Below are 72,089 nucleotides of genomic sequence, written 5' to 3' on the forward strand. Positions count from 1 at the left end.
AAGTGACAGAGCACCAAGGAAAGAATTGGGATTTGGAATTGCCTAGTGCATTATGGGCTTACCGTACTTCGGTGAAGACAGGTACAGGGTTTACTCCATTTCATTTGGTGTATGGAAAGGAAGCACTATTGCCCGTGGAGGTAGAGTTGCCTGCGGTCAAGATGTTAGAGAAGTTGCTTGGGTCGCCTAGTGATGCATTCAAAGAGAGGCTCTTGCAGTTACAAGAGGTCCAGTTGGATAGGATGAGCGCATTGGAGCATTATGGGCAGATGCAGGATAAGGATTTGGCAAAGATAAATGAAAAGGTTAAAAGTAAGGGTATCAAGAAACATGACTTAGTTTTGCGCTACAACAGTAAGCTGGACAACACCTTCCAAAAGAAGTTTCAAATTAAGTGGGAAGGCCCTTTCAAGGTAGTGGAGTGTTTTCCAAATGGCACATATCAGCTGGCTAACCTGGATGGTGTTCTACATAAGTCAAGGGTAAATGGGTTGCGTCTTAAATTGTATCATGCTAGATTGATGATGGTGGAGCAAGATGAGCTGTCTGTGGATCAAGCAGTGTTGGTGAGGGATGAGGAGACCTGTGATGCGGCGAGTCTCATATCTCTCTTTGCTGCTGCTGATCATGAATGATCTAGCAGGCTAGGGGATGGGCAAATTATGTCATGAGTTTTTTGGAGCAAGGGATTGCGCATATGTACATACCCATGCATGGTGCATCGAATAAAGGATTGCCCATTTTCTAGAGCCAGGTGGTTATGTGGGGCCCACATGTGTACAGGTAGGACAGCATGTACATAGTGCAGCGATTTTCACTATTATCAATACTAGTGTGTTTTTTCTACAATAAGGAGGATTTGGTAGCGTGTAAAACTTCTCGAGGAAGCTATCCGCGGGCTGACGACATGAGGTAAGCAGGTGCGTCAGATGGCATCTAGTGGCGTCAGGAGGCCGAACGGGGTCAATACTTGCACGCGGAGAAGTACGGACACAATGTGGGTGTTTGCTTGTGATAATTATGCAGAAAGGTCATCATTAGGACCACTTTTTTGGGGCCACTTCACGTGGTGGTGAGATGCATTATTGGAAAAAAGCTGAGTGCCAGGTGTGCGAATGATGCAAAAAGGTGACAACTATGCACTGCGAGGTCAGTTTTTGGCCTGTTCGGGGTCCGTTTGAGGTCATCTAAAAGGCCAAGGGTGCCCAACTAATAAATCTAAGTGTGGAAACTGAAAAAACAGAGAGAAGACCAGAAAAAACGTGGAGAAGAGAGGAGGAACAGCCGCAGGTTTGTTTTTGCCCATTTTGGAGCCTGTTTTGGCCCTAAACTGCTCATCCGAGGTCGGATTTGAGCACTTTGAGATTGTAGACTGGGGTTTTGGGCCGTTCCGGACGCAATGGCATTGTCCATTTTACCAAATTCCTCACTCTTTTCCTGCTGTTTTTCTGTGTAAGTTTCTCCTATGAGCGAAGTTTCTGCTCTAGTTTGTGATTGTATCTGGCTTATTTTACCCATATTGTGTGAGCTATTTGCCCCATGGGTGTTGGCCCAAGCTCAATTGTATCTAAACATCAGAAATTCTCCTCTTTTGAGCTGAGTTTTTTGGGTGTGTGTGTGTGTGTGGAGTGGGCAAGTGGATAGTCTCTCTCCTCTCACTCCAGAGGTGTGTTCCCTGTCTCGGCCAGGTGTGTTGTGTAAGCCGAGTGGTGCCCCATAGTGTGTGTGTGTATCTTCCCAAGAGTGTGTGTCGGGTCCTTATAGAGGCGCTGTGTGTGTTTTCATCCCGCTCACAACGTGCCTAAACAACTTCGCCAAAAGTTAGAGGCAAAGTCACACAAATGTATTTTCATTGGATATGGTGCAGATGGAAAGATGGGATATCGTCTCTGGCACCCGGAATCTTGTCGAGTCATCCGTAGTTCAGATGTGATCTTCAATGAGTCGAAGATGCATAAACAACCTATCAAGGAAATAGAGATTCGGAGAGTCACTTTTGAGGATGTTGCCTCAGAGATAGTGAAATCAACTCAGCGGGCTAGTGATGTACCTTCCACTGGCAATGCTCCAGAGGGAGCGGATAGCAATTGTCAAGGAGTGAGACAGTCTACTAGAGTCTCTCATCCACCTGCGCATTTCAAGCCAGGTCTTGATTACATCATCTTGACCGATTGCGGTGATCCAAGCTACTTCCAAGAAGCCATGATGACGGATGATGTGGTGAAGTGGGAGCAGGCTATGGAATCTGAGTATAACTCAATATTTGCTAATGACACTTGGGACTTGGTAGAACTGCCAAATGATGCGAAAGATTTACCTTGCAAATGGGTTTACAAGAAGAAATTTACCTCAGGTGATCCAAATCCAAAGTACAAGGCTAGACTTGTAGCCAAAGGGTTCAAACAGCAAAAGGGAGTCGATTTTGATAAAATCTTCTCGCCTGTTGTCAAGATGACAACGCTTACAACCATACTTGGTCTTATAGCGATTGAGGACATGGAACTTGTCCAAACGGATGTGAAGACAACATTTTTTGACGGGGATCTCAATGAGGATGTTTACATGCAGCAGCCTGAAGGGTTTGTTCAGGAGAACGCATCTCGTGAGGAGCTAGTATGTAAGCTCAAATATGCACTTTATGGCTTAAAGCAGGGTTCAAGGCAGTGGTATCATAAATTTGATGCATGTATGAGGTCTCAAGGATATAAAAGGAGCGAAGAGCATCACTGCTTCTACACAAGAAAGCTAGATGATGGCTCAATGATCATTCTAGTTTTGTATATTGATGACATGCTTATAGCTGGGAAATCCATTGCGAAAATTGCCAACTTGAAGAAAACACTTAGCAATAATTTTGCAATGAAAGATTTGGGGGATGCTACACACTTTCTTGGCATGTGAATCAAAAGAGATCGCAAATGTCGTATTCTTGAGTTATCTCAGGAAACATACATTGAAAAAGTTTTGCAATGTTTCAATATGCAGGGGGGGAAAGCATTGAGTACCTCAATGCAGGCATTCTTGAAACTCAGCAAGGACGATGCAACCAAATCTGATGCTGAGCGAGCTGAAATGGCTAAGGTACCATATTTTTTGGCAATGGGCAGTCTCATGTATGCTATGGTGACCACAAGACCAGACATTGCTTTTGCAGTGGGAGTAGTGAGCCAATATATGGCAAATCCTGGCAGCAAGCATTGGGAAGCAGTGAAGCACATTCTTAGGTACCTCAAAGGTACAGTCGGCAGGTGTTTACGCTTCGAGAATAGTGATGCATCCATCATGGGTTATGCGGATGCAGACTATGCGGGTTGTGTCGACAATAGGAGATCGACATCTGGCTATGTCTTCATATTTGCTGGAGCAGCAGTATCTTGGAGGTCATGTCTTCAAGACTGTACGTCGTCTTACACTACGGAAATAGAGTATGTTGCATTGTTGGATGCAAGTAAAGAGGCTGTATGGTTATCTCGCTTGGTCAAAAATCTTGGCATTGATGAGACTCCAGTGATATATTGTGATAGTCAGAGTGCTCTTGCATTGGCAAGGAATCCCGTGTTTCACTCCAAATTGAAACACATTGAAGTCAAGTATCATCTCGTGAGAGATTTCTTGGCCAAAGAGCTCATTGATTTGGTCAAGGTACACACTGACGACAACCCAGCATGACTAAAGGCTTAGCTTTGGAGCGGTTTACACATTGCAGTGAGTTGATGGGTATAGGTTGAAGCCACTAGATTGCTTCACGGTTGTACATACCAGATCACTTGGGCTACGTTGGCCTTCAAGTGGGAGTTTGTTGGGATTCAGGCCAACTGGCCAGACATCCCACTTACTACTAACCCATCTACTGACTTAACCATGTATACACTTATTCTTTAATACAATAGAATAAGGAGCTGCAACAGGATAACGTTGTTGTGCGCTCCACCCAAAGCAGGTCTCTCTCTCTATCTGCTCTCGCACTTGCACTCGCACACGCTTCCCTTGGCACCTTCAATATAGGCTTACATGGAGAATAAAGATAGCATCCACTTGCCCAAAATTAAGTGCACCAGCCAAACTTGGAAGGTACAGTTTAAAAAGTATGATATATAACTAGGAACCCTGGGTGTTGCCTTGGCAATCCAAACCCCTTGGTAGATTCTGCATGTAAACTGTTGGAACGATGACCAAATCAATCTATCGTATCCAATAACATTGTAATCAACTTGTAAAGTTGAACTTGTCAACTACCCGTTGGAAAATTTTGGACTTCTTTCCTTGATTATATGACTACAAAGAGATCAATCAATAACCATCAACATGCATGGAGTGATTTGGTATTATCTGGGTCGTACCCTTGGATAGCCACAATAAGTGCTATATATTAAACAATAGATCTTTGCAAGTTGGAATCGTATTCACAACTAGAGCTTGAAGGAATTATATCTCTCCATGAACATAAGAGAAAAATTGTCAACACCCCAAATAGTCATAGTAAAGTTGGTGTACAAACAAGAGATCACTTGCTTTGAGGCTCTCTTAGTCTATTCATGTCGTCCATGAATTAGGTGGTTGGTATCTAATCCATGCCTACTTTCTACCCCAAAAAAGCTTCATTGATATTGGTTGCACCTCTATGCACCTTGTGAGCATAGATCCAGTGATGCAAAGGGGCATGCCGTTGTATACATATACAATGATAAGAAGCCAATTTACCAGCCTCAATTCTTCTTGAGCAAAGTAGCTAATGTTATAGCGAAAGCGTAAACAACGATTCAATGGAAGGAATCCCACTATATTGGCATGCCATGCATGCATATCAAAAAATGGAGTGACAAACACTTGGCTTCAATGACGATCTCGACAATTTGAGCTGATGGCACGCGTGTCTTTCACAACTGCATTGGCATGGATACATCATAGCTCATCATTTGCCAAATGTAATTTGTCAGCTTATATCCTCTTATTGCCAAACTTGTGTGCCATTATCCTTGATCCTAAGTCAATGGATAGTACTATGACATGGAATGGAAGCCTTGCTTCTCGTTAAGTTGGTCAAAGCACTTTGCTTTGCACAATAGGATGATCTTTTTAAAAAAAAATAAGACAGCAAAACAAGAAAAATTTGAAATGGTCTAACCTGTTCGCCCCTCCTAGGCTAGTAGACTTTGCTTGAATTTGGCTCATGGCCACCTATGCTGACAAATTTATATCCTAGCGTGATTTATACCGACCTCTTAGAAATAAATCAAGCAAACATTTCCAAAGTTTTCGCAAGTTCGTATGCTAATAGCATATTCCAAACTTTGGAAACTTCTATGTTGTATGCCCTAAAGTGAGTCTTGCTTCCTAAAAGTCCATCAAAATTGTTCTTGAATGCTCATAGCGAACATGTGCTCTTGTTGACACACAAATGTCAAAGAAAAAGAGAACCGACGTTGTTGAGCTTTCATAGAGAGTCAGCCTCGTTGAATCATGCAGCTCAATAAGAATCATGAGGCTGCCCAATATTGAAAGAGATAGCACCAGTTATCTTGAATCCCCACCCTTGGCGTAAAAAGTCATAGCACGCTATTGTAACATGATTATCAATGTTGGATTCAGCTCATACTTTTGGATGCCAATATGCTTTCAATGTGCGTCATGTATTTAGTTTGCCTACACTCCGCCAAGCCATATATGCTTTGAAGTGACCGTGCACTCAATGCATATAGATATGGAGCCATTCTCTTGGAAGCCTTGTAGGTGCCCTCCACTACACAAAGGATAGATGAAATGCATACTCGCTAACAAAATCTATGGCCAACTAAATCTAGGGAGCCTTGTTCCTTTTTCTTGTATGACCAAAACTTGCAACAGATCTTTCCATTGCATCAAAAAGTTACTTGCTAAAATCCATCCGTGGAACCTTGTAGGTTATGGCATAATATATCTGATGACCATAATCTTTTTGACTACGCATGTTCAAAAAGTTGCCTAGGAGCCATGCCCTTTACTCTACTGGCCACGGACCTTGCATGTACTTGTCAAAATTGTGCATAATGAGTCTTGACAGCTTTGAGGCAAGATCTTTTGCTTGAACTTTTGAAATGCTATGGGAGACATCCTACAATATGAAAATATACATACAACTAACAAACTCATAAAAATAGGAAACCTCAAACCTGATGATCATACTCAATCGAGGTGATGTGGTCAAGGCGTTGTATGGAGAGAAGTCGTGCTTCTTATTAAGATTGTTTTATACTCCAGCCGTTGGAAAGGGGGAAAGGGGAACACACCCAGCACACACAAAAATTGCTTCTCTATAGCCCGGGGTTTCCACAATAACCCCATCCACTAGAAAACACCATCAAAACACCACACCACTACATACAGATCACCATCTACATGCACACCAACACATGCATGCTTTGCACAATCAACTGACAACATAGCACATCAATTTTTCCCATTTATAGCAATTCCACGATGCACACCTCTCTCTATTTCTCTCACACACACACTCACTTTCTCTCTCACACACACACAAACGGCCGAAGGGGCACACACCACTCACACACTGGCACCATACAACTTAGAGTAGAGCAAAGACAAGAAAGGGGAAAAGGGGGAAGAAACGACACAGCATTCAGCTATGATTTGCTCCAATTACGACAAAATCACCATCTACAACGACCATGAAAACTTGTTATCATCTCGCTCCGTCAACACAACATCGAGCAACAAACACAAAGACCTGATTCTAACAGCCTTCTTCCTTGTGGAGCTCTCCTTGCTAAGAGCTTGAGAAACGCCCTTGTTGTTGGTGCCCTCATTGGCCCCGAGCTTGTCTTCCAAAAACTCCTCCATTGAGGACTCCTCAAAAATTGCTCTCTTTTGGTGTGTGTGCCTCCCCTATTTTGAGCCGACCACTTTACTTTCTTTAGCCCCGACTTTGCATGTGCACCGGGGCTTGCTATTCTTGGCTTGCTTGGATGCCAAGGCATGAGAGCCAACCCTTTTATGGGTCGTCACACCACCTTGACAACCACCCCATGTGACATTCCTAGGAACTCTACAAAAGGTTTGGGACCCCTCAGGGCATGCGAGAACACGGCCTGGACCCCTCAGGGCGTGCGGAAACACGGCCTAGATTGGCACTACCAGGTCAATAACCTACAGAAGGCTGTGATAGTACATGGCATGACAACCTGCAGTGGCAATGACCACATCAGCAACACCGACATTGCCAACCCGCACAGTGCCAGGCATAGACCACCATAGCTGTGAGCTCATGAGCTCTAGAGGGAGCTCCTCTTGACGCCATTTACACCCCCACGAGGCATTATATGTACCATCATGAATGCCATGCTTGCTTCATCGCTTACTGGATTTAGGATTTCCACGTGGTGCATCCACCTTCACTAGCCCTCAAAGTTCACAAACCCACCAAAAACTCCCTTGGTTTAAAAAAAATCCACCAACTTGAAGCTCTTACAGTTTACTGCCCACGGACTCAACAATCCAATTGCAAAGACCAAATAAAGCTTCACTGCACTGACTTTGAATCACAAAAACTTTACCGCGTTTTGGTTTCCCAAAGACTTCCCACCGTCGAGGCAAAAAACCGTGAAAGTCATGTGGCAGTGCACTACTATCAACTGGCACAACCTTCAACTCGCAATACCTTGGCCTTCGTGATTCTATTTGATGAGCAATTGATTCTTGCTAGCTCCTTGTGATGCCTACTACCTCCAAAAACCATGTGGAGGCCTTAAAAACCTCAAATGGAACATTGATTAAAGCAACCAATCTAGCACAAAACTGGCACCCGGGTGAAACTTCAACTGGCAATAACTCGGCAAAAACCAGGACTCCAATCATCAATCTAAAAAGAGCAACATGCTCCATATGATGAGCTCTTCACATTTGTCTACTGAGATTGGCTCTGACAACCTTTCATCACCTGTCATGTCCACCTGGAATGTACAATGCACTTCGACTTTAAACTGGCATATCTTTCACCCCGTAGCTCCGTTTGAGAAGCCGTCTGACCAGCTTGTAGATCATATTGAGGGCCACCTATGGCACTCTTTTTGCACTTTCAACACTTTAAACATGCACCTCTGATAGGCACCATAATAGAGCATTCTACTTGTGAAAACCACATATAACATACATAACTTCTGCTCCTTGCCTACTCTTGAACTTTCTAGCTGCCCCATCACTTTGGCATGCCCTTGAGAGCCCGGTTAGTTGCACCATCATTGCCCAACCCCCTTGTTGAACATTCATGTTCAACCACAAAACTGATTTATTCGCCTAGAAACTGCAAAATTAGCAAACACTATGAGTAAACCAAAAAACTACTACCATATGTACAAGGCCCTACTCTTGTCTTCTACTACCAAACCTCAAGTGGGTTGCCCCACCCCCTGCATAGTATGTCCTCCTTGATCAAACACTTGGCTTTTCTCTCTTCAATCCATCTGTATCACCCTCCAATAGTGCTTTACCCATGCACCTAGCTATCCATGCACACAATAGGCCCATAGCACTTTGGCAGCTCTCCAAGAATCAACCTGCCTCTTCAACATATCTGGCTTTGCAAGCACACCATTTGATCCAACAAACGCATATGAACCTCCGTCCCAATTATGTAAAGTGGAGTTCCTCTCTAGGGAACCTTGTATTTGGCAGATAACACACTACATTGTTGCACTTACAAGCATACTTTTCAACCATGAGTTGCATACCTCTTTTGAAAGCTTGGAAACAACCTGGGAATCACCTTCATCTGCCATAGAACTCACCTACTTCATCGTTCCATCATTGGCGCCATGATCTCTTTCACATCCTCTTTGATCTCAATCCTAGCACCATCAAGCCCTTCATCATCAATCGGCCCTTCAAGATCAACCAGCACTCCGGTTTGTCAACTTCATCTACTTGCTCTTCCACTACATCCTCAACCAAAGAAGATAGAGAATCATCCTCTACCAAACTGCCCTAGTCCCTTTCCAAAGCCAAGTTTTTCTTCTCCTCCATTGCAAGGTTTTGTACCTGCTGCACCACTGTAGCACATTCCACTACAACCTTCACAAGCACAATCATCAGCATGGCACCACATAGCATCTTTACCTGCATGTCCACTTCAGTAGGCCTGGATTCCTATGCTTGGACTTCATTAAGCACATCGGTTTGTACTTCCTTCTGCTTCTCCAACACATATTTCACATCTTTATCCACATGCAAAACATCAAATTCCTCATACCTTGAGTAAGATGAATTGGTTTCCCATGTAGTATTGGCATCCATAGAACTGCTATCCTCTGTTTCCACCTCTTCATCTATCTCAAGATTTGGTCTTTGCTCTACCTTCACCGCTTCAACATCATTGGCAAACCGCATTTGTTGATCTCTAGCACACTCCAATGGAGCTTGAACAACCATACCTTGATTCGCATGTGCATCTTCTACCCGATCTGGAACCACTTGCATTTTCTCCACCATTGGAGCCTCCCTAATCGGCATGTTTGGCATCGAAATTGCTCCATCTCTTTGTAACCATAGAACACTCGGCTCCTCTCGCACCGGTTCTTCCCTTTGCATCAACCTTCACTTTACTTCCATCACTTCAATTGGGCTAGGTGCCACAACATTTGAAAGACCCTACCTAGCTTGCCGCTTCTTCAGAATTTTCTTGGTCTGGCCTCTTGCCAAATCAACCACTTTCGCACACGTCGCATGCTCATCTGCTTTGACTTTATCTATAACCTCCTCATGCAGGAAATCCATAAACTTGCTCAATTATAAAATAATCAATACTTTGGGTAGCAGTTACCTCCATCAGCTGTCTCCAAAGGGCTTCAAATTCCCACTCAAAAGCTTGAAAATCCTTGTCGAGGCTTTGCTTTAGACCATCCAAATTTTGCTTTACTTCATGCACATGCACATCTGTCACGTATTAGCATCAAAAAGCCACTTCTAAAGTCATCTAATCTTCCTTTTCTTCATCTCGCAATCCATCGTACCATGTTTTAGCTTTACTACAAACCAACAACAAAAAACCTTGAACCGCGTCTCCCTCTCTTGACAGACAGCTCTCTAGCACAAACATACCATAATCTTGCAGCCAGGTTTCCGCATCTTCAACCCCAGTGAAAATAGGAAAATCCGTCCAAACCATCTTTCACCGCCTTCAAAATCTGCACTCCATCAGCTCTAAAACCACAACTTCACCTTCAAATAGGAGCAATCAAATACTCCTCAGTGGGGGCACCAGAAGATGGAAATGGGGGAAATGGGAATACATCCAACACACACACACAAAATGCCTCTCTATAGCCCAGGGTTTCCACAACACCCCCATCCACTAGAAAACACATAAAAACACCACACCTCCACATACATATCACCGTCTGCACGCACACCAACACATGCACGCTTCGCACAATCAACTGATAGCATACCACACCAATTTTGCCCATTTATAGAAATTCCACGACGCACACCTCTCTCTCTCTTTTTCTCTCTCACACACACAAATGGCTCGAGGGGCACACATCAACACCGTACAACTTGGAGTAGAGCTCCAATTATGACAAAATCGCCATCTACAACGACCATGTAAACTTGCTACCATCCGGCTCCATTGGCACAACATCGAGCGACGAGCGCAAAGATATGATTCCGGTAGCCTTCTTCCTTGCAGAGCTCTCCTCACTGTGAGCTTGAGCTTGTCTTCCAAAAAATCATCCCCTGAGGAGTCCTCGAATGCAAAAAAAATTGTCCTGTTTGGGCATGTGAGCCTCCCCGATTTTGAGCCGGCCACTTTACTTTTTTTAGCCCCAACTCTCCATGTGCACCAAGGCTTACTATTTTTGGCTTGCTTGGATGCCAAGACGCGGGAGACAACCCTTTTATGGATCGTCACGCCGTCGTGACAACCACCCCATGTGACATTCCTAGGAACTCTACAAAAGGTTTGGGACCCCTTAGGGTGCACGGGAACACGGCTTAGACTAGTATCGCCACGGAAACAACCTGCAGAAGGCTGCCGAAAGCCCCACGATAGCACAGGGCTGACACAACCCACCACTCGCAGTGGCAACGACCACATCAACAACGCCAACATCGCCCGCCCGCACAGTGCCAGGCACAAACCACCATAGTTGTGAGCTCAGAAGCTCTAGAGGGAGCTCCTCTTGATGCCTTTCTCACCCCCATGAGACATTATATGTACCATGAACCCCATGCTTGCCCCATCACTTATAGGATTTAGGACTATCACATGGAGCATCCACCTTCACTGGCCCTCAAAGTTCACAAACCCACCAAAAACTCCCTTGTTTTTTTAAAAAAAATCCACCAACTTAAAGCTCTTGCAGTTTACTACCCGTCGGCTCGATGATCAAGCCGCAAAGACCAGTTGAAACTTCACCACACCAACTTTAAATCATGCAAATTTTACCGCATTTTGGTTTCTCGGAGACTTCCCACCATCGAACCAAAAAACCATGAAAGTCATGTGGGAGTGCACTACTGGGGCACTACTATCAACTGGCACAACCTTCAACTCGCAATATCTTGGCCTTTATGATTTTGCTGATGAGTAGTCAATTCCTGCTAGCTCCTTGTGATGCCTACTATTGGGATAAAGGCCTGAGTGCCTTGCTTGGTCACCCTGGCTATGGGTGCCCGCCCACTAACTTACTAACCTATTCCGTATATACATAATACAGAGATAGGGGTTGACTGCTCCATTCTCCACCCACACATTGCGTGTATTTGTCTCTCTCCCTTCCCCTACAACATTGTTAACCTTTGATTTTGCTTTTTGTGCATCATATACAATTTTATATCCTGGTGAAGACTAGCTCGATAATTAATTACATTGTTTTTACTCAATCTTAAAAGTTTTTTTTTTGCATCCCATTTGATTAGATTTACATGTAAGAATTAGATGGATTGATTAATTATCTTCTTTTCTTTTTATGCATATCTTATGCAATTTGATGCATGTATAGGAATTAGATAAAAACCAGATTATATAAAATGTATCAACTTTCCTGATTTGCTTTATATAGATCATATGCAATTTGAATTGCATGTTTCTATTAGATGAAAAATTGGTTATGTTGGACTCACTATGAATCACATGATGCTTAAATAGAGAAGAGACCTCAAAGAGACCTTGTTATTTGAATTTTTTTAACCTATTATTCACAACTTGATCTGCGTCTATGAATCAAATCAAGATTTTCTTAAATTTGATTTGTAAATCTTTCTATTTGTATGAAGAAATATATGTTTCCATTATATTATATTCTATTTGTAAATCTTTAAATTTGTATGAAGAAAGAGGTATGAATCTATTATATCATATTCGCTTTTTTACAATCGATGATTTGTTTCTTTATTGTTTATATCAAAGGATTATAATTCACTATTAACAATTTTGAATCATTGTTCTCATTGCTGGTATCAAAGGGATGTAGCTTTGATAGATATTGATTGAAGGGTATGATTTTGATAAAAACGTTATGATTTAATGATTTGTCTTAATTCTTCAAGGATTAATAAATGATTAGCCTCGATTGCAATGTCAAAAGGTTATGATTTTGTGAAGGGATAGTATATTGATGTTAGGTTTTGTAGCTTGATTATAAATGCGGAAGTGTTATCATTTTCATGATTTTTCTCTTGTTGATTATAGATGTTGAAGTATTGTGATTTTTAACATTCATTTTATTCCTCCATTCTAGATTTTAAAGGTTCAACTTTTGATGAATCATTAAAGAATTATTTTGATATTTTTCTATTAATCGTCTATAGATATTAAATGATTGTATTTTAATGATTTGGTTTCTATTTGCCAATTGATGTCAAAGGATTTTGCTGTGATCATTCCTTGTATTCCTCAAATACACATATCAAAGGGTATGATGTTTCAAAGGCTTATGCATTGATGATTTGTTTTGTGTTTTGGCAAAAAAATGTCAAAGAGAAGAATCTTAAAAATTCGTGTTATCCTCATAGCCTATATCAAAGTGTTACATTTAAGTGATTCATTTTGTTTTTGTTTTTTTGCTATAGATGTCAACGAGTTACAATTTTGATGATTCATCAAAAAGTTATCTTTTGATGATTTAATTCGTTCTTTGGCTATAAAGGCCAATGGGTTATGATTTTGATCATTCATTTATCTTAGACAATTGATGTCAAAGCGTTATGTTTTGGTGATTCATTTTGTTCATCAACTTCAAATGTTGAAGGGTTACAATTTTGACGATTTTTCAAAAGATTTATGGTTTGATGATTTGTTTTATTCCTTGACTACAAATGTACAAGGGTTACAATTTTGCTGATTTGTCTTGGTTTACTATTGGGAACCCTCCTTTATATTCATGTGCAGCTTTGTGTTCATATACAAAAGTTACAAGCATTTGATATTGGAGGGTCTTCTATATATTTATGATGATCTATACGTAACATTGTATATGTTTTGTTATTCCAATCATCTTAGCACTAATCAAAGCCTCTCAATCATGGATTGACTATCTATGGATCAATAATTTATGCCCCAAATGCAATCAGACAATCCATGGAATATTGATGGATTTTAATTTGTTAGGGACCCGTTTAAGATTTTCAATTGTCAAATCTCCTTTAGGAAGGCCATTAATAGCTCCAACTCGTAGATCAATAGTTTGAGTGACAACTCCCTTAGCCCACTCCTATGCTCTAATGATTGTACATTCAAATTTACATTTTTTCCTCAAATATCCCTTCTAGCTTAGACGTGGAAATATCTTCTTCTATATTCTACGTGAAGAGAGGTTAACAAACTTTGTGCTAAGCAAGTGCCAAGAACCCTCCTCAGTTTGAGCCTTGCTTCATATGAAGTTTGAGGACTCACCTAGATCATATGTTAATAATATATGACATTATTCAAGTAAATCAAGGTATTGGGTCCTATGCTCTCCATTCTAAGCATGCATACTGTGTGGTATATTGCTCATTGGAGGGACTTGCATTGCTTTTTCACCTTTTACTTCAAAATGGGTAAAATAAAGAGCAAGAAAAAGTGCTCTCTTTGTTTGCAAAATTTCCATTGCATCAGCCAATGTTTGCATTGGCACCTTTGTTAGGAATATCCCAATGGGGATAGTTGTAGTAGTATTGCATGGTTTATTTATTTGAGAACTTGCATAAGATCATCAAGAAAGTGCATTGTGCATCATTTGATAAAACGATGTTGAAAGTTTAAGAAAAGCTAAAGTTATATTATGAGTGGCACCATGGACTTCAAGGGAAGCTATGTAAGTCTTGCTCCAGCAAAGAGGAGATAAAAAATCCACTGAAAGCTGTTATGAGGTAAGATGAGAAGTATACTCTCAAGTTTCATGAAGAGGATCAGGATTGGATGGATGATGGAGATTAATGGAGCCCCTCTTATTTCATGCCAATGATTGAACTTAAGGAGAGCCAAAATAGTGAAAAACCATCCTCAAATGGCACTAATCAAACATTGGGAGTGTCTTGGGACAACAAGAGAAATAAGAAAACCTACAAGAACATGTAAACCTAAATCCAAAAAACTGGTAGATCAAGAAACACTCATGAGTGATCACCCATCACCAATGCAGATTGAAGAACTTTACAAGAACTAAATACTTGTAAAGGTACAAAAAAATTTAAGAACAAGAAAACTTGAACGTTAGATATCGTATTCAAAGAGGTTGAAGACCAAAAAGTCCCACAATAACCCTCAATACAATGTCATAATAACTAATATCTAATTTTCATAAATGATTTTTCTCATGTTAAACTGATCAATTAATATGGGGAAGTGCCAGGGGAGAAAAAACTAGAATATTGGTGAAGCTGGCAGACCGGCCACAATAGAGATCCAAAGGAGGGAAAATAGGGATCCAAAGGAGGGGCCATCTGCAAAAGAGCAAGGTGCAACAATGGGCTTAAAAGAACTTAAGGTTCAGCCCATTAAGACTTCCAAAATGCTAAGGTTCCAAAATTCAAAGGTTGTGTCCAAAGGTCAAACACTAGAGAAATTGGATGCTTTGTGTGTGTCCCAAGGTCAAACACTACGGAAATTGGATGCTTTGTGTGTGTCCCAAAAAGTCTTCATAATCCCTACATAGGAGGGGGCGAGCCTTGAAAGTAGGGGATGAGAGAGAAACACACACACACACACATACACACACACACAAGCTCCCTTTACATTAAGGGAATGAGGGACATATGTCAGCTCCCTAGCCCAGATGCCCACAAGGTGTACTCAAATCCTATTGGATGGCCATGGAGGTGGACCAATGAGAATTACGCTAGAGTAAATCTAGTTTAATTAAAATTAAAAACACTTAATAAAAGAACCAATAAGAATTAAGCTCTCTAGAAGACTATTGGATAGTCTCCCAAGGGGTCCAATGAGCATTCAACAGCCCAATGGCTTGCCTGATTCCTATTGGGCAGGAGGCAAAGGGGTCCAATGAGTGAAATAGAACTTCTAAAGAGTTGCATGCTCCTAGTGAGTGTACCATTTGACTCATATAGCCTCGATATCTTAAATAAGCAGGTTGATTTCCACGAGAATGTGTCTATCGAAAAAATGATGTATTTAAGAACCCCGCCCCCCACTAAAAGGTAAGAGTTGTATTAAGGAAAAACAGAATAAAATATAGGCAATGTGAGAGGCAATTATTTAACCATTGAATTTTCCTCAAAAAATCCCCCCTCCCCCTCTTATATGAATGTGGGACTACCCTACTTAAGGTGCACACACATGCAATCTCTCTCTCTCTCTCTCTCTCTCTCTCTCTTTCTCATAAACACAACCAACATAAATACAATGTTTACAAATATGGAACCAATGTGTCTTCCAAGTAGTTAGTGTTGGCATTGCCCTTGATTTTTTATTTTTTATTTTTATTTTGTTGGGGGGGGGGGGGGGGGGGGGGGGGGGGGGCATATAGTTGTACTTTTGGGATTCTTCGTGACCTTGTTATTGAGGATAATCCTCAAAAACCTTTCTTAGATCGATAGCAAATTTAATGTATGGTTTCAATTTATAAGAAGGTCCTCTCAACTTACCTTGCGATTTAGCAATAAACACATATACTAAAAGAGACTTGACCCCACCCTATAGGTTCCCAAAAACAATTCCCAACTTGATATAACTTTCTATGAGCCACCTCAACTCATTCAACTATCTTTAAAGCATAAGGCAATAAATTGCTCTTATCATCCTCCTTGCCATACACCTCCAATCCATAAGTTTAGGCTTCAATAAGAGAAACATTAAGCTCCATATCTTCTGCTAGCTTTTTCATATCACTTTTTCCATAGTTAAAGCAAAGAGGCCACCGATTTCCCTAAGATGGATTCTCCTATTGTTCCAAACATTTGTTTATTTATTGTAAGCTTCATTAAAGTCTACACAATCTTTACGTTCACAATCCAAACTCTCACACCACGTACATTGACCATCCAAATCCCCTTTTGCATTTAAACCTTCAAGATTTATGGCTTTCAAATTCAAACTTAATACCTTTTGCACCTTGTGCAACCAAAATGTTTACAATTTGGGCCCTAAGCTCATGGTCATCAATCCTCCATAGATTATTCATAAACACTACAAAACTGTGAAATATCATGGCTTTCAAACCGATGCACTTTCTCAATGCAACCTTCTTAGCTTTTTGGATGCGTTCGTTCAGATGGAATTGTTGTTGAGTAGCCTACCGTTGCTGCATGTAAGCATAAAATTGTTGCATCACCTATTGCATAGTTGCCTCTTGGGGTGTAGACGTCTTCGCAATCACAAATTTCCACCCCGGCTCGTTTCATGTTGGGTTCATCAAATATGTCAAAGTTTAAGTGGTTTGAGACAAGAGATGGGAAGGCACCAAGCCTCTGGCTATGGGAGTTATATATATATATATATATATATATATATATATATATATATATATATATATAGAGAGAGAGAGAGAGAGAGAGAGAGAGAGAGAGAGAGAGAGAGAGAGAAGATGCAAGAAGCACTACACAATTGGCACATAAGAACCAAGAATTGTTTTGCTAACTGAAATTTGAGATTGGTTGCAAGAAATGGTTGTAAACAGGGCAATGTCTTCTCCTTTTTCCTTCTTGACTCTGTGAGAGAGAGATGTTTCCTCGGTCAAGAGAGAGTACAAGAGAGGGCATGTGAAGGTCCTCTTCCTCTTCTCATATCTTGTTGTTCCCCTTTGCTCCAAGCACTTGCTCCTCTTCTTCCTCTTTCCACCACAAAAAGGTAGAGAGTTGAGAAAGAGATTGTGTGCTTCCGCTTCCCTCAAACTTCTTCAACACCACAAGGATGTTGAGAGAGTGGGAGAATACCCTCTCCTTTTTCTTCTTCTTGCTAAAAAAAAACAAATCGATTTTTCTGCTGCTCGCCAAAATCCTTCTCTATTGTCCATAAAAATCCCCTTTCTACTCACAACCTCCTTTCCAATTATAGGCCTTGATTTATTTCCCCCCAAAAGATGGGAGCTTTGTTCCTTTTTTAGCAACTTGCTGCAAATCACCCAACCACATGTGAATCTATCACATAAGGCCCATCCCTCTTGGGAGAGCAAGCGGCCTACTGTGAACACAATGCTCAACATGGCACTTGTCAGGCCTCTGCTGCATCGTTTGACACCAAAACCGGTAACACATCATGCACAAGCCAAAGATCCCCCATAGCTGCTAAGAAGAGAGCAACCCCCATGGGATTGTCTCTCCTTTGATGCAAACACAATGAACTCATTTTGGGCTATATACCTTGTACTTCAGCTTCCCATCTTTGCACACAGGATTAATGAAGCCACATGTCACTTTGTCATGGATTCCCCAAAAAATGAAGGCCTCTAATATCACCAAAACTCTCATATCCACTTTGATTTTGGGCATTCTTCAACTGATTGTAGCTTACTGCTCGAGACTCCAATCATCGAGCTATAAAGGTTGGCTTTTAACCCACAACATTAACATCGAGTTTGAGCATCCATCCTGCAGGTTCCGATCATTCAACTGTAAAGGCTGACTTTTAACCCACATCAGTGACTTTGAGTTTGAGCATTCATCCCACTCCTCAAGGTTCCTGATCAACCATAACAATCTCACAAAAATAAAGAAAAATCAAAATTTTCTTTAGATCCCTTCCCACTGTCCAATTTTAGATGAAAATATCTCGTGCATATACCTTAGATTGATGAGCCATCAAGTCTTGAAATTTACATTAAAAAGTACTATTTAAAACCCTAGAAAACTAAAAGTATTCTTCGATCCACGCATCTTGAGAAGGTAGGCCAAATCATGGGCGCTAAAAAATAAATAAAACTGGTCATATCTTCTCCATTTGGACTCCAAATTTACAGCACTATCATGTATGAATCTACAAAACACCACAACATCAAAATGCCATAGCTTCATGTTGGTAACATTGTTTGATGAGCTATAAAGACAAGACCGGAGAGTCCCTATGCATATACCTTAGATTGATGAGCCATCAAGTCTTGAAATTTACATTAAAAAGTACTATTTAAAACCCTAGAAAACTAAAAGTATCCTTCGATCCGCGCATCTTGAGAAGGTAGGCCAAATCATAAAAAAGCGGGCCCTCAAAAAAAAAAAAACTGGTCATATCTTCTCCATTTGGACTCCAAATTTACAGCACTATCATGTATGAATCTACAAAACACCACAACATCAAAATGCCATAACTTCATGTCGGTAACATTGTTTGATAAGCTATAAAGACAAGGCCGGAGAGTCCCTTGAATGCCACATAATACATCATATAATTGACAAATTCCATGCAAGCCTACTCACAAGCATCAAAAACTCACTTAATGATCACAAAAAACCATATTTGGCATACATACTCGTCTACTCTTGTATGTATATGTACTCTTGTCCAATCACAACTACGGTGCACTTTTCTTTGAGAACCCAAACACAAAGAAACACATGCAATGCAAAAAAGTAGGAACTCATGCTAGGCTCCCACCATATGTCAATAAGACATTATCAAAGAGCTCTTGTACATGCATCCTTGCTATATAATATAGCCAAAGGAGAACCTACAAGCAATAGATTATGCATGCAATGTTCTACCTTCCACATCAACACTTATGGTAATCCTAGCAATTATATACGACTAGAACTAGAGAGTTGCTCTCATGTCCAAAAAACATCATTGATAATACGTTGCATCAAGATTCCCTAAACACGTCGCAATGCCTCCAATGTACGTTCTTCAAAGAATAGTAGCTACAAGTTTGCCTTGAATTTTGAACACCAATCAAAGTTTATTGACATAAGAACACACAAAAAATCCCATATGTCAAAGAGCAAAAAACATTGCAATCAACTCATGTACCCAAAACCATGTGCTCTTGTGATGCAAGGACCATTTCAAGCATTGAATCGTCCACTAAACAAAATGTGAAGGTTCTCTCTATTGTTTCATGTTAGCTACGTGGGCTGTATGTGCAACCAACAATCCTCCCGTCCTAGATGTTGTCAGTGAATAGCAACATGTCGATGAAGTAAAGGAAACTCCAAACTAGTTTTGACACTTGCTTTTGCAATACGGGGAGTGAAGTAAAGGCAACTTCGAACTAGTTGGCAATTTCTTTCACAATATGAAGAGAAAAGCATGGCATACATGGCATGTGTGGCTCTCCATCGGATCTATTAGAATATTCTTACTATTGCATTGAAGACAACATATCAAAATTCTTCTCTGAAAGTAGACTTAGCTCCTTCCATGTTGATGCTTGTGCCTTAAAACACCTGTAGTAGAAGCTCTAGTTTGAGGAAAAGAGACCATCTCAGGATCAACCCCCTATCCAACCCTCAACACTAGCTCATTGAAGCACCCCATGACCAAACCATGTCAAAGTAACATGAGCTTGAATCTATCTAGTTGAGCCCTTTGTTGGCATTTTAATCTCCTTGGGCATAATCAGACTACAGATGCTATTTCTTGAGATGAGCAAATGATTTAGAATGACGTGTTTCCACTTTCTGTCACATTGCACATGTCCTCCTCAAGGGTTTATAGAAGCCTTCTCAAGTGATAGATGTAGCCACTAATCTGCTCATCAACGTTCAATGTGTCTCCCTCATCAACCGTTGTCTTATGGTGCCTCTATAGACAATGATCTTGTTTCCTCGGCTGCACCAATGCTCTTTATGTCTCTCTGGCGGGTACATGGCTCAAAGCATGCAAACTATCAAGGTTTGAAAGAAAGGCTAGCAAATACTGCTTCTCAATTATCAATCAGATTCCATAGAAATGTTTGCATTCTAATCCCCAATCTGGACAACTGTAGTAGTTGCATTGCATGCTCACATTGTACCAATGCAACACAAACAACATGCTAAGGATTTCCTCTATCACTTCGGTTGTGGAGGAGTCACTCTCAAATCTTTTGAGAGTCGCTTTGCCAGCCACTAATCTAGCTATTTGTTGCTCACTGAGCCAAACCGGATGAAACAATTAGAATTTGGAGAAAAAATAATCAAAAGGCATAAATAATATGAGCTTAGGATCCGAATTGGGAGCAAAATCAATAATTAGTCTTGTTTGTTTGCTTGACAAAAACACAAGGTATCAATTTCCTACTTTAGCTAAAAGGAAAGCAATGCTCCACCAACATATGTCCCATCTAGCAAATCATCGACAAGTGCATGCCTGGAGAACCATAATTGACATGTTTAGCTTTGCATCGAGTAATGTATACTTGATTTAATTCCATATCACTCAACTTGGTTTGTACTATCAACATTCCCATGTGTAATAAACACTCAAACCTCGACCATCTTCTTTGCCACATGCACATCAAATTGCACCAACCGTTTTGAGACATATTGTTGTACATTCTCATGTGCGAGGTACATATATAGTAACTCCATGTATCCTCTATTGATCATCCTCAAGTGGTGCATGCATTTAGATTTGACAAAGCAGTCATAAAAATCATCCCGCTTATCTTTATGGACCTGCACAATCGAGCTGACACTAATATAAATGATAGCTTGTATCTGCATGACACATAAAAAGGAGAACATAACAAAGTGTTGGATCATGAACTTGTGGCAAGAGGTTCTTCACCCATGCCTTTTTTACACGAAATGAGCAAAGCAACACCTGTCATGCTACCTCTTGTCCCCGCTTCTTCATCACTAGTCTAAGAATGAGTGCCTTCATTGACTGTTAGGGTGTCAGTTTTGTAGCACCTTGTATGTATGAGCACCCTCTTATAAGTAAAGTCTAGTCAACATTGTGACATGTGATATATCATATGTGGAATCCTACTATGCAGCCTACTTGGAAATCCTATGACATCATCACTTATGTGTGCAAATATGCCCAACTCCAAGCTATAAATTGAGCATGTATCTAGTCTTTTCAATCAAATTGATTATCATTGTGTGCTTATGCTATGCTCTTGTGTGTATTGATTATCTAAGAGTTTCATTAGCATTCTCAGTATCCAAATTAAGCTACTTTAGATAAGCTACTTTAGATTACCCACCACACTCCAACAAGTGGTATCAGAGCTTGACAGTGATTAGCACTTTCCTAATCACACTACTGATCCTAGTGACCCTCTCTATGCTAAATTGTCTGGCACCCTCTCTTTGCCATAACAATCATTATCCATATTTCTAATGACGTTCTAATTAGTTCCTCATTGTCTCATTGAGGGTACATCCATGGGCCACTACCCTCATGAGGTGATTAAAAGTAATCAAGAGCTCAATTAGTTCATTATTAGGTTCATAAACTAGTGTGTGTGTGTGTGTGCGCATGCTTTTTTAAAATTTAGCCTAATCAGCTTTTGTATTGGTCAATTGGCTTGCTTCACGTGTGTGCATAGCCCTCTTTGAGAGCTCCCCATTGCACTCTCTTGAGCCCAGTTCGGCCAAATCTTCATACTCTATTTGCTCTACATCGCTTGGACTTTTATTGTCGCCTTTTGTTTGCAATGTAGTTCCTCCAACCTATATTCTCACGTTGGTGACACATGTATTTTAGTAGCCACCTCACCACTCTTGTTCATCTTTGTTGTCCTGACTAGCACCAACCTTGTTTGATACTTGATCGTGATGGCAATAAGCTCTTGCTCTATTCAGGACAAGGTTGTCCCAATTGATATTCTTAAAGAAGGCTTAAAGTTTATCCTCTTGGGCCAAGAAGACACATCATGGTGAATAGGCTTCTCTTTGTGCGTGCAACCACAAGCAACAACTGAGTCCCTGATGTAGTCAAAAGAGATGCCATGCTTTTTCTAGTAAATGCACCATTTTGCCTAGATTGCAATGTTAGTGGTAGCCTCTCTCAAGTGCTTTTCATGCCTTGAAGGACAATGGGCAGTAGAGGACGAGATTGTGTATGATGGTGCAAGCTTGATGCTCTAGCCAGACCTAGCCCCCGTCCCGCACAATGCTTGCAGGGGTTACAGTACAAGCATCCATGCACTCTATCACGCAACGAGCGCTTTACTTTTTTACCCACTTGAACCGGAAGCATCCCATGATTGTCCAAGCTTCGTATTAAAATAAGTTTGCTAACCTACCACTTGTAAGAGCGAAACGCTCGCAGTGCTACAAGTATTCGCTATTTTCAGAATTTTTGCGATGGCTATGGTGCATCTAACATCCCTTCTAACCGTGCCCCTAATTTTTGCGTGATGGCAAACTTGCAGTGCATTCAGCCGCTCCAACCCCCACAACCCCTACGTGTGACGGGGTTCTTAAAGGTGTGGTTGCCAACAAGGCGGGGGAAAGTGAGTCCCGTGAGGACCAATGCTAAAAAAAAACCTAGGTTTAGTGTAATCCCACCTACAAATCTTGAGATTTACCTCTAAATTTTATATTTGAAGGTATTTTTTTTTATATAAAACATCTAAGTGTAATTTGATATAAAAACCTTCAAATTTAGTCAGTTTGTCAAAAAACGTTTTTTTTCAAGCACTGGTGAGGACCAGCCAAAGACCGACCGATTTGTGAATCCCTCTCTTCTCTCACAGGCTAGAGCCTCAAGCTCGCAGCAGGCTCTCTCTCCCCCCCTTTCGGCCCCTTCCCCGGCGCGCCGCGGTTTGAAAGCGAAGGATGGGGCAAGAAGGCGAGGACCAACAGACAGAGGAGGCGCCCTCCTTCCAGAGATTGGGAGTGTGTGAGCAGCTCTGCGAAGCGTGTGCAGCACTCTCTTGGAAGCAGCCCACTAGAATACAAGTCGAAACACTGCCCCTTGCCTTGGAAGGTACTTCATGAAGGTTTCATTCGGTGTTGATTTCATCTGCTTGCGTTGGTGCAATTCAATACCCCCCTTTCTTTGTCTTGCAGGCCGTGATTTGATTGGTTTGGCACAGACTGGTTCAGGAAAAACTGGGGCATTCGCTCTTCCAATTATCCAGGACTTGCTTGATCACCCCCAACCGCTCTTTGCTTGTGTTCTCTCTCCTACCAGGTAATTCTTGTTTTCTGCCATTTTCAACTTTTGTGTCCAAGATTGCCATTGCGATAAGAATTTTAGATTTCTTTGTGGTTTTGCAGGGAATTAGCCATTCAAATTGCGGAACAATTCGAAGCTTTGGGTTCAGGCATTGGCTTGAAATGCACTGTGGTAAGTTGAAAATTACACTCATAAGGTGTCCATGTTGGTCATGAATTTCTTCCGTTTAAATATATGTGAGGTATGCGTTGGTCCATCTATTTGTTAAGAGTATATCATGTCCTGGATATACCACGGCTGTCTTTGGATCCATATTTTGTCTCATTGGCTGGTTAGGGGGCTGTTATATTTTTTTCTTGCCCCCTGGTATTTTTAAGGCCATAGTCTTAGGTTTCCTTTTTGGCTAGTGAAAAATAATTTTTTTTTGGAGCAAAAAAATCTGGTTGTTGAATGAAAGAGGAACCGCTCATTAGAAACATTCATGACATTTGTTGAATCTAAATCAAATTCATGAGTGTAATCGAACGTGTACTTGCCTAGATGACTTGCAAATTGTAATGATGCCAATATGTGGCACGAACTTGAGACGGGGTAGTAGAGGGCTGCTCTGGGTGAGGCCCAAGGGCAAACAACGTACACAACAGTAGTAGAGGGTGCAAGTAGTGTTGTTTCGAAATGCCTTTGAAATTTATGAAACGTTTCAAAAGGTTTTATATGTATGAGACCCATTTCTTATCATGCTAACCTAAAGTTTGTAAAATTACTGCTCTTATTAACACAAGAAAATCATGTGCTGTTGGTTTTGTACGATTCTATTATAGCGAACTCCACGTGCAAGTATGCTTTTGTGTGTGTGAACTGATTGCAGAATCGACTCTCTTTTTCTTATTAGACACTCTGACTTGACTTCAAGAGAATGTTGCAATCATTCATCTACGCACATCACATCTACCACAAAACTGTTATGTTTATGGGCTTTATCCTATGCTTTGTGTGTATCACCTCTCATCTACTTTATGCCTAGGTGGCAGAAATCTTGTGGCAACATGTGGAAAAGACACCTTAAGGGTGTAGGTACCCATGGGGGCCATTTCTAGAGGGCGTGGACACAAGTAAAGGGTTCATATAAAGGCCTTAAAGAGCACCTACGAGTTCGATTTGGAGCCTCTTATGATGTCATGCATGATGCCATATGAGATGCCTAGTACCTACTCTAGCTATATATAATGAGTCTCTTTGTACTCACTTTTATTCAACTAGTTATCATTTTGTATCTACACTCTTTCAATCTCTATTGTGTGATTAATTAAGTGATTTGACTGTTAATGCCATGAATGGTTCTCTATTTTATCCTCCCTAATCTCTACAAATGGTATCAAAGCCATTAATAGTGATTAGCATCTTCTAATCATTTATTTAAGATCCATATGCTAGATCACATGGCACCTCTCAGCTTGCCGTCGTGGTTGATTCATACCTCTATAGCATTTGCATATAGGTTGTACTTCAATTTCACTCTCGCTATCTTGATGGGATATGTACACGACGTGTGCCATTACCCACATTAGGGTGCGTATTAGAGAAGAAGAAATTGTGTAGTTTTTATTTTTCTTAGCAATGGCCTCACCCATTGTGGTTAAACCACCCCTGTGCAACTCTTCATTTTGAGCCATTAAGGTTGGATTTTGGAGCTAATTAGCTCATAATCATCTCACTGAGCTCATTTCCCTCAATTCTTGAGCTAATTATCTAATTTCCCTCAATTTTTGGGCTCCCAAGAGCTTTTCAACCTGACAGTTTGCAATGTCATGAAAGAAGTGAATTGGTGGGCTACATGTGTGTCAATAGTCTATCCTTGCCACTAGATAGAGAGTCTAAAAGTTGAGGTGGTTAGGGGAATGTCTAAATCTGCCTATTTGTTGCTATTGTCATGATAAGGAATGCACTCAGGTTTCTTCTCAGGTCTTGGCAATACAATATGAGACTCATAGTATGTGCATGGTAGTAAGTAGGAGCCTGAGTAACTCTGTGTTTTTATAGGTTTAGGTGATCTTGCCTTTGTAGAAAGGTCGTGGCATGATGGGTTTTGAAAATTGTGGACAATACGGTAGGTCAATCTCCTATGTTGTATGATGCGTTTGGGCCAAGGGCCTTTAAATATGAGCCTTGGGGGCTTACTCTGGCATTCTCATGCGTGCGGAAGCAGAGACGGAGCTCTTTGGCGGATGTATCTTTTGTGAAGCTTTTTGACACTTTTGTTTTGTCACGTGCACATCTAACCCTATGTGCATGTGGACAAGCTATCTCAGATCTAGGGTTTAGGCTAGTCTAGGAAGTGTTTTGGCACCTTTGTGAGCCTGTGCGTAGGCTGTGCATGTCCAGGCACTTAAGAGTAGTTGCATATCCTTTGATTACACAACCTAGTACCACCCAACATTTGCATTGTCCACGACAGCCCACCCAAATTTCCATGGCATTTTGCGGTAGTTCAGTTGTTGGCATTTTTATTATTTATTTATTATTTATGCCAATTTCCAAGGTCGTGGGGCTGTAGGGAGGACTGCTCGACCTAGCCAGTCTGACCTATACAAGCAGAAGGGGGGCGCTCATTTCCAATAGAAGAGCAGAAGGAGTTCCAGCAACTTGCAGTGCATCTTCTCAGCAAGACTAGCAAAGAGCCCTAGCGTTTTCAGCCAACAAGACCTGCTAGCGTTTTCTGGTGCAGATCAGCCCTAGCGTTTTCTCCAGCAGATCCATCCAACGTTTGCAGTTTTCCACCGCCAGATTCAGCCAGATCAGGTAGTGCTTCAGTTTTCAGCCCTTAGCCATTGCAGATCCAATCCTTAGCTTCGCAGATCTCACCTATTCGCAGTAGATCCTCTCCGTACCGTCGGATCAGCCAGCGTTTTCAATTTCAGCCCACCGTTTTCAGATTTCAGCATCTGTGTTTTTCAGTGCATCGTCGTCGAGTTGTTATCGCCATCCTCGCCCCCAGTGTTAGTATTCAGCAAAAAGTCAGCGTTTTCCAGATTTTAACATTTCAGCCCTAGCGTTTTCAGTTTTCAGCCATCTTCATCGTTGTCATCATTGTCGTCGACATTGTTGGCAAGTCCGTCGCATCTAGACCATTGACCAGATTTGTGCAAACTATAGCATAGACCTCTCTTGCCATAGAGAGGGGGGCCCTTGGAGGAGGGTTTGAGAACCGTCTGGCATTGTATTCTTCTCTCTCTCTCTCTCTCTCTCTCTCTCTCTCTCTCAGTCTCAACACTTCCATTCACAGTAGCAGTCACTTTGTTTTGATCATCGCACTCTCTCTAAAGGAACGGAAGGCTCTCCCTTTCGTAAGTAAAAGGAACCCTTGAGCACAGTTCAGAGCACTCATCTTGAGCAATAACAACATTCACTTCTGCTGCACCTTACATGTTTGTTACTGAGGTCCTAAAAATCTCTCCAATGAATAAGAATTTGGATATGCAACAAGAGTTCCGTCTTGTGGGGATGGTCATGGGCATGGTTTGCTTGAAATGTGAGAAGAAAGAATATGAATATGACGATAACGAGATTTAGTAGATCGAGACATCTGTGAAGAGATTAGCGTGGTCTGGATGTGATTGCTAAATAGTTACATTGATTATGATTTGTATATGAGACCCTCGACAGAAAAGTGATTTGATCAGTGACTGATGTCTTTGTAGATTTGTGGAGTCTGGTACTTGAGTACATAGAGTCTGTAACAAATTGCTAATGTGTCAAAGCCTAAAGAATGGAGCCAACTTACAGATGCCAGCCGAGGGGCCTAAACCCTAAGAAGAACAAGTAACAGAAGAAGTCCTCCAAACTTATGGGGACCCCGTCCGATGGGGTCTGTAACAAACTTGGACACTCCCAGTCAAGAATCAACCGCGACAGCACCAAATAACCACTTCAAAACAATTCACAGATCACAATAGATTTGCACTGGCCCGGCGGAGTTCCGTGCCTAGAGATATTGGCCCCAAAGACGGGCGCCCCTTTCGGTATTTCTTTTTATATTAATCAATCATCAAAGTACAAGAGAGCGGTTAGGGTTTCACTCTCAGACTCTGCGTCCAGATGCTCTGAGAAGTGAGGCCCTCACCACTAATTTAAAGGTTACAAGGGATGCCCAAAAGCAGAGCCCCAAAAGCTTTTAAAATCAAAAGCATCAGTTCTCTCTCTCTCTTAGAGAGTCTTTTCTCTTTTTTTTTATAAAAAAAAGCAAAGGCAAAATTCGCGCCGCTCATCATTTTCCCAAAAATTTTTTTTTTAAAAAAAAAAAATAATCCGCCTCCGCGATTTCCGGAATTTAGGGTTTCTAGCAAAAATTAGGGTTTGCAGGAATTTTAGGGTTTCTGGCAGAAATTAGGGTTTTTGCTATCCGCCACGTCTTCACTTTGTGACATAACCCCCTCTTGAAAGCATTGTAATCGACCGCGATTACGCCTGCAAAACCGACAAAAGCCATAAACCGTCTTAGCAGACACTGACTGTTAGTACCTACGTACTAGGAACGCACATCTAGCACATGTACAAAATCGACAGACACATCACACGACATCACAGGACATCACCAGACATCACAGGACATCACATGACATTCAACATTCATTCGGATCTTAGACCATGATTTATCGGCAATGTAGCTAGCAATCACATCTAGATCCAATCGGGACCTCATCGATGTCCGATTGACTAACCCCTATTGCAACCATGTCTATTCGAGATCAATCAGACCAAAATGCTGCAGTCATTTCGTCTATCAGTTCCTGCACTCACAAGAAGTCAAGAACAAATCAATATCATAATCAGGAATTCCATTTCATAAAGTCATCCAGCAGAATACTGTCAGCTCTCAGTATCCCTGAATCTCAAAGAGACATCAGTGACTTTAGTATCAAAATCGAGGCATTTGTTGACAAAGGAGTGGAGTGACTCCCCTCTTGTGCATCCCACTGCACCAGATCTTCGGCCAAGCTGAGTTTCTGGGTTCCGTTTGGAGTAGACTATGCTAAACCAAAACATCGAGGTAAAGTTTCACAATCCGAGGAGTATCTGCTAGGTCCTCCTCCTCCACCCACTTCGCATCAAATGCAGGAAAGTTCTTGAACTAAACCAAGAACCGCCTTCGGACTTTACCTTTCTTCGTATCGTTATGTGCCAAAATCTGTTCAGGAACAAGGATCTCCTCGTTTTCTTCCACTTCGGGTTGCTCATCAGGCTCCCCATCATCAGGCACATCACCCTTAACAGGTTTCAAGAGACTCACATGCAATGCATTATGAATCCTCCAAGTATCTGGCAGTTCCAATCGGAAGGAGACATCATTTATCTTGTCAGTAATCTGGAAAGGTCCATAGTATCACATACTAAGCTTTGGAAAAAGCCTCTCCTTTCTCTTTTTCTTTCTTAGGCGTGCCTTCTCAAAAGTAAGAGCACCCAATCATCCTCCTTCAGTTTCCAGTTGCGACGATGGCGATCCGTTGCCTTTTTCTGTCGTTCTTGAGACTCCTGCAAAGTCTCACGAACCTTGGCAAAAGCCGTATCCAAATCTCGCGAATATTCATCCGCTTCAAATTTCTAATCTTTCGTGCTCAGGAAGGATGGAACCTTCGCAGCAGTTTCAACAATCTCTCATGGCGTCTTCCCCGTCGAAGAGTGTATCGTGTTACTATAGGCAAATTCCACCAAAGGTAAGTTCTGTTCCCATTGAGTCTTCTGATGCGAGATACAAGACTTCAATAAATCTAAAATCACTGAATTGGCAATCTCAGATTGCCCGTCAGTCTGCAAGTGGAACGATGACGAGAACTGCAACTACGTGCCAATGTTCTCCCAAATTCCCTTCCAAAACCAACTCATAAATCTGGGGTCTATGTCGGAGAGAATCGTCTCAGACGTGCCATGTAATCGGAAAATCATCGTGATCATTCTGTATTCTCGGGAGATCAAAAATGAAATCCATTTCAATATTTTCCCAGGGGCGGGTGGGTATGGGTAAAGGCTGTAACAATCCCTGTGCCTTATGCCTGTCAAACTTGACCTTCTGGCATACCAAGCAACTGCGCACAAACTCTTCCACATCCTTCTTCAGTCTCCGCCAAAAGAAATCTCTCTCTACCCCTTTCATGGTGGTAGCAATGCCGCGGTGACCCGTAAAAGGTGGACAGTGGCAATCAGTCATAACCTTTTCCCTCAACGGCTGTGTAACTCACAACATAGTCTTTTTCATCAAGTAGCCTTCCCGAAGGGAGTATCCATCTACTGTCTCCCCATCCCGTATCCGTATGAAAATATCTGCAAAACCTGTATCTGTGGCATACTGATCGACCATATCCTCGAAGCTCCTATGATGTATCGCGGAAATAGCCAGAACCAACGGTTTAGGAGACAAAGCATCTGCCACCACATTCTTCTGACCCTGCACATGGACAATCTGGAAGTGGAACTGTGACAAGATGTTCACCCACCGCATCTGCTTTTCCGAAAGCTCCTTCTGTGACAAGAAGTAACGCAAACTCTGATGGTCTGTAAAGACAGTAAAATCCGCTCCGAGTAGGTAATGCCGCCACTGAGTAAGAGCATGGATAACCGCCAAAAGCTCTTTCCCATAGATCTGTGCTGTCATCTCCGGCCTAGAGAACAAACGGCTCTCGTAAGCTATGACATGGCCTTCTTGCAGCAAGACCGCACCCAAACTACGACCACAAGCATCACAAAATACTTCAAATGACTTCTGCAAGTCCGACAAAGTCAAACTGGTCATGTAGTCAATTTCTCTTTCAATGTCCGAAAGGCAGTCACCTCTGTGGGTCCCCATGAAAAAGGTACTCCTTTCTGTGTCAAGGTATGCAAAGGGGAAGCAACCTCTGCAAACTTTCGTATGAACCGCCTGTAGTACAAACATAGTCCCAAGAAGCTTCTAACTTCATGGACATTCCTCAAATCGGGCCAATCATGGATAGTCTCTATCTTGGCCGGGTCCATTTGCACTCCTGCTGCTGACACAATGTGTCCCAAAAAGTGTATCTCTGGTAGGAAAAATTCACTTTTCTTAGCATTAATCACTAATGTGTGATCTCATAATGCCTGAAAGACTTGAAGCAGATGATCTCTGTGTTCTGCCTCATTCTTGGAGAAAACAATGATGTCGTCAAAGAAAGTGCCAACAAATAGCATGTACTCTCGAAAAATCCTATCCATCATCCGGTTAAATGTCGCAGGAGCATTGGTTAAGCCAAAAGGCATCACCAAAAACTCAAATAACCCAAAAGTCGTCCGAAAAGCTGTCTTGTAGACATCTCCTGGCGCTATCCTGATCTGATGATATCCACTCTTCAAGTCAATCCTGCTAAAGCACGAGGATCCCTGTAACCTGTCGAGTATATCATCGATCCTAGGAATCGGAAATCTGTTCTTGATGGTGATTTCGTTGAGAGTGCTATAATCGATGCACATTCTCCAAGATCTGTCTTTCTTCAAAACCAACAACACTGGAGAGCAATACGGTGAAGTACTAAGCTGGACAAGACCCTTTTCCAAGAGGTCTTTCACTGAGTTCATAATCTTTTCATTCTGTACTCGGCTCACACGATAAGGTGGCCGATTCGGTGGCGTGCTTCCAGATATCAGATCAATGGTATGATCTTCAGGCCCTCTCAAAAGCAATCGGCATGAGCGTGGAGAAAAAAATCTTGGCGTTCTTTTCTTCAGGTCAAAACATATTCAACCTTTATCCATCGTTCAGTTCTCCCAAAAGAATGAGTAAGAAAACTGAAGTTCATCAAGTACAATCTCTAAGCCCTTCATTTATCAAAGTCGCTTTCTCGGCCCGGTAGTCAACCACGGCGTAGTTCTTGTGGTACCAAGGGATCCCGAGTAGAACGTCACTCACGTGCCCTGAACACCCCTGTCATTGCAAACGAAGTTTGCCAATGCTCGGTGTAATGGCAACATCCCATCCGGGTGCCAGTCGAACTACCTCCGCCTGTGGCGTCAGTCTCTCGGGCGTAGTTCCAAATCGAGCCGCCAATTCCAAGTGAAAAGAAGTTGGCCTTGGCTCCTTCAAAAGAGCTTCCTGATCCTTCGCTTTGCCCCGAAAGCGGCAAAGTTTGTACTTTGATTCATTAGATTCGGTGCAGGTCCCACGCCATGTGGTACCAGTTCTGCTTTTCTATCTGCCTTTTCTGCCACATTCCTCAGCTGCTCTCGAACTCTTAGACATGTCGTCGTTTTTATCATGCTGATCTTTCTGTGCCGTATCAGGGCACTTTGCGGAAATATGTCCATGTTCCCCGCATCCAAAGCACTTCCCCTCTCTGATGAAGCGAGCTCTCTCCTCAGGAGTAAGCTTGGGTCGTGCATCCTTTTTTTTTCTCTGGGTTGCTCTTTTTCATTCTACTTTCATTCCCAGAAGTCTGTTCGGCTCGTTGTGTCATGGCCTCATCTGTGGGGTAGGTCAGACTGCCAGAGTGAATGGCAAAGCCCCGCTTCGCATGACTCATCAACTCCTGAATAGAAGCTGACTTCTGTTCCAAGCAGTGATCTCGGATCTCTGTAGGTAGACCCAAGGTAAACCGCTCAATCTGTTCTCTGAACGAGATCTTCTTGAATGAAGAGGTGGGTAGAAAAGAGCTCCAGAATCTTTCACAATAAGAATTCACTGTATCGCTCTTGGTCATCCGGAGATGGTTCCAAGCAGCTCGTATATCTTGCTCAAACTCTTGAGTCAACCAAGAAGAAATAAAAAGCCTCTTGAATTTCAGCCATGTAACTGGCACAGTCTTGCTTAATAGAAGCGTGGACCACCAAGTACGAGCATTCCCCTTAAAGTAAGAGGCAGCTCTCCGAATCTTGGAGTGCTCTGAATAGCGTCCTCCCGCGAAAGAGATGTCAAACTGCTGTATAAAAGACAAAGCCTTCGAAGCATCTGAGTATCCTGAAAAAGTATCAAACTTGATCGAGTGGCCACCTTCCTTAAACTCTCGGACTTTCTTGCTTTTATCTTCGAGAAAGTCATACTGGTTGGCTTTGTAAAAATTCTTCTTGTTCGCATAAAACTTTCCGTCATCGGAATCTGAGCTGTCTGTAGACGAGTCCTCAGTAGAACTGTCAGTCTCTGGGCGAGATGTAGCCTTCTTTGCCTTTTTCTTGCCCTTTCCGAAGCTTTGTTCCTTGCTTCGCTTTTTGCTTTCTCTGTCTTCTTCGCTCGAATCCGAGGAGCTAGAAGAACTGTCAGAAGAAGAAGAAGAAGAACTGGGTAGGTCTTCAAACTTGACGCGCTTCTTCAATTTCTTTGCCTTGTCAAATGTCGACCGACGATCCAAATATCCCGGAAAGTCAGTGCCTTTCTTCTGCTTTTTGCCGTGCTTTTTGGCTTTCTTTTGCGTGTCAAAAAGCTGAGCAATCCGTGCATCAACCACGTTCTCCAGTTCCTTCTCCGTATATTTCTTGGAGGCAGAAGGTTTCTTGAGAGCGGGTTTCGGGAGTGATGTTGTGGTTCTCTGCCACTCCATCTGTACCTCTTTCAAAGAGGTGTGGTTCATATATTTTGCTATCTTCGGGTCCTTGGCAAAATTGAGCATCATCTTTGTTGCATCGCCAATCAATTGACGACGCTCCATCTCTCTTTGCTCCGCCTGAGTAGGCCGAGGCGGGCCATACTCTCTGTCTGAATCTTCGTTGTGATCCCAGCCCGCATCTCCAGATGCAGAGGGAGTCGACTGATCATTGCCTGAAGCCATAGGTGCCGCGGAAAAAATTCGGGGATCGGATTTCTCGTAGAAGAGAAATGGGCCGTGCTCTGATACCACTGTAACAAACTTGGACACTCCCAGTCAAGAATCAACCGCGACAGCACCAAATAACCACTTCAAAACAATTCATAGATCACAATAGATTTGCACTGGCCCGGCGGAGTTCCGTGCCTAGAGATATTGGCCCCAAAGACTGGCGCCCCTTTCGGTATTTCTTTTTATATTAATCAATCATCAAAGTACAAGAGAGCGGTTAGGGTTTCACTCTCAGACTCTGCATCCAGATGCTCTGAGAAGTGAGGCCCTCACCACTAATGTAAAGGTTACAAGGGATGCCCAAAAGCAGAGCCCCAAAAGCTTTTAAAATCAAAAGCATCAGTTCTCTCTCTCTCTTAGAGAGTCTTTTCTCTTTTTTTTAATAAAAAAAAGCAAAAGCAAAATTCGCGTCGCTCATCATTTTCCCAAATTTTTTTTATATTTATAAATAATAATCCGCCTCCGCGATTTCCAGAATTTAGGGTTTCTAGCAAAAATTAGGGTTTGCAGGAATTTTAGGGTTTCTGGCAGAAATTAGGGTTTCTGCTGTCCGCCATGTCTTCACTTTGTGACAGGGTCCCAAGTGACATAAAGGATTAAAATAAAGCAAGATCCGCACACATGCAGAAATTGATGACGTGGCAGATTTTTGAAAATTGCGTTGGCAGGATGACGTGGCAAGCTGTACGGAATTCCGCGTTTTGCGTTGGCTGATGACATGGCAGGCTGCACGGATTTTCGTAAATTACGATGGCAGTTTTTTGGCTTTGCTACTAGATGCTTTTGAGTTTGAAGGCTTTTCACTGTAATTGCTTTTTAGGCCAAGGCCTTTAAATATGAGGTTAGGGCTCATTCTCTGACATGCTTCCTGGAGAAGGTGCAAAGTTTGGGAGTACCGACTTGTACTGTGTTGATGCAATATAAAGAAATACCGAAAGGGGTGCCAAGGTTTGGGGCCAATACTCTCTGGGGTGGAATTCCGCCACTCCATGTCGCGTGTCGTCTCTCTCTCTCTCTGTGTACTGTTTTTATTGAAGTGCTACACGTCTGTTCAGTCTGTTCTTTTCTATTGGCACGTGGTGCTCGTCTTGTGACAGAGGTATCAGAGCATCAAGCGTGTAGCATACCGGTCCTACAGACACAGAAAGAGATTTCAGCTTTTTATCTCTTAAAGGAAAAGATGACTTCAGATCCAGTCATTGTGTTGCCAGATCTTAGGAAGTCATTTGTGGTCCAGTGTGACGCCTGTGGTAGTAGCATTGGTGCAGTGCTAATGCAAGATGGCAGGGTAGTAGCCTATGAGAGTAGAATCTTGCAAGGGCCAGAAAAGACTATGCAAGTCTATGAAAAAGAATTGCAGGCCGTGATTCATGCTCTCTTAAGTTGGAAACACTACTTGCTAGGTGGAGATTTCGTTGTCCAGACGGATAATCAGACCTTGCGATACTTCTTGACACAGGCGAAGTTATCTGAGAAGCATATGCGATGGGCAAATATCTTGTCCATGTTCCATTTTCAGATTGTGCATGTGGAAGGCAAGAAGAACGTTGTGGCTGATGCCTTGTCAAGGAAGCCACAAATTTCAGCTGTGTCAATTCCTTATCATCATGAGCTTGATGATATGAGGGAACAATATGCAAATGATGAAGATTTTGCAAGGGTCTTTGAGCAGCTAATGGATGGACAACGTCATGAACACTATCTTCTCAAAGATGGGTTCATGATGATGCATGGCAGATTGTGTGTCACAAAGCCATTGCGACGCAAAGTTATGGAAGAGAGTCATGTCCCACCGTATGCAGGGCATCTTGGTATCGATGCTACAATTAAAGCGGTTGAGACATTCTTCTACTCGCCTACATTGAGAAGAGATGTGGATGCCTTTGTGCGAGAATGCCTAATATTCCAGAAGGTCAAGTTTGACAGGCAAAAGGCACCAGGGTTATTGCAACCACTACCTATTCCAGATAAACCATGGGAAAGTATTGCTATGGATTTTATCTTTGATCTTCCGAGAACGCAGACAGGAAACGATGGTATTTGGACCATCATTTGCAGATTCAGCAAGCAGGCTCATTTTATTCCTGTCAGGAAGAAGATAAAGCCAGATCAGATGGCACGCTTGTTTATGAGCAATATTTTCAAGTATCATGGCATGCCACAGTCGATTGTTAGCGACCGTGATCCACGCATGACAAGTTTGTTCTGGAGAGGCTTGTTTGAGAATATGGGCACAACGCTCAAATTCTCTTCGTCATTTCATCCTCAAACAGATGGGCAGTCGGAAGAGGCAAATTCTACTGTCCTAGATCTACTGAAATGCTACATGTCAGAGCATAAAGGAAAGTGGGAGCAATTGTCACAAAGTGATGACGTGGTGGACAGCAGAAACCCTAATTTCAGCCAGAAATCCTAAAATTCTTGCAAACCCTAAATTTTGCCAAAAACCCTAATTTCCGGAAATCGCGGAGTCGGATTTTTTAAAAATAAAAAATAAATTTTTTTTTGGAAAATGATGAGCGACGAAATTTCGCTTTTTCTCTACTTAAATGAGAAAGAGAGAGAGAATGCTTTTGCTTTCATGTTTTGACTCTCTGTGAGAGAGAGAGAGCAATTGCTTTTGATTTGAAGCTTTTGGGGCTCTGCTTTTGGGCATCCCTTGTAACCTTTAAATTAGTGGTGAGGACCTCACTTCTCAGAGCATCCGGACGCAGAGTCTGAGAGTGAAACCCTTCTGCTCTCTTGTACTTTGATGATTGATTAATATAAAAAGAAATACCGAAAGGGGCGCCAGTCTTTAGGGCCAATATCTCTAGGCACGGAACTCCGCCGGGCCAGTGCAAATCTATTGTGATCTGTGAATTGTTTTGAAGTGGTGATTTGGTGCTGTCGCGGTTGATTCTTGACTTGGAGTGTCCAAGTCTGTTACAGTGGTATCAGAGCACGGCAGATTTCTCTTCTATGGGAAATCCGATCCCCGATATTTTTTTTCCACGGCACCTATGGCTTCAGGCAATGATCAGTCGACTCCCTCTGCATCTGGAGATGCGGGCTGGGATCACAACGAAGATTCAGACAGAGAGTATGGCCTGCCTCAGCCTACTCAGGCGGAGCAAAGAGAGATGGAGCGTCGTCAATTGATTGGCGATGCAACAAAGATGATGCTCAATTTTGCCAAGGATCCAAAGATGGCAAAATATATGAACCAGACCTCTTTGAAAGAGGTACAGATGGAGTGGCAGAGAACCACAACACCACTCCCGAAACCCGCTCTCAAGAAACCTTCTGCCTCCAAGAAATATACGGAGAAGGAACTGGAGAACGTGGTTGATGCACGGATTGCTCAGCTTTTTGACACGCAAAAGAAAGCCAAAAAGCACGGCAAAAAGCAGAAGAAAGGCACTGACTTCCCGGGATATTTGGGTCGTCGGTCGACATTTGACAAGGCAAAGAAATTGAAGAAGCGCATCAAGTTCGAAGACCTACCAGTTCTTCTTCTTCTTCTTCTGACAGTTCTTCTAGCTCCTCGGATTAGAGCGAAGAAGACAGAAAAAGCAAAAAGCGAAGCAAGACACAAAGCTTCGGAAAGGGCAAGAAAAAGGCAAAGAAGGCTACATCTCGCCCAGAGACTGACAGTTCTACTGAGGACTCGTCTACAGACAGCTCAGATTCCGATGACGGAAAGTTTTATGCGAACAAGAAGAATTTTTACAAAGCCAACCAGTATGACTTTCTCGAAGATAAAAGCAAGAAAGTCCGAGAGTTTAAGGAAGGTGGCCACTCGATCAAGTTTGGTACTTTTTCAGGATACTCAGATGCTTCGAAGGCTTTGTCTTTTATACAGCAGTTTGACATCGCTTTCGTGGGAGGACGCTATTCAGAGCACTCCAAGATTCGGAGAGCTGCCTCTTACTTTAAGGGGAATGCTCGTACTTGGTGGTCCACGCTTCTATTAAGCAAGACTGTGCCAGTTACATGGCTGAAATTCAAGAGGCTTTTTATTTCTTCTTGGTTGACTCAAGAGTTTGAGCAAGATATACGAGCTGCTTGGAACCATCTCCGGATGACCAAGAGCGATACAGTGAATTCTTATTGTGAAAGATTCTGGAGCTCTTTTCTACCCACCTCTTCATTCAAGAAGATCTCGTTCAGAGAACAGATTGAGCGGTTTACCTTGGGTCTACCTACAGAGATCCGAGATCACTGCTTGGAACAGAAGTCAGCTTCTATTCAGGAGTTGATGAGTCATGCGAAGCGGGGCTTTGCCATTCACTCTGGCAGTCTGACCTACCCCACAGATGAGGCCATGACACAACGAGCCGAACAGACTTCTGGGAATGAAAGTAGAATGAAAAAGAGCAACCCAGAGAAAAAAAAAGGATGCACGACCCAAGCTTACTCCTGAGGAGAGAGCTCGCTTCATCAGAGAGGGGAAGTGCTTTGGATGCGGGGAACATGGACATATTTCCGCAAGGTGCCCTGATACGGCACAGAAAGATCAGCATGATAAAAACGACGACAGGTCTAAGAGTTCGAGAGCAGCTGAGGAATGTGGCAGAAAAGGCAGATAGAAAAGCAGAACTGGTACCACATGGCGTGGGACCTGCACCGAATCTAATGAATCAAAGTACAAACTTTGCCGCTTTCGGGGCAAAGCGAAGGATCAGGAAGCTCTTTTGAAGGAGCAAAGGCCAACTTCTTTTCACTTGGAATTGGCGGCTCGATTTGGAACTACGCCCGAGAGACTGACGCCACAGGCGGAGGTAGTTCGACTGGCACCCGGATGGGATGTTGCCATTACACCGAGCATTGACAAACTTCGTTTGCAATGACAGGGGTGTTCAAGGCACGTGAGTGACGTTCTACTCGGGATCCCTTGGTACCACAAGAACTACGCCATGGTTGACTACCGGTCCGAGAAAGCGACTTTGATAAATGAAGGGCTTAGAGATTGTACTTGATGAACTTCAGTTTTCTTACTCATTCTTTTGGGAGAACTGAACGATGGATAAAGGTTGAATATGTTTTGACCTGAAGAAAAGAACGCAAATTTTTTTTTTCTCCACGCTCATGCCGATTGCTTTTGAGAGGGCCTGAAGATCATACCATTGATCTGATATCTGGAAGCACGCCACCGAATCGGCCACCTTATCGTGTGAGCTGAGTACAGAATGAAAAGATTATGAACTCAATGAAAGACCTCTTGGAAAAGGGTCTTGTCTAGCCTAGTACTTCACCGTATTGCTCTCCAGTGTTGTTGGTTTTGAAGAAAGACGGATCTTGGAGAATGTGCATCGATTATAGCACTCTCAACGAAATCACCATCAAGAACAGATTTCCGATTCCTAGGATCGATGATATACTCGACAGGTTACAGGGATCCTCGTGCTTTAGCAGGATTGACTTGAAGAGTGGATATCATCAGATCAGGATAGCGCCAGGAGATGTCTACAAGACAGCTTTTCGGACGACTTTTGGGTTATTTGAGTTTTTGGTGATGCCTTTTGGCTTAACCAATGCTCCTGCGACATTTAACCGGATGATGGATAGGATTTTTCGAGAGTACATGCTATTTGTTGGCACTTTCTTTGACGACATCATTGTTTTCTCCAAGAATGAGGCAGAACACAGAGATCATCTGCTTCAAGTCTTTCAGGCATTATGAGATCACACATTAGTGATTAATGCTAAGAAAAGTGAATTTTTCCTACCAGAGATACACTTTTTGGGACACATTGTGTCAGCAGCACAGCAGGAGTGCAAATGGACCCGGCCAAGATAGAGACTATCCGTGATTGGCCCGATTTGAGGAATGTCCATGAAGTTAGAAGCTTCTTGGGACCGTGTTCGTACTACAGGCGGTTCATACGAAAGTTTGCAGAGGTTGCTTCCCCTTTGCATACCTTGACACAGAAAGGAGTACCTTTTTTGTGGGGACCCACAGAGGTGACTGCCTTTCGGAAATTGAAAGAGAAATTGACTACGGGACCTATTTTGACTTTGCCAGACTTGCAGAATTCATTTGAAGTATATTGTGATGCTTGTGGTCGTAGTCTGGGTACGGTCTTGATGCAAGAAGGCCATGTCATAGCTTACGAGAGCCGTTTGTTCTCTAGGCCGGAGATGACAGCACAGATCTATGGGAAAGAGCTTTTGGCGGTTATCCACGCTCTTGCTCAGTGGCGGCATTACCTACTCGGAGCGGATTTTACTGTCTTTACAGACCATTAGAGTTGGCGCTACTTCTTGTCATAGAAGCAACTTTCGGAAAAGCAGATGCGGTGGGTGAACATCTTGTCACAGTTTCACTTCCAGATTGTCCATGTGCAGGGACAGAAGAATGTGGTGGCAGATGCTTTGTCTCGAAAACCGTTGGTTCTAGCTATTTCCGCGATACATCATAGGAGCTTTGAGGATATGGTCGATCAGTGTGCCACAGATACAGATTTTGCAGATATTTTCACACGGATACGGGATGGGGAGACAGTAGCTGGATACTCCCTTCGGGAAGGCTACTTGATGAAAAAGACTATGTTGTGCGTTACACAGCCGTTGAGGGAAAAGGTTATGACTGATTGCCACCGTCCACCTTTTACGGGTCACCGCGGCATTGCTACCACCATGAAAGGGGTAGAGAGAGATTTCTTTTGGCGGAAACTCAGGAGGATGTGGAAGAGTTTGTGCGCAATTGCTTGGTATGCCAGAAGTTCAAGTTTGACAGGCATAAGGCATAGGGATTGTTAGAGCCTTTACCCATACCCACCCGCCCCTCAGAAAATATTGAAATGGATTTCATTTTTTGATCTCCCGAGAATACAGAATGATCACGATGATTTTCCGATTACATGGCATGTCTGAGACGATTCTCTCCGACAGAGACCCCAGATTTATGAGTTGGTTTTGGAAGGCAATTTGGGAGAACATTGGCATGCAGTTGCAGTTCTCGTCATCGTTCCACTTGCAGACTGACGGGCAATTTGAGATTGCCAATTAAGTGATTTTAGATTTATTGAAGTCTTGTATCTCGGATCAGAAGACTCAATGGGAAAAGAACTTACCTTTGGTGGAATTTGCCTATAGTAACACGATATACTCTTCGACGGGGAAGACGCCATGTGAGATTGTTGAAAGTGCTGCGAAGGTTCCATCCTTCCTGAGCACGAAAGATTAGAAATTTGAAGCGGATGAATATTCGCGAGAGTTGGATACGGCTTTTGCCAAGGTTCGCGAGACTTTGCAGGAGTCTCAAGAACGACAGAAAAAGGCAACGGATCGCCATCGTCGCGATTGGAAACTGAAGGAGGATGATTGGGTGCTCTTACTTTTGAGAAGGCACGTCTAAGAAAGAAAAAGGGAAAGGAGAGGCTTTTTCCAAAGCTTAGTATGTGATACTACGGACCTTTCCAGATTACTGAAAAGATAAATGATGTCTCCTTCCGATTGAAACTGCCAGATACTTGGAGGATTCACAATGCATTGCATGTGAGTCTCTTGAAACCTGTTAAGGGTGATGTGTCTGATGATGGGGAGCCTGATGAGCAACTCAAAGTGGAAGAAAACGAGGAGATCCTTGTTCCTGAACAGATTTTGGCACATAATGATATGAAGAAAGGTAAAGTCCGAAGGCGGTTCTTGGTTAAGTTCAAGAACTTTCCTGCATTTGATGCGAAGTGGGTGGAGGAGGAGGACCTAGCAGATACTCCTCGGATTGTGAAACTTTACCTCGATGTTTTGGTTTAGCATAGTCTACTCCAAACGGAACCCAGAAACTCAGCTTGGCCGAAGATTTGGTGCAGTGGGATGCACAAGAGGGGAGTTACTCCGCTCCTTTGTCAACAGATGCCTCGATTTTGATACTAAAGTCACTGATGTCTCTTTGAGCTTCAGGGATACTGAGAGCTGACAGTATTCTGCTGGATGACTTTATGAAATGGAATTCCTGATTATGATACTGATTTGTTCTTGACTTCTTGTGAGTGCAGGAACTGATAGCCGAAATGACTGCAGCATTTTGGTCTGGTTGATCTCGAATAGACATGGTTGCAATAGGGGTTAGTCAATCGGACATCGATGAGGTCCCGATTGGACCTAGATGTGATTGCTAGCTACATTGCCGATAAATCATGGTCTAAGATCCGAATGAATGTTGAATGTCATGTGATGTCCTGTGATGTCTGGTGATGTCCTGTGATGTCGTGTGATGTGACTGTCGATTTTGTACATGTGCTAGATGTGTGTTCCTAGTACGTAGGTACTAACAGTCAGTGTCTGCTAAGATGGTTTATGGCTTTTGTCGGTTTTGCAGGCGTAATCGCGGTCGATTACAATGCTTTCAAGAGGGGGGTATGCCACAAAGTGATGACGTGGCGGACAACAGAAACCCTAATTTCTGCCAGAAACCCTAAAATTCTTGCAAACCCTAAATTTTGCCAAAAACCCTAATTTCCGGAAATCGCGGAGGCGGATTATTAAAAAAAAAATAAAAAAAATTTGGAAAATGATGAGCGACGCAAATTTCGCTTTTTCTCTACTTAAATGAGAAAGAGAGAGAGAGAATGCTTTTGCTTTCATGTTTTGACTCTCTGTGAGAGAGAGAGCAATTGCTTTTGATTTGAAGCTTTTGGGGCTCTGCTTTTGGGCATCCCTTGTAACCTTTAAATTAGTGGTGAGGACCTCACTTCTCAGAGCATCTGGACGCAGAGTCTGAGAGTGAAACCCTACCGCTCTCTTGTACTTTGATGATTGATTAATATAAAAAGAAATACCGAAAGGGGCGCCAGTCTTTGGGGCCAATATCTCTAGGCACGGAACTCCGCCAGGCCAGTGCAAATCTATTGTGATATGTGAATTGTTTTGAAGTGGTGATTTGGTGCTGTCGCGGTTGATTCTTGACTTGGAGTGTCCAAGTTTGTTACAGCAATATTTGCCGTTGGTGGAGTATGCATACAATAATATAGTGCATTCATCAACTGGCAAGGCACCTTTTGAGATAGTTGAAGGTGGCAAGAAAGTTCCTCCCATACTGCATACAAAGGACAAGATATTTGAAGCAGACAAGTATGTTCAGGACATGGATGAAATGTACAAGAAGGTCAAAGTGGCCTTAGAAAAGACTCAAGCAAAGCAAAAGAAAGCAACTGATCATCACCGTTGTGAAGTGGTGTTTTCACTTGGTGATTGGGTGCTTCTACGCTTTGAAAAGGCAAGGTTAAAGAAGATGAAGGGCAAGGAAAGACTGTTTCCAAAGCTCAACATGCGTTACTATGGGCCTTTTCAAGTATGCGACATAATCAATGATGTTGCATATAGGCTGAAATTGCCTGAGAGTTCGAAGATTCACAATGCGTTTCATGTGAGTCTTCTCAAACCCTATGTGGGTGATGTGCCAGAAGATATGCCAGCTGATCTTTAGCTGGAAGTCGAGGAACTTGACGAGATCTTGGTCCCGGAACAGATTTTGGCACATAAAGAAAGAAAAGTGAAAAGCAAGGTTGCTAGGCGTTACTTGGTGAAGTTTAGAAACTATCCACCAATGGATGCTAAGTGGATGGAAGAAGGTGAACTTGCAGAGTCACCAACTGTGTTATCACTTTACCTTGAAGCCTTCGATTTGCAACCTACCTTGACCCCTTGAGTTTCAAAGCTACATGGATTGTCAGTGTGACAATGGCTTCTGAAAGAAATGATGTACATGGTATTTAAAGTGAGCTCAAATCAAGTACATGTTACATGAATGTTAGAGATGTACAGATTGTCAGTTTGGCAATTGCTCTTACGGAATGTCCAAAAGTGTGCTTAATGCTATAGAAGTGAGTATTTCTTGTCAGTTTGTCAAGGATACAGTAATTGCTTCTATTAAAGGGTACATGTGTAATTGCATTCTTAAACTGTCGGTTTGGGTCTGCTCGAAAGTGTTACTGGATCCAAGGTGTACTAAAAGACAGTGGCAAAATGTGTAGCTACCATTTTGTCATTGGAAAGTTAATGACTCAAAGCAATGGCACAATGCGAAGCTACCACTATGTCATTGCGATAGGGTTCACACGCAGGCAATACATGTGTCGACAAGGTGTTGAATACACCAGGGTTGACAATGAGTATGTATGTGTCGTACATGTGTCGACAGGTGTTGAATACATCAGTGTTGACTGTGAGCATGTACGACATAGATGCAAACGGGGACGTTTGAGATTTCAAGAGGGGGATATGTCACCAGCGTGTGACTACTATCTATCCTTTTTGTTGATTTCTTTCTTATTATTTATTTATTTTCACTTTTTGGAAACACCCCTCGGGAAATCTAACTGCCCTGCACTACATAGCTACTAGTGGAACTGTTCAGAGGGAGTCCATGCCTGAGAGCAAGAGAGCACTAAGGTTGGACAAGGACTATGGTTAGCCAAGTGGGATCATTGACTAGCCAAAGTGGAATCCTTTGCTACAGAGGCTACATTTCAGTTTTTGATGTGGCTGCAGTGTACAAAGAGGGTCGGATGACCTAGAAAGATACAATGGCAGCATCTCCTAAAATTTAGGGAACTGCTATTTTGGGACCTGAAAATGTGTTCGCGTCATTACCTCCGGAATGACAAGGGGAACATTTTATAACTTTGCCGCGAAGTCAACTGACGCGTCGGTTAAACCCCGAAACGGGAAATACCCTGTAAATGTGCCAAGTGGCACATTTCTGTGCACTTTCCTTATGCAAGAGGAGGTGGCGCTGAATTTAGAGGGAAGAGGCTCATTTTTTTCTCTCTCACAGGTTGAGAGCTTCAATGGAGTGCTTGCTTACCTCTTATGTACAGTCCGGTGCCAGGAGTGATGCCCTGCACACTACGCACTGCTCTCTCTCTCCCCTATTGCAGTATGTTATGCCCCTCTAGTGGGCTTTTCAATTGACCAATGTACAATTGTGTGGGTTCATGCGCGATTGCCGAGGCAAGAGCCTCTTGCACAGGTACTGGATTAGCTAGCGGCTAATCCCCCGCAGGTACAGGTGATTCGGAGAGGTTTCATGTGCGAAATCTCGTCTGATTCAAAGGGCAAGTAGCCTTATAGGTGCGGGAGCTCGAGGACTTGCTATAGATGCGACTGGCACGCAAAACAGTGAATTATAACCTGCTGTGTATTTTTGCAGGTTTAGGGTTTTGGCCCTAAACGGACCCTAATACCCCCAGGAGGTTTGGGGACGCAAGGGGACCGCTGTACAGGTGATCTGGCGCATTTTCGGGGCAGAAAACAGAGAATTCAGCGTGCTGCAGATTCTCGCCAGGTTTTGCAAAGTGTCTGTATGCGTCGGGAAAGTCATCCAATGCGTGGGAATATTGACTGTGAAGGGTCCTAGTAAAGTTATGTTGCCAAAATCGGGCCAGAACAGTTGAAATTCAGCCAGGGTTGTGCGGGGCAGCTTGTAGGGAACCACAACGTTTATTCCCTCTTTTAAAGATAAAGAAATACCGAAAGGGGCGCCTATTTAGGGGCCAATCTTGTGTCGGTCTTCTCATATAGGTGCAATCTAGCAGCCTGTATCCCTTTCCCTTTTGTTGTGTCTTGAAAGTATAGGTAAAGTGGGCGACAAATTAAATGGGTGAAAGCAAATAAGTTTTAAGTCTAAGGTCTACCGCCCTTTTTGAAATTACAGGTCGGTTTGAGAGAGAGAGAGAGAGAGAGAGAGAGAGAGAGAGAGAGAGAGAGATGAAATGAAATGAAATGTTATATTAACGTCTTCAAAAGGCCAAAGTGACCTATGAGACCAGAAAGTTACAATGCGGTGTATCTGATACAAAGTCAGATTAACAAAATAAATTAAACTAGGATAACAAAATATTAATACTGCGGAATCCTAAACTAAGCTGATACGTGTGAAAGGTGAAAGGCATGAAATGTGTGAACTAAGCAGGACAATGTGTAGACAATATGGGAGGGAATTAGAGATCCATCTTCATAGAGATCCACCTTCATCTGCACTCTGGATGACGAAAAAGTATGGCTCGAATCCTTTGTTGTAGCCTCCTTCGAAATTGTGGAGCTCCTCTTCTCCATCGGGGTTGTCTAGATCTCCCTAGCTCCAATGCTCGGTCTATGAGAATGCCAGTAGTGCGGGCATACCTCTCCACGGTTGGCTGCTCCTCTGTCTGTTCTTCTGGATGTACAATATCTAGTGTAAAGAAATCTGTGATCTGTCTCTGGGGTTGTCTCTCTTCAGCTCTCCTCAGTAGAATTTCTCTATGCCTGTGTAACTCAAGTAGATATAGCCCAAGACATCTCTGATCCTCATAACTCATGACCCTAGATAGAGGCCCAAAACCTTCTCTGAATAGACAATGAAAACGGCCTCATATCTCATAGTACACTGTGCAATGACATATGTAATGTACCTCTGTCTCTTGCTCTAGATGGCAGAAGCGGCATATCCTGCTATCTGCTGGTGTCCCTCTAAATCTGCCAGTCTCAATCTCGAGCTGATGTGAGGACGTGCGTATCTGGCCAATGGCACAACGCAAACCATGAGAAAGATGCGTGTCCATATTATAGCTAGGTCGAATCACAAACCCATCCCCCGTGAGGTGGAGAAGATGCTCTCTATAGAAAGCCATCTTTGTGCCTAACTCCTGTATCGGTTCTATCCATGTCCTCTTCGTGTCCAGTTGGATCAGATCCTGACGAATGAGTCTATTAATTTCTACCCGCGTCAAAGACCTGAAGGGTGCGTGTAGAGAGTATTGAAAAGGAGGCAACCTGTCCATGGTGAAACCATGTGTCTTAAACCATGATGCCATCTGTGCATACCAGCATGATGTATCCCCATTAAGAGCTAATTGTCTGGAGGACTCTAGAGCCACCCTGGCATATCTGTCTCTGGTAGTATCCCACAAACTGTGTACAAAGGAGACTGATCTGGTAAGCGCCTCAATCTCCATAGGGGGGGCAGCTAATTCCGCTCGAATGATATCATGCGGTACGGAAGCCTTGGCTCTAATCAGCCGAGAGATCATAGATACCAGGGGCTTCTCCATACGCCTCCAACCATCCTGGCCTACAGAAGGTCCCCAAACCTGCACCCCATATAACATAGTAGAGGCAACCAAAGTATCAAAGAGCCATAACTTTGTCCTAGGTTCCTGGAACTGAACCAGCGAACACATCCTCTCCATTCCTCCCAGAGCCGCACTAGCTCTAGTTAGTCTAGTCTCTACTGCTCTTCTCAAAGAAAATCTCAGCCTAGTAAAGACTACCTCCAGGTAAGTGTATGCATATGTATACTCCACAGTCTCCTGACCATATTTGAAAGTAGGTATTGATCTCCTGACCCATTGCGGTGTGGTGTTAAACACCATAACCTTGGTTTTACCTAGGTTTACACACAATCCACTATCCTCTGCAAAACTGTGTAGTGCATCCAAACGTCGTTGCATACCTTCTGGTGAGTCAGATATCAGCACAATATCATCAGCATATAGCAACAATGGGATCCACATCCCCGCCAGCTGGGCACCCCTGTCACCCTTTTTGTCAATGTAATCAGACACCTCATCAACATACATACCAAATAGAGTAGGAGATAGTGGGCAGCCCTGTTTCACTCCAATAGTAGAGTGAACTAAATCAGATACCCCTTCCGGAGTGCGTACATGTCCCATCACCGATCTATACAAAGCCATAATCCCCCAAATCACCTCTATGGGCACCCCCATCTCCTTTAGTCTGCGCATCAATCGAGCTCTTGGTACCATGTCAAATGCTTTGCGAAAATCCACAAAGCTACAATAGATCCGTCGCCCATGTGCTCTGCCCTCCTCAATGATGGTCGTGAGTGTCAGAATATGATCAAGAGTGGAGAAACCCCTCCTGAAGCCGGCCTGACCCTTTGCTCGTACACCCTCGCCCTCTGCCCAATTACTCAAGTGTTGCTCCAAAATAGATGCATACAACCGTGCCAATGTGTGTCCAACCATAATAGTGCGGTAGTTCCCAGGCTTTGTAGAGTCACCAGCTTTGAAGATGGGCACAATATTAGACAACCTCCAAGTCTCAGGTAATCCCTCACACATGGCACTATTGAACAACACTGCGAGAACCTCCATCAGCATATCCCTGGCATGTATAAAGTGCTCTGCTACTAGACCATCATGATCATATGCCTTCCCGGTCCTCATCCTATCGATGGCCGCTGCTCACTCACGCTGCTGCCCTTTTCGTCCCTGCTCGCCAGCCTTTCCCTGGCCTTAGCCCCCACACCCGCCTGCCATCCTCCCTTACCCTTTGCAGCCTCCAGTGAGCTCCAGCGGGGCTGGCAAATTGGGGGCCGTTCGCCGCGAGCTGACCCAGCAAGGGGGCCGCGTGCATTCTTGATTGTGCAGGCTGCGAGTCTACCCACAGTGGGTCCTGTGCTTTTGATTCTATCGACAGGTGCAGGTGACAACAGCATAACACAAAGGGATATCATACGCGACATCATACGCGTAGGATCCAGTGGGAAATTCTGTGTGCGAAATGGTAAGTGAGCCCGATACATCTCTTGAACGACAAAACATGGAAGCTATCTCCCCTGCACAAGACCATGCACAGGACATGGAAGCCGTCAATGTCTCACTTGTTTGCAAGTCGCGAGCAAAGGCAACCTTCATGCTCACGAACAAGCGGATGGCGTAGATGGAGAGGGAAATGAAGGAGTGGAAAACAGAGATGGAAGGATGGTGGAAGGAGAAGGCCAACCTCCTTCAGATTGTCTTCAATGAAGGCGCACAATGGAAGAAGGAGAAAGAGAGCCTTAACACAGAAATACAGACACTCAAAGAAGAAGTCTCAGCCCTCAAACAAGAGAACCCAAATGCCGAGATACAGACACTCAAAAAAGAAGTCTTAGCCCTTAAACAGGAGCTTGTTGATAAAGTAAGCAGTGGACTAGAAGAAGGCGAATTTCAGTCCTCGGTAATAGATGAAATCAAGGAACAGGTAAGGATGATCACAGAGGAAGAGAAACTGAGTGTGGCAAAGACATCTTCATGGGCGGAGATGATAGCAAGGACATAGAGAAAGGCGGACGAGGCCGAAAAATGGATTGAGGTCGCCAAGAAAGGGAAAGGTCAAGAAACTCCGTGTACACCGACCCTTATCAACATGACCCTCGAGAGGAACAAAGAAGGCGGATGCGAGCACTGCATGTGAGAGTGACCGGTCTCAAGGACATAAACAATGTGGAGAAAGAGGTCACAAGCCTTTCATCCATGATGGGGATGGAGAAGCCTTTGCACACAAAGGCATGGAGGGTAGGTAAGAAAAGTGATGGCACGGGAGAGTGTTCAAAGGGGAGAGCTCTCATACTACGCTTCCCGTCATTGGAAGAGAAGGAATTCTTGAGGAAGAGGCCTACTCTCAAAAAGACAGGTATTTTCCTCGGTGATGACCTGACTCTCTCACAGCTCGCACATATGAGAGAGGTAATGCCAGAGATTACAGCGGCAAGGGAGAAAGGAAAGATAGCCTTCTACAGAGATGGACGGGTGGTGATTTTAGAGCGGCGCACTGCATGACGGTGCGAGACCTATGGGACCACACTGAAGATGGCTACCTGGAATTGTAATGGGTCTATGAGGCTGGACGTGGGTGCATTTGAGGACAGTTTCAAAGACAAGGATATTGTATTCTTCTCAGAGACTCATCAGGCCCCTGGACAGGTGATGCCACATGTGGTGGGATACAGATGGGAGACAGCTCACAAGAGAGTCGCCAGAGAGAGAGAGAGAGAGAGAGAGAGAGAGAGAGAGAGAGAGAGAGCACATGAGTACACCAATGCTTTGCCAATAGTTTTGTGCTACCCCTTTGACATCCTTGAGATTTGTGTCAGAGCACATGAGTACACCAATGCTTTGCCAATGGTTTTGTGCTACCCCTTTGACATCCTTGCGATTTGTGTCTCATGACATCTGACCATGGGGCAAGTGTTTCGTAACTCGTTCACGTAAGTATGTATTACCATATAATTCATTTTCCTTAGCGTTTTTAGTAGTAGATTTCCTTTGAGGAGCTAAAGTTCTTCACTGGAAAGCTTAGAGATTCCTTGTCATTTTAACATGTTCTTTAGTGTTTTGCTATTTTGAAGTGTTTTCAAGTATGATTACTATGTTTTAAATTTTCAATGCATGATGCTATGACCCTAGTCTACATTGGGTTCATATGTTGAAGGTGCCTTTCAAAAAAAAAAAAAATAAATACAATGAATTGCTTTGCTTTTATTTTCAGGTAGTTGGAGGGGTAGACATGATGGCTCAGGCTATTGCTTTAGCCAAGAGGCCACACATTGTGGTATGTCAGCGCTTGCTGTCTTAATTGCAATTGGATAATTGATAACATGCTTAAGGAGAGAGAGCTTGTGACATCTTGTCAATTCTACAGGTTGGAACCCCCGGTAGACTGGTAGATCATTTGACAAATACAAAGGGTTTCAGTTTACGCTCAATTAAGTACCTAGTAAGTAGTGCTGTGCTCGTGCATACATCCAAGTGTTGTCTCTGTTTATGCTTAATCAATTACGTAGATGTAATCGTACGTTTATGCATGCATACAAATTTTTCTTTGCTTTAAAAAAAAAATCATTTGTGGCATTCAAGATCTAAAGGAATTTTTTCTTTCAGGTTCTTGATGAGGCTGATAGGCTGTTAAGTATGGATTTTGAACATGAAATTGATGAGATATTGAAAGTTGTACCCAAAGAAAGAAGAACATACTTGTTCTCAGCAACGATGACAAGCAAGGTAAGTGCAATTGCTCATTTCTCGTGCTCTCTAAGGTTCTTGACAAAGTGCATTACCCATCCTTGGCTGCTTGTTTAAGGATTGAAAATGCAGCAGAAATGCAGCTTGCGGACGGGGTAGAGATGGGGAATTAATGGACAGCAGATGGCAGCGATTGGGGAGGCTCAATGAGCCACAGCATAGGGCAGGTAGAAGCTGCGATGGCTGCACCAATAGCAAGCAAGAGGGCAGCAGCGGGAGGCGATTAGATAGGCAGCGCCAGATAAGAGCAACCGGCAGATGGGGCCTGCCAAAATGCAAAGGACTACTTTTCTTGAGAGCACTAGTGAAAGGGGAAGGCTTTTCGTGTACTTGTTTGTGACCCTTTTACACCAATGCAGTCAGAGAAACATGCAATATGCACACAGGTTCATGTCTCCCAAATGGCTTGCCAATTTGGCTTGACACCTTGGGGATGACTTAAGTGACTAGTCTACATGCTAGTGCTGTCGTGCATTAAGTGTAATAACACTCGCTAAACAAACCATGTATGCAAGATCAACTGACAAAAGCCTAGTCTTATAGACTTGCAGGTCTTGCAAAGAGGCTCATAAAATTGTCCGTACAAATTCTTTAAGCTCTTAGACACTGTTTCGCTATAAATGTAGGTTTAGCATGTCCATGTGGCACACAAAGCTAGTGTGCGTGTGACACTGATGGTCCCCGATAGGTGTAACTTTGTTTACACTTGTTTTTGGACGAGATGAGGTATATTACATTGGTAGGCTGAAAGGTTGTTTTAGTCAAGTATATAATAAAGTGTGGTTTTGGTCAAGCACCATGCTGTGCCTCAGCAACATTTATCATGTGCTCACTATGGCACTTTCGACCAATGAAGTTTTAATTTTGTTAATGTATCTTTGTATGCTGCAGGTGGCAAAGCTTCAGCGTGCTTGTTTGAAAAATCCTGCAAAGGTAGATATTTCTATTTATCTTTGTGTGCAGCCTCTGTTTGCATCTCGTTTTTATGATTGGTACTGTAGACATGGTTGAGGTATAACTTATTATTTTTCAGGTTGAGGTTTCTTCCAAGTATACGACAGTGGATACATTAAAGCAGCAATACATGTTTGTACCTGCAAAATCGAAGGTTAGCATCATTTGGTGACATTGATTTGTTTGTGCGTAGCTTGTTCAGGCATGATCATGATCATCCATTTTTCAAAAGAAAGTTAAAACCAGAGGAAGACGAGAGCAGGAGGGATTTTGGTCAAAGGGGTCTTTTTCTGTTGGGTCACTCTAGGCTAGTTGTGGTGCTAATCCAGGTTCGTACCTTTGATCTGCAGGATTGTGCTTTGGTATATCTGCTGCATGAGCTGGCAGGAAGCACGTCTATGGTTTTTACACGGACTTGTGAGTGCACAAGGAAGGTAGCCATGATTCTTCGGAACCTAGGGCTTGATGCCATACCAATTAATGGTCAAATGAGCCAGGTTTGTTTTAACAATGCAAGTAAAGTTATCGATTTTGTTGCCAGTATCATCAAAATCAATTTTAGTATGTTCATTGCAGCCAAAGAGGTTGGGTGCATTGAATAAGTTTAAAGCTGGAGAAAGGAGTATACTGATCTGCACAGATGTTGCGAGTAGGGGGCTAGACATTCCATCAGTGGATGTTGTAATCAACTACGACATTCCGATGAATTCCAAAGTATTTACTCCATCTGATTATATGTTATGCGTACGTTGTGTATGGAGTCATGCTAGTATGGGGCCTTCCTGTTTAATAGCCAACACGCCTTTTTTGTAGGACTATATTCATAGGGTAGGGCGTACTGCACGTGCGGGTAGGTCTGGGCGGGCTATCTCAATTGTCACCCAATACGATATCGAACTTTATCAAAGAATTGAGAAGCTTATTGGTAAGGTCTAGCTTAGATTTCCATGGCATCCTTTGATTATTTCTGTAAATTAACATAATTGTGCTCTACCGTGGGCTTGCTCAGAGAAAAAGCTGCCATCTTTTCCAGCACTTGAAGATGAAATGATGTTGCTTGCCGAACGTGTTGCTGAGGCTCAGCGATTGGCAACAATGGTAGCTTTTTCCCGTTTATGAGTGTCTCCTTGATGCTTGTACAGAATTTGGGTACTTCATTGAAGCTTATGTTGGTACTTCATGAAGCTTTTGTGGGTGCTTCTATAAAGCTTTTATACTAAATAATGTTGAGCATGTTCCAGAAAATTAGAGAGAGGGATGCTAAAGGAAAGAAGAGGAGAGCCACAGATCCTGATGAGGATGATCATGGTGATGCAAAGAGGAGCTTAAGTGGCAAGAAAAAGGGGAAAATTTTTTCTCGTTGACTCTACATTTTTGATACATGGTAGGATAATATACAACGTGCTCTTTTGGAGTCACCGGCAAATCCATAAGTTTGGGCGTTACCGAGGTCCTGGTTTAACTTTTATCAGCCTCGCTGTTGAATGGGCTTTTTCAAGTGCCCTGAGGTATTGAGGCTGTACAGTGTGTAAATGCATATGTGTGTAAAGAATGCCCCACATGGGAAGACTTTTTGTTGCTGCTAAACAGGCAATTCTTTTTGTGTAAGAAATTAAATTCTACTTCTCGCATTGCTGAATGTTCTCAATGAATAGCAGTTCTGTGGCTGTTTTGTGTTCAGGGGCTCTTTAAGAGTAATTTCTTGTGAAGTTTTTAGTACTTTGGTGGTCTCCGACAGCAAGTTATTATTGAAGGAAAATTGGAGAAGATACATTTAGTCTATCTAGTCATTGTGAAAGCTGCTGCATCAGCAAGCCGTAAAGTGCATAAAAAGCCCAATTTGGGTTATCTAGCTGGGTATTGTGATTATTTTGTTTAGGAACGTTGCGGTGTATCAAAGGTCCAATGCCTTCTTATATTGGAGGATCAATGGGCAATTCTTGGCTTTGGCCTTCAGCCTTATGTTGGCAGGTTTGGATGGCACCGATGTGCTCTTCTTCAAAATGCAAATAAAAGGGGACCATGCAAATGGACTCTGCAGTACACTCATAAACTAGGCATCTGCAGACAGACGCTGGCACCTATAAAAATTGGCTAGTACTTTGTTGTACACAGGCTTGAACTGCCTTGGCATACGTCCACCCTCTCTGCCGAAAGGCAGTGCCAATGAAGCCTTGTTTGAATGAAAAAGTACTTATCGGATGCTTCAGAATATGTTGACTCTATTTGTTCTCCAAATTGTTGACCTTTCACTTGATTTATTCGAAAGGTGGCAATGTTCTCAAATTGAACAAGTGAATGTGAAGAACAGAAAGGGCAAGCCAGAGTCTTGGTCATCAGTCCTGTCTTGCACATGGAACCTTCATTTTATGCCATTTGCAGAGAGAAGAAACGCACTCAAAAGTTTTTGAGTGACTAGGTAAAAATTTGAAGGGTGTGCCGGTTTTTATACTAGATTGCCTTCTTCAAGGCAAGCTTGGAATCTAGCCACTCTTGGGAAATGAATTATTTTGGCTTACAGCCGTTATTTTGCTTAGCCCACTCCTTCCTTCCCTTTCAATGCCTTTGCCTCTGCCCATTTTGTGCGGCAATACCTTTTCAAATCTCTGTTGTCTCGTTGGTAGTGCGTTTCTCTGAGCAGCTTTATTTGTGCAATAGTGGTGCATACTTAAAACACTGCAAAACCACCAACACCCCCCCCCCAAAGAAGCCCATTGATGGTTGGTGTGGCTGAGGTGGCTGGATGCCATTGGTTGATAGAGACCCGTGTGAGTTTTCATCGGATGAGCCTGCACTAGTTAAGGATACTTTGCTAGATGGGCTTGTCGCTTGCTAGCTCTTTTGTTGGTTGTGAGAGACACTTATTGAAACACAGCAGTGTGAATGTCGATCGCAGCTTATTCTGAAGGCAGGGCAGTTGGAACTGGGTTGAAGAATTTCTGTTGAGAATGTGAAGCTACCAGCAGGAAGACGACAAGCCAAAGCATGCTCATCGTTATGGCCTCTCTACCAGGGAATAATATTGTGCAATTGTTCACAGTTTCAGCTTTTCGTATATTACATGCATTGAGAGGAATGCACTGTTGGATAAGTTCTAAGACAAGGGAAGAGTCTCTTCTCTCTAACCTTTCTATCATCGAATTGGGTGACAGACTGGGTATCAGGTCAAGTTCAAGACTCGTTGCATAGATATTTGAGGTTTCCTGAAATTGTTCCTATGATGAATCTGTGTGTGTGTGTGTGTGTGTGTGAGAGAGAGAGAGAGAGAGAGAGAGAGAGAGAGAGCAAATGATAACCTCTCTCAAATGACCAGTCCAGGTTAGTTACCCTTGGTGCACCAAGTTATAGAATCCTCCCATGGAGGTATCCTCTCACACTCTTACCATAGCCTCCCAAAACGTCACTAGCTTCGGCATGTATTCCCACTAACACCCATGCCTTACATAGAAGATGGGTCGAATTCATACGTAGTTTCTGTACTGCAATCTCCGAATCATCATTGGATATCCTCATTGCTCCCCATCATCCCTCAATAGATACTTGCAGTTACCCTCATGCATTGCCCGACACATGGGATTATTCCACATACGCCCTCATTTTTTAGCATATAAATAATGAGCTATTTTGAATTTGGAGGGAGATTCCAACCTTTGGACCGCTTTCCTCCCTATGGTTGGATTGCACTTACTTCTTTCCTCCTCCTCCTTTATGTGTGTATAAGAACTCCTTCCTCCATGTCTTTAAAAAAACTCTTCCAGACAATCCAAGTCTCATCTTCAAATCGACTTGGATTCTCAACATTAGCGTCTTTGAAAGGGTAGAAAATCAATGCTCATGGGCTAGCTTGTGCTCATGGATTTTAATGCTAGCTTGTGAATATTGGTTTAAAAATTCATCTCCAGTGGTACAATGTTTTGGTTGAGGAGATACCAAGTAACATATATTAGCAAGATAGAGTTTCAACAATGAAAAACTTCTAGTTTGGTAGTCAAGGCACTCCCTTCTTATATTTCTACCACTGACTCATTTTTTGCTTTTTGGGTGTCTATGCCACACATTTTGTACAACCATCTACCTCATTTTGATAAAAAAACATGGGAATCCTACATTTTGGAGCATACATGGATTAAAACACCCCATTACATGGCAAACAACACCAATCTTGCAATAAGGCAAACAAATTGAAGGAGCCTTTTCAATGGTTTTATTGGAGAATCCTACAAGGCATATTGCAAAAAAAAAGAAAATATTCTCCTCCATAAGTGCACAAGCAATAAGAAAATTACAACAGAAGGAAATTCAAGAACTCAAGTAGACCTGAGGGACCAAGAAAATGGAGACCAACAATCCATTTTTAAACCATTGATGGACCAAAATAATTTAGAGCTAATAAAAAAACTACTGCACAAAGATCTTTGTGCATCTGTTTATCAATTTGTTGATGTGAGGGGAGGAGATCCCCGTGCTTGTGTGTGTGCAAGAAGAGGGGAGGAGAAGAGGAGAGGGGACAATAGTTTTGGTGGAGCTATTGTGAGAGTATCTCTCACACTCCTTATTCTTCCATATAACCAAAGAATAAGTGATGGGTGGTCTGCCATTTGGCCTGAACCCTAACAATCTTCCACTAGAAGGCCAACGTGGCCCAAGTGGCTATAAGTGTAAGGTAGTATGTACAACTATACAAGTGTGAAGCATGGGCCACCCTACACCCATAATCTCTATGCAATGTGCAAACTCCTCTGAGGGTGGGCTCTTTGTCAGAGCACCCGTTAGGTTCTCATCCATGTGCACTTTGGCTAGCTCAATGTGTTTTCTAGCCAAAATATCCCGTATCACATGATACTAACGCAATCACACTTTGGAAGTCACAATGTAACACTAGAGTTTGGTGTATTCCAAGGTCTTCCAATAAACGAGATAACCACACTGCTTCCTTGCTAGCACTGGAAACTACAACATACTAAGCCTCAGTGGTGAAAGTCAAAGTGCAATATTCGAGACACAATATCCAACAGACTGTCGATTTAGCAAACAAGAAAATATAGCGAGATTGTGGATCTCCTAGTGTCTACACAACTCACATAATCAGAACCAGTGTATCTAATTATGGATGCATCATTGTTTCCAAAGCATAAGCACTTGCTGGTTGAACCCTTGATGTATCTCAAGATACGATTCACTGCTTCCTAATGTTTTTTACTTGAATTTGCAACATACCTGCTGACCACTCCCACTGTAAATGCAATGTCTGGTCGTGCGCTAACCATGGCGTACATGAGATTGCCAACTACCGAAGAAATGGCACCTTTTGCATCTCTACCTTTTCAACATCCAATTTGGGGCAATCATTCTTGCTAAGTTTTACATATGCAGCCATTGGGGTACTCAATGCTTTCCCACGTTGCATGTTAAAATTTTGCAAGACCTTGTGAATGTACTCTTCTTGTGATAGTTCAAGTATTCCACGCTTACGATTTCTCTTGATACGCATACCAAGAAAGTGATGTGCATTGCCCAAGTCTTTCATGGAAAACTACTTGTTTAAGGGATCCTTGAGAAGTGCAATCTCATCTTTTGGCGTCTCGGCTATAACCATATCATTCATGTACAAGATTAGAATAATGAGAAAATCATCGTTCAACCTCTTTGTGTACAAATAGTGATCCTCTTGGCTCCGTACATAACCTTGGGATTGAATGGACTTATTAAACTCGATATACCATTGCCTTGAGTCTTGCTTTAGTTCATACAAAGCTTACACACCAGTTCTGCCCTTGTTGGCTTCTCAAGCTTTATCTTAAAACCTTCTGGCTACATCATGTAGACATCTTTGTTGAGATTCCCACAAAGAAATGCTATCTTCACATCCATTTGGAGATATTCCATGTCCTCTATGGCTGCTAAACCAAGCACAAGATGCACCGTAGTCATCTTGACCACTGTGGAAAAGATCTCATTAAAATCTATATCTTTTTTTTTTTGGTTTGAATCCTTTAGCAACCAATCTAGCCTTATAGGCTCGGGATCTTTTCTCATGTACTTCTTCTTGTACACCCATTTGCAATGCAATGTTTATTTACTCTCTGGTAACTCTATCAATTCCCACGTCTCGTTGGCTACAATTGAGTTATACTCAGATTGCATAGCATGCTCCCACTTCACGCTATCTTCCATTTGAATAGCTTCTTTATAACAAGTTGGATCACCGCAGTCAGTGACTAACAAATAGTCCAATCCTGGCTGAAAACGTATAGGTGTACGAGATACACGAGTAGATCTTCTAAGTGCCCAACTGCTTGATTTCGCTCTGTCTGAAGCAACATTTGCCTGTGTACTAGTGGAAGGTGGATCACTAGCACGTTCATCATTCTGTGTAATTGGTGGTGAGACAACCTCCTCAAACCTTACTTTGCGATATTCAATCTCTTTCACTGACTGTCTATGCATCTTAGACTTGTTGAATATCACCTGTGGTGAGCTGCATATAACCTTCTTAGAGTTTGGGTGCCAGAGACGATATCCCATCTCTCCGTGATGAAGATTCACTTGTGTGAATTGGGATCCAGCTTCTACCTAAGCTCTTTTGGAACATGTGAGAATGCCTCCCATCCAAATACATGTAATCTATCATAATTAGGCTTTTTGCTCGTCCACATCTCTTGCAGAATCTTATACTTTAGTGGTGTCCTAGGTGACCAATTTATCAAGTAAACAACTGTCATAACAACTTCCCCCCAAAACTCCTTAGGTAAAGTGATAGTAGACAATATAGAAGTGACCCGTTCTTGGGTAGTCCTATTCATCCTTTTTGCCACACCATTTTGGGCATGTGTGGGCATGGTGAACTGTCTTCTAATGCCTCGTTTAGTGCGAAAGCCCTTAGCTCAAAGGAGATATGCTCGCCTCCATTGTCAGTTCACAAAGCTTTAAGCTTTCTACCAGACTAGTCTTCTACCATTCGTAAGAACTTTTGAAAGACACTAAAGACTTCACTCTTTTACTTCAAGAGATAAACCCGCACCTTAGTAGTAGAGTCATCCATGAATGTTAGGAAGTATAGTGTCTCCTCTAGAGAATTAACATGCATAGGTGCGCATAAGTCACTATGAACAAGATCTAGAGGGCTTCCTAATTCCTTGTCTAAAGGTGTTGAGGTCAACCTAGTCTGTTTTCCATAAATGTAGTGCTCATATAAAGAAAAATCATAGTAATTAAGCACATGGATATAAGAAAAATGATGTAGTACCTCATATGTCTCAGCCGGATATACCACAACTCTGTAGACGACAACTCGCCTACACAAATAGAATTATCTTTCACTGAAGAGTTATAGAGTGAATACAATGAGCTAGACTTCTGGCCTTTAAGCATGACGAGGTTTCCTTTCTTGATGATCCAAGAACCATGTGCAAAAATGGTAGTGCAACTCAAATCATCTAATTGCTCAACAAACATCTAACTGTTTGTCAATTTGGTTACATGTCTACCATTCTGTAGCATAAACTCGGTGCCATTGCGCATACAAAGTTTTATGGCCCCAATATCACATATATTGAGCTCATAAGAGTTTCCTAGTTTCAGTGTATCATGTGCAGCAGTATATGTGAAGAAACCACTCCTTATGAGGAGTCACATGAAAGTTAGCACCTGAGTCCACTATCCAATGCTGGACATAATATTCGTCAAGAGCTAACAATGCATCAAGACTCAAATTTGAGGTGAAGAGAAACACATCAGAAACAGTCTCAATAGCTAGAGACTCAACAACATCAAGTTCTTCTATCTTCACGATGCTCTTTGGTGTGTTAGACTTCGCTTGTTCTTTGCCCTTTTCACAATGTAATGCACTGCAATCCTTCTTCGCATGCCCCTTTTTATGAAAATGATAACATTCAACGTTCTTCATGTCTCTTCCACAACTCTTGCTATGACTATTCTTGCGATCCTGAGAATGACCGCGACTACGACCACGCTGCCTTGTCTTGTCACGACTGTTGCTAGCCATAAACATATCACCATGCCCACTCGCATTAAGAGACTGACATCTAATCCTCTCAGTGAGCAACACACTAGTAACGCCATTGAACACTAGATTCCCGCTAGGTGTTGAGTTACACGGTTGTATTGAACGTACCCCATGATGATGGCAGTGAACATAGCATGAAGATGGCCTTCATCTCATCATCAAAGTTAAGATCTTTAGAAGTAAGCCGTGAAAAAGATTGTTGAACTCATTCAAATGAGAGCTAACGCTGATGCTTTTTTTCATGTTCATGTGCATAAGTTTCTTCATGAGAAAAACCTTGTTCGAGGCACTTTTACCATCCCATGTTGCACATAAAGCATCCTATAAATCTTTGGTATTGTTCTTATCCATTATCGTGAAGTAAATGGATTCACCAAAGGTGCAAGCGAATGGTCATCATAGCACACTCATTCAAATCTTCCCACATTGACACAATGGCACTATCAAACCCTTGTTAATCAAGACGTTGCTTCGAGTTTGCAAAGTTTGTGCCATCAAACTTCTTAATGTAGTACATCCTTGTTCGAAGCACTAGTAGCAGTCATATTTCAAGAAAATGTGACCAAAAGACTTATGGCAATTTTTTGGAGAGAATTTCGATAAAGTTCGTCCTGTTACATGAGCAAAACCTCAAGACTATATGCAAAAAATCATTTTGTGAACAATCAAGTGTATCAAGAAAGCGTATGGACAACTCCTAGGAAAAATCCGATAGAGTCTCCTCTATTCAGAGATCAAAATCTCAAGCGAAACTGAGCCAAAAGTATCACATAAATCGAGAAAGGGTAATCATTGAGCATAAATTGGCATATGCTGCTCAAAGTAGCTGTATGATGACTGCCAACTCAGCGTCAAAGCACCTATACCCGTCTATACATAACCTATGGCGAGGCATGAAAGGGGATCTCCAACAATCTAATCCACCTCACACTAGGTAACCCGGCCCCTAGTTCTCAACTTCAAAAAACCTCATGTAACAAACCTCACAAAAGGTTATAGAGACTCAATGACTAGCCACAATCTCAGAGAGAGCCACAATATCAGAAAGGGCTCTTTCGGTCCGAATCTAAAAAATCGATGGAAATTGCCAAAAAATGACAAAAAAGGCTCCACACAATGTACAATAGGCAATATTTGCTACTCAACGTACATGAGTAAATGCGCACCAACATGCGCTAAGAACTGTTGCATGCAATAAACAAAATCCCTATGGGGATTTCTGCTCTCAAAAGAGCTCAATAGCACTGTATGTGCTCAAGAAAATATGCATCTGTCAATGCATATTAACCATCCATAGAGAAACTGCAGCCAAAACGACTTCCAAGAATGCCTATCAAGGCGCTGTACTTGTGCGTCCAAAAATATGGAGAAACTGGTGTTTATGGGGCTAAATTCCTGTTGCCGAACAGAAAATGTTAAAAACACCAGAGGTTGAAGTTAAAATTGGGCCAAAAATGCAACCAATGTGCTCGATATCGATGGCGGGTGTCACTTCTCTATGATAGAGGTATCTCACATGAGCATGTCATGAGCGTTTTCATCCGCGAGAGATCGCTTGTCCATGGGAATGTCGGTGTCGAGTGAAAATTCTAGGAAGGTTTCCAATGTAAGCCGATGCTCTCTCTCTCTCTCTCTCTCTCTCTCTCTCTCTCTCTCTCTCTCTCTCTCTACGAAAACAATGTCGAGACCTAGCAATGCTCGAAGCTACCGATGGTGTTGTGGGCTTGCTTGATGTCAGGGATTCTCTCTTTTTGCCATGACCAAGAGACTTAACATTGCCCGATTCAAGCCTCCTGCTGCTGTCCCAAGTCGACTACAAGTTGCCTATCTTCGGGCTTGCAATAGAGTGTGTGAACCGAACTCCGATCCAATGGGGAGGGGTACATGTAGTGTGTGAGACGAACTTCGATCCAATGGGGAGGGGTACATGTGTGTGTACACTCTATCTCATTTCCATTAAACAAAAAAATTTACTTGACTCGATTCCAGAATAGCACTGCCCAAATGTTTAGTGGTTGCTTTCGATTTCCCTCCTCTGCTCACACTACCCAGCTCTGCAGATCTCCAATTCTCTTTGCTTGAGATCAATTCCCTGTGCAATCCTTGAAGCTGGCCGATTGTGTGTGTGTGTGTGTGTGTGTGTGTGTGAGCAAGCAGGTCGCATTTTCTCTTACTTTGGTCGATCGCTCCCCTCGCCATGCTTACTTTCTCTCTGGCCGTGGTGTTCATGTGGTTGAGGATGTAGTCGATGAGGCTGGATATACTTTTGAGTTTCCCCTCGCCGCTTGCTGTTTTGGATTGAGTACGCATTACCGTCAGTTTTGGAGAGAACTTCAATGTATGCTGCTTGACTTTTTGCCAGTTTCGCCCTTGCCTGATGGTGATCGCATGTCTGATTGGGATCTTCGGGAAACGCTTTTTCGAGATATTTCTGCGGGTTGCATTTATGCTCTTCTTCTACCACAATCATGGCTTGCTGATCATTGTAATGATCTTTGGCACATGCATAAATCTGATCTCTGGTGGAGGAAGCTTTTCTCTGCCTTGTGGAAAAGCCATGTGCCGTTGAAAGAGCGACTATTTCTTTGGTGCTGTTTGCTTGGAGTGCTTCCTGTTGGCACTTTTCTTAGGGCACGTCGTATTCGCCCTTCCTCTTGCGTTCGTTGCTCCAATGCAAAAGATGATATTTGCTACTTGTTGTGGGATTGCTGCACTACTAGAGATTTCCTTCGCCGTGTATCTGCCTGTATGCGGCTCTCTTCTTGGGGTTGTTTTTCACAAACAGTCCTGGGTATTTGGCACTTTCTCATCGACACTACATCGGTTTGCGCTCTTCTTTATGTGGGTTAGATACTGGGCTTATTGGACCATGTGGAGTCAGCGTAATGCCTGCATGTTTTGTCATACTTATGTAGACCCGTTCCCACTCTTCAAGCTTTCCCTGAGGCAATCGTTACTATTTGCTTTGGAAGTTGGTGATATCATTGCAGAGATACATCGGCTTTCCTATGACTGTTTCTAGCTACTCTGTACAGCTGAGTAGTTCAGTGTTCTTCGCATTGTATATTACCCTTTTGATGGGTTTTCCTCGCTTTGAGGTTTCCCATTGGTAAATTAATTAAATAGATTTACAAAAAAAAGAAGTGTGTGCGTGTACAAGCACACACACAATCAATTTGCTACTCCCGACTCCGCTCAATTTTTTTTGGCTTTCTAAAAGAAGCCTTAGTGTTGAGTTGGATTAGGCATACTTTCATTGTTTTGAGTGCCATGATGATAGAGACTTACTTTAAATGTTATTTTCATTTTAAAATATTAAATGAATCTTTCTATTGCACCTTTCATTTCACATCCTTACCTTAACTTCACTTGCATTTTATTCTTTTAGAATTCTAAAGTGAAGCTTCACCTTGTATAATTCTAGTAAATTCTATACATATATATACACACATACATATATTTATTTATTTTACACATACACATACACACACATATATAAATATATATACTAAATGAGTAAATCATGATAAAAGGAAGAAAAAATGGTGAAATATGTGAGAACTTAATTCAAAAATCTTGCAAATTCAAAAATTCGACTATTATTTCCGGTTTGCTTCTTTACAAGGAGGAAACTCAAACCCTTAATAAAAGAGATATTCCTGAACAATACCTTACCTTATATAATTCTAGTTAAACTCAACCTAATGATTTTATCATTTTTTATTGTTTTAGAAAGCCACCGAGACCCTTTCACTTGTTTCTATTTGTTGCACGGTTTGTTACTTGACTTCAAGATCTCCAAGCTTTGCACTATTTTCTTGCTCAAAAAAAGCTCCCAATTCACTTGCTTTCAGACCTGCTGCAGACCATAAGCTCCCTTTCTATCGATGATAAGAATCTCTGCTCCCCAATTTCGCAATCCTCCAAGCTTGCTACTTGGATTTACCTTCATATCCCACCATGGCTTGAGCCTTGATTCACCTCCAGAGATCTGAATTCCTTGCTTGCAGAGATCCTTGGATTTTGAACTCAAGATTTCATCCCTTGCTACAACCGCGACTGATTACGCAGTGAGAGGGGCCGGGGAGCCAACGAACTTGGGATCGGGTTCCTTGCGCTAATACCACTTGAGGGTAGGAAATCCCCGCACTTGTGTGTGTGCAGGAAGAGGGAGGAGAAGAGGAGAGGGGACATTAGTTTTGGTGGAGCTATCACAAGAATTTTTGGACAAATTCTCACAATAATTCCCACATTGTGACTTACCTCAACATAATGAGCTTCTGTGAGGGAGGCACCGCATACGTAGCTAGGTACGATTGGGGACACGGGACCGCCGGCTACGTATGCGATGCCTCTCAAACAGAAGCTCATGATGTTATACATTGTATAAAAAACACTGAAAAAGACTCCGTTTTCCTACACGAGAAAATTTCTAAATCTTCTTGTATATTGTGAGAGTATCTCTCACAGTCCTTATTCTTCCATATAACCAAAGAATAAGTGATGGGTGGCTGCTGACCACTTGACCTGAACCCTAACATGATGTACTCGTGTCTCTGTCATAGCATCAAATGTTTTTGGTGCTCTAAAACTTGTGTAAGTCTTTCAATTCCTAAGGCTCCTGCACAAACCTCTCTATTTTGGTGAGGACCAGGCTTGTATCAATTTGAATTCCTGATTGGGGTGATTATTGAGGAGAACCCACCTTCTTTGAGTTTCTTACCTTCTCTTGTGCTTTGTATAGATGACATTCTCCACACTAGATTCTGGCTCTCCCATTCATCTAGGTCATTGAAATTGTCTACTAATAGGATTAATCCATGATTCCTTTAGATCTTTAAGAATAATTGGCAGAACCTGTTTATTATTTAATTGCTGAGGATGGTTTACTTCATTAGATTGCATTGTTGGTAGTATTGTAAAGCATTCTCCAATTGTTGAGCTGTGAACCTCTTCATATTGCAATTGCAATGACAATTCTTTGGGCTTTATCATCTTCAGAATGAACTCTAGGAGGGTATTCCAAATTTGAAATACTTTCATACTGTACATAAGAATCTTGGATAGAAGAGCCTACCTTTTCATCAAGGGTTAGAAATGGTAATTCTTTTGTAGGAATACCATTGATACTGATGGCAAGAGATTTTAAGATCTCTTTTCTCTTTGCTTCACTTAGCTCTCTTAGTTTTATTGAGAAACGATCTTTTGATCAAGACTCTTTACCTTGTGATATTCTCTTAATGGACGAGTTCTGCCAATTACTTCAACATTTGGTGTTGGTGATAATAAATTTTTTGAGTTCATTGACCATATGTAACACTGTCGATTCTTCACTAGATGGCTGAATCTTTTGCTACTTGAACATGGTTATTAGATTCGTGAGGCTTTGAACCTCTTTTGGTAGAGACGGTTATTAGATCGTGAGGCTTTGAACCTCTTTTGGTAGAGATGGTTACCTGCTAGAACTAGGCTTTTAACTGGTTACCAAAAGAGGCTTTGAACCTCTTTTGGTAGAGCTGGTTACATGTTATTGGTGTGGTTATTGATATTGTTGTTGATAGAATATTTCATCCCTTGGAGAGGGGGAAGAGTGTATGTACGTATGTACATACACACACATACATACATTAGATAAATAAATAAATAAATAAATATATCCATCTCTATCTCTGAAAGGTTTAAAAACCAAAAGAAATAGGTCATCACAATAAAAAATTCAGATAATATATCATTTTGCTGGCACATAGTTTTCATATTTAAAAGCTATCTTTAGACCTCAGATAGTAGGGTATATAGCTTGCACTTGAGCATATAGAATTAAGATGTATAGAGGGACCCTTGGACAGTAACTCAGGGCTCGGGAAAAGATAGGTTCGCTTTATCCAAAGCCTGTTCAAAATAAAAAATGGTCGCCTCAAGTTTGGGCAAGAAGGTTCTCAAGCCGGCTCAAATTATGGAATTTTTAGTTATAATATGAGATTTTAGTGTGATTATCCCTCTCAAATTTAGAGGCAGGCTATTCATATGCGTGTGAAAAGGTTCCAAAGCTGGGTCCACAAAAAATGTTTCCCGAACTGTATAGAGGGATCCTTGGACATAATATTCTCCGGTGAGAAATGACATCATTGCCCTCAATCACCTTCGTTTTCGTGTCAACCTCATTTTTCACTTCTTGCACTTTTGTGTTCCATGTGGATTGTCCACGCAGCAACAACATAAATCATTTGTTGGAACTAGTTTTGAGTTTCTTCATTGCCTAGAAGAAGTGGTTTATTGCAAGTAGACATCAAGACTAAAATTAGCATGGAGGTTAAGTACCCTACCAACCAAACTAGCTCCATGGAGGTCATGGGTTCAAGTGCAACTAGGGAACACTATGTGCTCATAAGGACGTTTGTTTCGATTTCGATTCGCACAGGATTTGTGTGATTGGAAAAAAAAAAAAGACCAAAACTACCATAGAAACATCAAGACTCAATTACCTTTCTATTGAAATTTTAAGAAACAACGGCAATGCGAAACAATATTCTTTTAGGCAAAAAAGGAGGGCATGTTGACACGCTATATTTTATGTTTATCTTGTTTACCAATTTAAGTTACTTATATTAGCACTTTAATAATATCTTTATCAAATTTTCATACCCCAAAACAATGCATGTCAACACAAACTTTTTTGGGGTCTCCAAAAACAACTTATGTGCACAAATTATGATAGACACTGCCCTCCTCATGGCCAAAAGAGCCCATTAATCGCTTTCATAAAAGCAAGAGGAGCCCCCCGGTCCTCTCATGTGGTCTTGGACATCGATCCTCTCGTGTGCTTTCTTTCCTTCATCCCTTCGTCACTATATGGCACAACTGTGACCAGGGGGGATCTAGGGTCCAAATTTGGAGACGCGAGGCGGCTTTAATCTCGATCATCGGATCACGCAGTGAACTCGAGGTGAACTAGGGGTGAACTGGGGGTGAACTCGGGGCAAAAATGGCGCCCCGAGTTCACTCCTAATTCACCCCCCTAGTTCACCCCTAGTTTACCCGCCTCGCGGAGTGTGGGTCGAACCTGGGACATCTCGGTTGCCACACGAATGTCCTACCACCACGCTAGCGCACGTCGCTGTCCATGTTGGCATGGCACATGATCATACCCTAATTTAGGCGCCCCTAGTTCACCCCCAGTTCACCCACCCCTAGCTTACCCGTCCCTAGTTCACCGTTAGTTCACCCACCCCTAGTTCACCCCTAGTTCACTACGTGATCCGACGATTGAGATTAAAACCGCCTCGTGCCCCCAAATTTGGACCCTAGATCCCCTCTGACCCAGAGCCGTGCTATATAGTGACGAGGCATCCTCCCTCCTCCTCCTCGATTGATCTCGAGTGTTGGATTAGTGCTCACGTCTCACGTTTTGTAGTAGTGTAATATCTCGAATGTTGGATTAGTCCTCGCATATCTAGTTTTGTAATAGAGTAATATCCCGACTAGGGCCTTAATTTCCAAGGTTGAAAATTGGGCATTTTAGTTATAAATCTCAATACACACCTTAGATTTCGTATATATTAGTTTGGCCTTAAAAGACAAGGTCAAGAAAATGGTCTTTTAGTAATTGTAAAAGAGTGGGTTTGTTGGCCTGCTAAAAAAGTCCTTAGAGACTTAGCCTTATGGAACAAAGTGGAGCAATGGTGAGCTCTTTGGGGCAGTGTGCTGTAGAGCATTTGTGAGCTCTCCAGGGTGGTGAGTTGCAAAGTGTTGGTGATCTGCAGAAGGGGGGTATTAGGAGGAGCTGGTTTGACTCTGGTGTTGTTCGACGATTGGCCCCAAAGATGACAATCAAGTGAGCACTAAGGGGGGATCAACGGATCCCTCTTGGCAGGGTCGGCATGCCTTGGAGCAAGAGAGCAGGAGTTGAACTTTGTCTTCAATTCGGAGGGCCGAAACCATGCTTGTGATAACATGTATGAAGCTATTGAGCACGGAAAATCGTGAAGTCCTCTTTGGACAGTGGAATGTGATCGAGGAAATGCTTCTCGAGGTGGTTTTGCTCAGTCAAAATTTATGAATGTTGGTTTCAATCTGAAGCTGGCCTTACAAAGCTTGGAGACTTGCTGCACCAGGTTTGTGGTTCTGTACTTCATGGGTCGCCATATGACCACACAAGGATTATGGGAGTGGGCATCTGCAGCGATTGGCAACCATAATGAGATTAGCTACTTTAGACCCATAGGCAAAGGGTTCTATGAAGCGGCTTGAACCTCTATGCAAGCAATTCAGGATCTTGTGATCAGAGGAAGGGTTTGGGGGGCATCATACTTCACGTATGTCATGCTATGGACGTCAGAATTCTGTCCCAATGAGGAGATTATGAATTTTTTCTCTCTGTGGGTTACCCTCAAGAGCTTGCCCATATGGCTTCATGATCATGTTCTTACTATCACTTTTGCGTGTTTATCCCGAGGTTACAGAAGATTAGATCTGGATTGGATGTTAAGGTTTGTATTTTATGGAACATGAGCCAACCTATTCCCAAATATGTATACCTCAATATGGGAGAGTTTGGCACCTTTTGGAAAGAGGTACCATTCGCCTCCTTCCCCAATGCTTGCTACAAATGCCAGAGAATTGGGCATTTTGCCCGGAACTGCACCGAGGCGGCATTGGACAATAGGCCAATTGGCCACTCCGCTCAATGATGTAGGACAACTTGGAGGCGGGTTTAGTGGCAACACTTGGCCCAACTAAGTCAATGCATCATGCATACCTGCTTTCCAATGCTCAAAGTTTGAACCATCAAACTTTATATGGAAAAGCACAAACCCTGACAATGATGTGCATGCCAAATCCATGGCGATAACTTGTGACAAGACCAAGCACAAATCGATCAACTGACAATAGCCAAAGCCTGGCTAACTCATACACCAAGTACTGTCAAAATACAACTTGAGCTGGCATAAGCTGTCTAAGAGAAGTATCAGCAAATATGGCGCTCAATGTAATGAACAAGTGAGCAAAACTGCTCAAATGATGCCAAAAGACCCGCTCTAATCCAAGAGCACTATGTGGTAATTGATGAAACTATCATCAACAATCTCCCTCCTGAAGAGATTACCACATGTATGTCAAATGACATAATCCGACGAGCAAACACTCTCACAATGCAATGGCAAAACACTATGGCAAAGCAACCACTGAGTGCCACATGCAATCAAAACACGATTGCAAACCATGTGCATAAACAAGTAAACTCGCAAGAAAAATCCGGTAGAGTTTCGACAGTATCTGGCTATCTAATCATAATAACCATACATGCCATAAACATGCTCAAAACCATGAGCAAATCATGCGCAAAATCCACACTCAAGCATACATGAGCTGCCCCAAAGTCTCAACTCCTTAAACTTGGAAAACAATCCTGTAATCCGAAACACAAAGTGCATCAACCGCACTCTACAAGCGAGGCATAAACTTGGATGAAAACCAACCAAAATATGACACAAATTGATGCTCAAAATAGCTGAAAATTAGCCCACAAATTCCATTGCAAGGCGAAGAATATCATCCACTGAAAAGCGCACATCATGTGAATCCACATGGCAATATAAACGAGCATCAAGCATGTACCAAATGTGTAGCAAATGAGCATCCAAATCAATTGAAATTTCAGCTCACAATCATGCTAAAAATGCTTGCAAAACTCTCTGCAAATCCGTGCACCACACTCTTGAAATATGCTTAATCGCACAAGTCAATGTACATAACCTGTGATGAATCCACTCTCGAATCTTGAGAGTCCACAAGAATGCATACATCCACAAAGTGTTCTCAACGTATGCGCATAAATTTGTTGAAAATCTCAACCCACACTCTCTTCACTGAGAGAAAAACATCAATGCGCAAAAGAAGAGAATGACAAAGCTCAATCCGAGCTCTCCGAATGTAGCAAATCACCACAATAGGCATACATAATCTTCAACTTTCCGAATACCATGCAGTCAGTCATCCCATATCTCCCTAACCGTTCAGAATTTGCAGAAACTTCCTTATGCAAAGTTGTAGACCACGAGAAAACGGTTGGGATGGTGGGGAATGGACCTAAAATGTGATGTTTTTATAGGTCAAAATCGGTCTGCGGAAATCTGCACTTGTGTATCCTAGACATGCAGGTAGTCTGAGTGACATATCTCAAAATTGTTAAAGATTTTGAGAAAACTTTCTTCTGCAAAGTTGAAGAGGATGAAAAATCGATCGAAAGCAATGGGAATCAGCTTGAATGAAGATGTTTTGATAGGTAAAAACATATATGCAAAAACGTGCTGCAGTTTTTGCTGCTTCTCCGCCTGCCTCCCAGTTGAGCTCTAATGGTGCTCCCAATCCCTCAGCTCTGATACTGGTTGAAGTGCGCGAACGGGAGCGAGTGTGAGTATGTGCAACAATGGAGAAGAGACTTGTGTTTGTAGGGGCTAAAACTCACTCTCTACATGCGAGCCCCCTTATTCTATTATGTACATAATGAATAAGTATGTGGGCAGGCACCTAGCCTAACCGGCCACATGGGGCTTTACCACAACAAGTTGGGCATTCAAGCTTTCGAGATGGGAGATACTGTAACAGCCGACACCGCTTTCAAGGGACAACAAGCATCCGTTACTCCCTTGATTGGGAAGTTGAGGCTTCATGTCCAAAGCTATGTCGACAAATAAGACTTTTTCATCTCTCCTCTCCAACAAGAGGATGCTATCCTAGGGGCACCATGGTTCAACCGCATGGCTGCCAACATGAAGTTCCCTAAAAGTAGAATCTACTTCACCTACATGGGAAAGAACATGTATATAGATGTTAGTGAGTCTGGTCATACTATACCACTTGCAAATCTTCTTGCTTTTGATAAATCAATGAAGAGATCAATTTATGTGTACATGATTTTTGTCAAAGAGTCCCTAAAAGATCCTAATGTTTTATCAAATGTAAATGGTAGCAATCAAGAAGAGTTAGACTTGTCTAATTTTCTAAAAGGATTCCAAGATGTGTTCATCGATGATATCCGTATGTACTTACCTCCTAAACGAGGGGATGATGACCATCGAATCTTATTGAGCTCCTACCAGGAAGCTCACCGCCTAACCCCGCGCCTAACAAGCCTCTCTATTGAGTTTTTCAATCTCAACAAGAGGAGATTATGAGGCAAGTACAAGAATTGGTAGACAAAGGGATGGTGAGGCCTAGATCCTCTCCCTTTTGTTCTCTAGTTCTTTTAGTGAAAAAAAAAGATGGTACATACTGCATGTGTGTGGACTATCGAGCACAAAACCATATCACTATCAAAAACATATTTCCCATGTGTAGGGTAGAAGATCTGTTTGATAAGCTACATGGCTCTACCTACTTCAATAGGATTGACCTTAAAGGTGGCTACCATCAAATAAGGATAGTAGATGAAGATATCCTAAAGACCGCTTTTCGTACAACATTTGGCCTTTATGAATATCTAGTCATGCCTTTTGGCTTGACTAATGCACCAGCCACGTTCAATCGTTTAATGGAGAAAATCTTTAGACCCTACCGCAAATTCACTGGAGTTTTCTTTGATGATATCATCATCTACTCCAAGTCCTTGGAGGAACACAAGCAACATCTCCAAGTGATTTTTTAAGCATTGAGGGAAAACACGCTATTTCACAATCTAAGAAACATAGACTAATGACTAAAACTTTATCTCTTCTACTTCATAGTCGAGGATGACTATGATTTCAAGAGAGAGGTAATGTCATAAAATTTAATATCTAACCAACCCAAACGATTTTCTCATATTAAACTGATCATTTAACGTGGAATAATAAATGGGAACAAGGGTTAGGAAATAAACATGTGCTTATGGATCTATCTTAACACGAGGCCAAGGTAAAAGGGTCCAACTGAGAGATGGTATATCAAAGAGCAATGCTACCTAATGGAGCTTAAAGACCTTAGGGTTAGCTTCATTAAAGACCTCCAATGGTTACTTTAAAATTTCTTTGACCTTAGCTAAGCTAGGGTTGTGCTTGAGGTGGGAACCCAACCCAAGCTTGAGGTGCTTGTCATGCTTGTTAATTAAGGTGCTTGTTGTGCTTGCTGACTAAGGTGCTTGAGGTGCTTAATGACTAAGGTGCTTGAAGGTGCTTAATGACTAAGGTGCTAAGGTGCTCCATGACTAAGGAGTAAGGGTTCTAAAAGTCAATGCATGATCCCTACTCATGAGGGGGCGAGCCCTCTTTGTAGGGGCTAGAGAGAGAGCACATACACGCTCATACAAGGTATCATTGGTACAAAGAAAGCAGCAGGGACACTTGTTAAGATCCTCTCCATGTTGCCCTCATGGTGTACCTAAAGTCTATTGGTTAGCCTCCGAAGGGGTCCAATGGTAATTTAGTTGATTTATTTAATTGTTTTTGCAATTATCAAGTCCTCTCTCTCAAAGGGGAAAGGGAGACACTTGTCCCAAAGCTACCCTTGTTGCTTGATATGCATTCTGCATGTGATTGGCCAGGTTTGTAGGGGTCCAATGAGCTCCCATGTTGAGCTAGAAGGGAGGGTCGACCAAAGCAAGAAGGGGGGTTTCTTGGGGGGGTATACTCTCCCACACACACTCACACACTCTCTCATTGTGTGAAGTGCAAAGTGCAAGAGCTCCATCTCATTCTCCAAGCTAGTAGAGAAGTTGAGAGCCTACACAAACACTCTTGGCTATTGAATGCAAATCCAACCAAGAGCCATGCTTCAATGCTTAAGCTTGCCATCTTCTCCATCTTCATTACTATGCTATTATGTATGCTAGCAAGAAGAATGATGATAAGTGGGGAACTATTTCTTTCTCCTATGGAATGTTTCTTCTTCCTCTTCCCTACCCTCATTCCCCGCTAGCTCTTTGCACCTTCGAAGGTGTTTGAGGCCATGGGACCAAGGCTTGGGATAGTTAATGCTTTTTGCAAAGTTTATGTTATGCTCGTGATGCATGAAGCTTTCCATCTTCAATGCATCAGCTTGTTCACAAGGAACACAAAGATTGTATTGTACCA

General features: G+C 42.5%; 1 protein-coding gene across 2 annotated transcripts; it reads left to right on the forward strand.

The window, feature by feature from the left end:
- The first annotated feature begins 22,995 nt into the window (after positions 1 to 22,995).
- On the forward strand, positions 22,996 to 52,684 carry LOC147451429 (uncharacterized). 2 transcript variants are annotated; one of them, XM_086520337.1, is made up of 13 exons: positions 22,996 to 23,287; positions 23,371 to 23,494; positions 23,581 to 23,650; positions 49,531 to 49,593; positions 49,684 to 49,758; positions 49,923 to 50,042; positions 50,955 to 50,996; positions 51,097 to 51,171; positions 51,368 to 51,514; positions 51,594 to 51,731; positions 51,831 to 51,942; positions 52,027 to 52,166; positions 52,259 to 52,684. In XM_086520337.1, the coding sequence occupies exons 1-12, from the start codon at positions 23,137 to 23,139 to the stop codon at positions 52,134 to 52,136; spliced, it is 1,227 nt and encodes a 408-aa protein (XP_086376463.1). In that variant the 5' UTR covers positions 22,996 to 23,136; the 3' UTR covers positions 52,137 to 52,166; positions 52,259 to 52,684. The 2 variants fall into 2 exon arrangements, with proteins under 2 accessions (XP_086376463.1, XP_086376462.1); XM_086520336.1 differs by having other exon boundaries at positions 52,027 to 52,115.
- The last annotated feature ends 19,405 nt before the right edge of the window (positions 52,685 to 72,089 follow it).

This window comes from Adiantum capillus-veneris, chromosome 9 (genome assembly GCF_014529385.1).
Source record: "Adiantum capillus-veneris isolate H3 chromosome 9, ASM1452938v2, whole genome shotgun sequence".
Lineage (NCBI taxonomy): Eukaryota > Viridiplantae > Streptophyta > Polypodiopsida > Polypodiales > Pteridaceae > Adiantum > Adiantum capillus-veneris.

What these genes read in the sequence shown, in the direction of transcription:
- LOC147451429 (XM_086520336.1), top strand. Translation starts at nt 23,137, where the DNA reads ATGGGGCAAGAAGGCGAGGACCAACAGACAGAGGAGGCGCCCTCCTTC. An exon ending in ACTGCCCCTTGCCTTGGAAG is followed by an intron (nt 23,288 to 23,370) that starts GTACTTCATGAA and finishes TTTGTCTTGCAG; the next exon opens with GCCGTGATTTGATTGGTTTG. An exon ending in TTGGCTTGAAATGCACTGTG is followed by an intron (nt 23,651 to 49,530) that starts GTAAGTTGAAAA and finishes TTTTATTTTCAG; the next exon opens with GTAGTTGGAGGGGTAGACAT.